General features: G+C 30.8%; 2 protein-coding genes and 2 long non-coding RNA genes across 4 annotated transcripts; 3 read left to right on the top strand and 1 right to left on the bottom strand.

Moving 5' to 3' along the window:
- The first annotated feature begins 28162 nt into the window (after positions 1-28162).
- Positions 28163-60826, top strand: LOC135149674 (divinyl chlorophyllide a 8-vinyl-reductase, chloroplastic-like). Its single transcript, XM_064085461.1, has 3 exons — positions 28163-28190; positions 28550-28917; positions 60203-60826. Exons 1-3 carry the CDS (start codon positions 28163-28165, stop codon positions 60560-60562), a joined length of 756 nt encoding a protein of 251 aa, XP_063941531.1. The 3' UTR covers positions 60563-60826.
- On the top strand, positions 41869-42557 carry LOC135149757 (uncharacterized). The gene is made up of 3 exons (XR_010287959.1): positions 41869-41979; positions 42063-42192; positions 42278-42557. It is a non-coding gene; the product is annotated as an uncharacterized LOC135149757 (long non-coding RNA).
- On the top strand, positions 52696-53645 carry LOC135149758 (uncharacterized). Its single transcript, XR_010287960.1, has 2 exons — positions 52696-53142; positions 53230-53645. It is a non-coding gene; the product is annotated as an uncharacterized LOC135149758 (long non-coding RNA).
- LOC108201617 (CASP-like protein 1) lies at positions 58832-59604 on the bottom strand. Its single transcript, XM_017369905.2, has 3 exons — positions 59359-59604; positions 59140-59230; positions 58832-59047 (listed from the first exon to the last, which is right to left on the bottom strand). The coding sequence occupies exons 1-3, from the start codon at positions 59589-59591 to the stop codon at positions 58832-58834; spliced, it is 540 nt and encodes a 179-aa protein (XP_017225394.1). The 5' UTR covers positions 59592-59604.
- Positions 60827-72089: the final 11263 nt, after the last annotated feature.

Raw genomic sequence — 72089 nt, 5'->3', positions numbered from 1 at the left:
CTCGGTTTTTGTCGGTTTTTACCGGTTTCGGTTCGGTTTCGATTTTTTTCGGTTTTTTGCTCAGCCCTAATGGACAGGGCTGAGCTTTACCTCCTCACAACTATTAATGGTTAAAAAAAATGTTTCAATAATCTTACCTGGGCTTTAGCCCACCCTAGCCTAGCGGTAGATTCATATGTGTGTGTGATTGTACTATATACAACATTCAAAACTAATTTTATTTAATTTATTAAAGTTTATGTATTAATAAGCATGTCATAAAATTAGTATCCATAGCAATTTCTTCATTGTTTAAGAAGATTGTAATGGAAGGTTATAGTTACCTGACAAAATATCATTTTATAATTTTGTTTAACATATTTGATAAGTAACTGTAACGACATTAAAAAAATTTTAAATATAAAAAATTTGAGTTGAATTACATAGGAAGAGTAATAATTTTATAATTTTAGATTTATAATTAAAGGCTCATTGATAATATCAAAATGATATCTTCACATCATGTCAAAATAATTGCAGCAATATATTTATATTTTCAAATCTTGTTTAAGCTAAGAGGCACAATTGACTGTTTTATTTTTCATGAATTAAAATTATATTTTTCTCAGGAAAATGACAAAAAAATATTTTAAAAAGGGGCTTTAAGAAGTGTTGTTATTAGAATAAGCACTATTTCTGTATTAATATGAATGTCCATACACACACACACACATCTATCAAATGGATCACACAATCATACAATACATATACATTATACAAGAATCATATATAAATACATACCATAAAGAGCAAATGGATGGAGAAAGAATAACAAAAAATACACACCCATCTATCACATGGATAATACAATCATGCCAATAAGGATCAATAGATGGAGAAAGAATAACAAATAATCCACACATTTGAATATTTTTGGTAGTGGTGTAAAACGACAGTAACAATGAGAGAAAAGTTTATATAACTTATTTTAGTGTTTACGATATTATATTCATCACCTATAAAATAGAGTGTTTATATAGATACACAAGAAATTTCTCCAACATACAGAAGGTGCTAGGAGGTGGATGGAAAGCCAAGCAACCCAACTACATAATGCACAAGTCAAACTAGGCGCAAAATATTTAGGTCCATTACATATCCCATAGGATTTAGTCCCATTATATACTTTTTTTTAGTTTAGTTATTGTATGAAAAATAATATTACTATAGACAAATTATTATATTATACTTGTCTTGGAAAATAAAAGAATTGCTAGTATTTATTTTTTAAATTATTAATTTGTTCAAATTTATTCACATTTGTAATATTAGTATACTTGTGGCATATACATGGAGGAGTTTGTAGATTTACACGTAATTTATAAAATTCATTAATAGATAATATTTCTGCAATATATATATGTGTATATTTCAAACACTTATTTAATAATTCAATAAAAAGAGTAAAAATCTTAATTTTGCATACAAATATTTTTAGACAAAATTTTGTTTTGAATTATTATTTAAAATCTAAATTGATTAATATGGCACTGTTCGAAATTTAATATTAAATATAATTTCAGTTTAAAACCTTCAAATCTTTGCATGGTGTACAATGAATGTTTATATATATGTGTGTGTGTGTACGTATGATGTTAGCAGGTGCATGTGATAATTCAACAAATAATCCTTCTACATAAAATAAATAAATAAAAATTTAGTTTTTATCAAACTATATAAAATAAATTGAGTACATAGATTTTGATTGTTGTAATAGAATTACGAACTCTATGTATAAGTTTTTGAAGCTGAGTAAATCTTAGTCACGAGGATATTCTTGTATTCTCTTTTTAGCTTATATTTCACTTGTATCAATTAGATTAATTGTGGACTCTACTTATATAGACAAAAGGGGTGTGAATGGATGGGCCTAGAAAATTTGAAAGCCCGATTAAGCCCAACAAGGGAGTATGAAAGCTTGGAAGAAGGATCTAGAATAACCCGTTCAAATTCCTCTCTCTCTCAGCAAATGTTCACTCTGTTCTTTTTTATACCAAACAGAACGTAAAAATGATGGACTAATGAAATTTGCCGAGAAGATGATTCTTTGTTTATTTTTTATGAAAAAAGAGGGTGACACTCATTCTCAAAATCGACCAAGCAAGCAAAAAAAGAACAAGAAACAAACCCTTCCTGATGGGGATTCCTACATGGAGAGAAAAGAGTTGACCCCTAAGAAAACCTAAAGCTTCTCAAAAATTGATACTTCATAGCCCTATAAATACATTGTTACTCCTCAACTCATAACTATGTCTTGGCTTGATTCTCATTAGAAGGTTGATACACATGCTTCTTGTATAAGACATGTTATTACAAAATCTCAAGGTGTTACCGAATTAGTATAAATTTTGATTATATTATTTCTTCACATTCCCAACATGCAGAAGCTATATATGGTTTGTGGGTCTTGTCAAATTTTCAAGTACCAGCGGGTGGATGTTATGTTATCAGTTCTTCAAAAACCTCACGGTGTTTGAGAAATACCTTAATTTAGCTAATATTATTTCTTCAGCCATGTATTTAGTACACAATATAAATTATACTTATTTAATTTTATATAATACTCCTTGTATCACATTTTAAATGTCTCCTTTGAACAAATATTATAGATTATCATCCCTCTCTTTCAATGTTATCAATAATCTTTCAAAATCGTCCGATCTTATTTATTATATTTAATGTAGCCTCCTTTTAATACTATGTTAAGCACGAAGCACTTGTAGAAGGGGTTGAATAAAAGTGATCAATTTTTCAATTTAGTTAACGAATATTGAAGCAACAGTAAATGGAATACCACAAGTAAAAAACAAACTATTTGTATTATATATGAACATGTACAAACTTTTTCCATCAAGGTTTACACAAACCTTAGTAGCTGCTCTGTATAAACCCTAGCTCCTATTTAATACAAAACTTCAAGTATGACTCAAGAACCACACATCTTGCAGTGACAATAAAGAGTTATATATAAGCTACCTATCATCTAAAACAGCAATGTTGATGTTTCCTTGAAGTTATTGGCTACTTCCTTTTCAGTTAGCTATTAGTTTCCCTTAGTACTAGTCTGTCCTAATCTTTCTATCTTTTAGCTTATCTCCAAAACTTTCCATTATAGATATAGCTTTCCAATTGGCTAGCTTTATAGACTCTCCCGGCATTTCCAATTCTTTGGCTTTATAGACTCTTCCGGAATGAATCTGGTAGCCTTGCTGTCTCTATGTAATAGACTCTGGAAATTCATTGGAGTAGACTCCGATAATTCCTTCTAGTAGACTCTCATCAGCTTACTTATTGAATTCAGCTAAGTACGAAACTTTTCGCCTATAGAGCGTTGATTTCTTCCAACTTGTAAAGACTATAACCTATATAACTTTTATACTAGACATTATTCATCATGACATCAGTATCATTATCTATTTGAGTGAAATAAGAGCCGTTTCCACTAATATCAATTTAGTTCATTTTTTGCGTGAGTATATTTCGAGAAAAGTGAAAGTATTACATTGTATAAATTATGCTAATGATTGTGAAAAAGAGCTATCTTTGAATTCCTATAATCCAGGTAAGGAGTACCCATAACTCATAAAAACGCTATTTTTGAATTGTTGTAGGTAGACTCACCAGCAACTTATTATTATATTACTTTTGCCCCAGTCCAATTATGTGAATAATTATAAATTTTGTGCTCTTCCAAAAGATTTATATCTATCATTATTGTAGTGATGCTGGGTATGTCAATATATGTCTTTTCTAAAATTTCAAGAAAATTATATTCTAATAAGTCACATCTCTACCTCACTTCTAAATTGTAAGAAAAAATTATGTTTAACAAAAGAGATGAGTGTTATCTAACATGAAACAAATTTTACAAATATATCTCCAAAGATGATGGAGATTTAAATGTATTTTTAAAAATAATTTATTACCTCTTTTATGTCTTAAATTACAATATTTAAATTGTTGTCTTTAATTTAACATAAATATATTTGCTTATATAAGTAAAAAAAATTCTTAGCTGATAAGACCCTTACGTGGTCAACAAAAACTCCACTAACAATTGGGGTAAAATGAAATAAAATAATATGAGCATGTACAAACTAAACAAACTTAAGGAACAAATATACAAGACAACTACTGAAAATGCTAAATTGGTCTACAACTACTAAGCTATTCTGAGAACCTACGTGCAATATCTTGAAAAATAGCACTCGTTTTTGGGAACGAGTGTGGTAGGAATCTAAGTTAGTGAGACTCGGGTTCGGAGTGTCCGACAAAACACATATCTTAGTGTCGGATTCGTTAATCTCGAAAATTTAAGACACGGGGACACCATCCAAATTTCAGACACGGGTATGGGGACTTGGCAAATTTTGAAAAAATACTATTAATATAATTTTCTAAAATAACTAAAACAAATGGCTTATTTGGAAAGTAATTGTAATGTTCGAAAGTGAATGTAAGGTGACAAAAGACATATTTTAATTATACAGGAATTTAAAAGATAAGTGTGAGTGGATGCCAATTGCTTGACTTATTATATTCAAATGAACATGGACTAAATCAAGTCCAGATACATTATGCAGCTTGTCTCTAGTATATACACGCATATACATATACATTTTCTTCTCTATTTATTTTTTCTTTTCATCTTTCATTCTTCTTCTTCTTCTTTTCTTTTTGATCTTTAATGTCATCTCGTCTTACATACGTTTATCGGCCTCGGTCTTTAGAGAAATACCCCATCTATTTTATAGATTTTATAGATGGGTAATGTTTTTTTTATACAAAGTATGTAACATAAATAAATTCTATTTTAGATTCTTATCTCTAGCGAGTTTTGATTTACATTTCGACGACCTTCAATTTTCCGACGACGGAGCTGGTGAGTCAGGCGACGGAGTTGGTGAGTCAGAGTAACACATGTAGGCCATCTGAAATATAAATACATAATACAATGATAATTAATATATAGTTGTGCATAGTTGAGTTAAGATTTATAATGATAAACCAACATGGGTATGGGTATAATGTGTAGTCCACATTTTTAGTTTTTTTTTTTTTGGTTTGGTAGTCTCCCTATAAAATTACAAGTCTACAAAGTTTTAATACTAAAAACACGACGATACATTATCATATAATATTTTATAAAAAAATTATAATGATGTTAAAATTAAAATTATAAATATCCAATTTTGAATACCTTTTTTTAACAAAACCTTCACATAACTTTTTTCAACTTTAACGTATTTTATTTCAATATAAACACTAACCATTACGTTACCGTAACCCTCTCTAACTCGGATCTCTTACACGATAAATATCTTTTTCATACATATAAAGATATACGAAATATGAAAAGTCTGATTTAAAATTAATTGAATAATAAATTATCACATATTAATAACTGAAAAAATATTTATAAATAGATAATAAATTGTAAAAGTTAAATTTTCGTGAGAATGTATAATTAGTTGGTTAATATAATTTAATTAAAATTCAACTCATTAATACTAAAATATTAATAAATTGATATTAAAATTAGTATATACTAATTAGATTTGTTATACCAGTAGCCCTTTCTTGTCTTCTCCCACATGTAGAATAACCAAGAGCGCTTTAACAAACATGAAAAAACAAGAACTTAGATGATTAATATTTAGATAATGCACATATACAAATTTATTACGAGTTTATGTATATATACATGATTGTACTATATATACAACCAATTCCAAATTAATTTTAATTTTTTATTTGAATTTATATATTAATAAGCAGGTCATTAAAATTAGTATCCATACCTGATATTTGATTGGAGCAATTTCTTCATTGTTTAAGAAGATTGTAATGGAAGGTTATCGTTACCTGAGAAAATATAATAATTATATAGGGTTAGATCATTATTATAGGCTCATCGATAAAATCAATATGATATCTTCATATCATGTCAAAATAATTGCAACAATATATTTATATTTTCACAAATATCTTATTTAAGCTAAGAGGCACAATTAACTATTTTTATTTATCAAGAATTAAAATTGTATTTTTTCTCAAGGAAATGACAAAAAACATTTCAAAAAGGGATTTTCACGAACTGTAGTTATTATAAGAATAAACACTATTTCTTTATTAATATGAATGTCCATGTAGGCATCTTTCAAGATAATAAAATCATACATATACATACATACATACACAATACACACACACACACACACACATACATATATAAACACATACCATAAATTTTTGAAGAGCAAATGGATGGAGAAAAAATAACAAATAATACACACGCATCTATCAAATTGATAATACAATCATACCAATAAGGATCAATTGATGGAGGAAGAATAACAAATTATCCACACATTTGAATGTTTTTGATAGTGGTGTTAAAACTAAAACAATAATAAGAGAAAAGTTTGTATAACTTAATTTAGTGTTTACAATTTATATTCATCACCTATAAAATGGAATGTTTATATAGATACATAAGAAATCTCTGGAACAAACCTGAAGCTGCTAGGAGGTGGATGAAGGTGCTAGGAGGTGGATAAATGACTGAGAGCCCAACCAACCCAACTACATATTGCACAAGTCAAACTAGGCCCATAATTTTGAGGTCCATTACAGATCCCACAAGATTTAGGCCCATTTTATACTTTTTTAAAGTTTAGTTTGTGTATGAAAATTAATATTATTATAAACATATTATTATACTATACTTGTCTTAAAAATAGGTGGACCATAAGTAGTGAATTTAAAATTAATAATTTCTTCACATTTATAATCTTCGTATACTTGTGGCATATACATGGATGAATTTATAAATTTACAAGTAATTTATAAAATTTATTACTAAATAATATTTCTACACTATATATATGTGTGTACACTTCAACCACTTATTTAATAATTCAATAAAAAAGTAGAAATCTTAATTTTGCATACAAATATTTTTATACAAATTTTTGTTTATAACTATTAATTTATAAACTGATTAATATGTGTGTGTGTGACGTTAGCACGTGCATGTGATAATTCAACAAATAATCCTTCTACATATATTAGGAATAAATATTTGTGATTTACTAATAAATAAATAAAATTTTAGCTTTTATCTAACTATATAAAATATATTAAATACACAGATACATAAGAAGTTTCTTGAACACACTCGAAAGTGCTAGGAGGTGGGTAAATGACCAGAGAGCCCATACAACCCAACTATACATGATGCACATCTAAAACTAGGCCCCAAAATTTTTAGGGCAATTACATATCCCATACCATTCTGGCCCGTTATATTTATATATTTTTAAGTTTAGTTTGTGTGTTAAAAGTCATATTATTATAAACAAATTATTTGATTATACTTGTCTTGGAAAACAAATGAATTATAAGTAGTTATTTTTTAAATTATTAATGTGTTCAAATTTATTAAAATTTATAATCTTAGTATATATGTGGTATATACATGGACGAGTTTATAAATTCACAAGTAATTTATATAGTTTATTACTAAATAATTTTTTTACAATGTGTGTGTGTGTACTTCAAACACTTACTTAATAATTCAATAAAAATGTAGAACTCTTACTTTTGCATACAAATATTTTTAGATAAATTTTTGTTTATAAATAGTAACAAAAATTTAAATTGATTAATATGGCATTGTTCATAATTTAATATTGAATATAATTTCAGTTTCAAACCTCCAAATTTTTACATGGTGTACAATGAATGTTTATATATATATATATATATGTGTGTGTGTGTGTGCATGATGTTAGCAAGTGCATGTGATAATTCAACAAAAATAATCCTTGTGCCTAGTATTAGGAATAAATATTTCTTATTTACAAATAAATAAATAAAAATTTAGCTTCTATCTAACTATATAAACTAAATTAAGTGCATAGATTTTGATTGTTGTGTTTTTGAAGATGGGCAACTGGGCAACTCTTAGTGATGATAGTCTTGTAATATCTTTTTATCTTACATTTGATTTGTATCAAGTAGATTCTGATTGTGGAAGTTCCGTGGGTTATAAAGTTCAGACATGTCTTACTTAAACCACCGTTACCAATAGGAATCTGAAGCCCCCTTAAATAGTCTCCTAGCAAATACAAAGGGATCTGCGTCTAGAGTTGCACACCCTTTCATTAGAAGTGGTTAGGGGTGTGCATTTAAATCGAAATCTAATTTTTTTTTGTTAATCGAAACTGAATTTTTATCAAAATTTTCTACGGATACTGAACCGAATTTATTTTGATTTTATAACCGAATCAAAATTTAAATTTTTGTTATTACCGAAAAAGGAATTTATAAACAATTTTTTATAAAGTATTTGAAAATGTGAAAATCTACTTCACAAGTATAAAATCCACAATTTTACATTATTAGACATTGAAGTAGAGCAAGTAACAACAAAGCTATTTATTAATTTTATATCAAGGCATGCATACTTAAAGACTTTTTTTTACCAGAGCAGCCTACTCTGCCTTTAGCATCAAAGCTTTACCAATTTTATCTATTTGTATATAGCAGACGAGCCTATATTGTCTTTAGCTATATTGTCTTTAGCATCATAGCTTTGCTAATTTTATCAATTTGTATATAGCAGATGAGGTCAGTTGATTCAAATTTGTTTATTACTCCACACACAAAGATAATTATTATTTAATCGGTTCGTGTAAAACACTACACACACACACAGATATATATATATATATATACATACACACACACACATTGATATATATATATATATATATATATATTATATAAACTGAATTTCCTAATCTCTTATAGTTATATAATATTTATATTATCACTTAAAACACTAAATTTCTTATAAATTATATAGAAATTCCGTTAACCATTCGGTTTTCGGCTAACCGTGGTTAATAAACCTGAAAACATGATGAAGGTAGAAGAGTTTAGGTTTGTATATTTATTTAATCAGTTTTTCCTGCATAACCATGAATTTGAATCATGCTCTGTCAAGAATAATTTGTCGGAGCTTATGTGATGGTGAACGCATATTGTTACATATTTGATGATGTCACAGGTATCTAACTTGTTTAGTGTGCAGAAGCAAATATCAGAGTTTAGCTGGAAATCAGAGTTTAACGTCTGACAGCTGGATCAGAGTTTAAGCAATGATCAGAGTTTGCAGGCGGCTGATTTTCAGGAGCATATCTGACTAAGTAAGGAAGATAAAGATCAAGAGAGATTGTGCAGATCAGGACAGCAGAAGGATAGCTACTGATTATGTTATTTTAGGAAGCAGATAATTATAAATCAATCAGTAGATATCATGTAACTGTGTATATAAACACAGCTTAGGGTTTACTCTAGAGGAGTTATCAATTGAATATCATTCGTGTAACCTAGCAGCTCTTAGTGATAAGATATAAATCACTAAGAGATTATTTGTAAGCTACTGTGATTTGTGAATAAGAGTTTAGTTGAATTATTCTCTTATACTGGTGTTTTGTTTTTGATTGTGTTCACTATATTATCTTATATAGTGAGTTTATTCGGCCTAACAAGTGGTATCAGAGCCAGCTCTGTTGATATACCTACAGTGAGATCTCAATCACACACAATCATGTCTGAGAAATCACAAAACAGTAGATATGAGTCTCTTAGGGTTCCGGTCCTCAGGGCATCTGAATATTCTGTCTGGAAAGTTAGAATGATCATGTTTCTGGAATCTACAGATCCATAATATCTGGATAGAATTTATGATGGTCCACACATGCCAACGAAGCTCTCTGTTGCAGTGGGAGATGAACCCCAGAAGATGATTCCTAAAGAGAAGAAGGACTATACTCCAGAGGACATCTCATCTATCAGTAAAGATGCAAAGGTGAAGCATCTGTTGCATAGTGCTCTGGACAATGCTATGTCCAATAGAGTAATTGGATGCAAAACTGCAAAGGAGATATGGGATGCTTTGGAAGTCAGATGTCAAGGAACCAAAGCCATCAAAAAGAACAGAAGGACCATACTTACTCAAGAGTATGAACACTTTGATTCAAAATCAGGTGAATCACTGACTGATCTTTATGATAGGTTTGTCAAGCTGCTGAATGACTTGTCTCTTGTGGACAAAGAATATGATTTGGAAGACTCAAATCTCAAATTTCTGCTTGCTCTTCCTGAAAAGTGGGATTTGAAAGTAACCACTATAAGAGACAATCATGATCTTGAAGAGATGTCTCTGGATGAAATCTTTGGAAGGTTGAAAACTCATGAACTTGAGATGGAACAAAGGAGCAAACGACATGGTGGGAAACCCAAACCAGTTGCTCTAAAAGTTCAAGAAGATTCAACTGTGAAAAGCAAAGGAAAAGCTCATGTCAAAAAGTCTGATACTGAGTCATCAAACTCTGATGTTGACTCAGACTCTGATATACCTTCAGACTCTGATGACAGTGATACTGAGATGATGCAGCTGGCAGCACTAATGGTGAAAAGCTTCAAGAAGATGGCTTACAATAACTTCAACAAAGGGAAAAAGCTCTCAAGGAAAGACAGAAACTCTGATAAGAAGGTCTTCAAAAGGAATGAAGGCAAAGAAGAAAAATCTGGAAAATCTGATAAGTCTAAATACACCTGCTTCAATTGTGGAGAGAAAGGACATTTTGCAACTGAGTGCAAGAAAGCTAAGAAAGAAAAGGAACAGGCCTTTATCACAAAGAAGGGGAGTTGGGCAGACTCATCAGAATCAGAGGAAGAAGTCAACTATGCCTTGATGGCAAACATGGACAACAGCACTGAGGCTGTTGAAACTAAGGTACCTCATTCCACTCTTGCTTTTGATACTGAGGATATAACTGAGTTAAGATTGTTTCTTAAAACTCTGCATGTTAGTTATAGAGATCAGACCTTAGAAAATGACAGACTAAAATCTGAGATCTTGGATGTTAAGAAAAGGAATGATTATCTTGAAAAGGAACTAGTTCAGATGATAGAAGTTCAGAAGGAAAGAGATGACTCTATCTTTATTAAAAATGAACTCTTAAAGAAAAATGCTTCTCTTGAATCAGAACTTGCTAAGGAAAGAGAGATAATCAAAACTTGGACTAACTCAGGAAAGACTACTCAGAATATCCTAGAATTAAAGTGGGAACTGGAAGAAAGGGTTAGGTTACTCTGATAAAAATAAAGCTGAGTCATATAAACAAGAAACCATTAAAATTGAAAAACCCAAGGTAGTTCCAGTAAGATTTGTTGCAGAATCAAAAACTGATACTCCTAAACAGGTTAATATTGGTTTAATGACTCAGAAACAGCTTAAGCATAAACTCAAGGAGGTTAAGAAAGAAAACAGGATTAAGGAACCTAGGAAAAATAGGAATGGAAAGGTTGGAATAAACAAAAGCAACAATTACATGCCTGTTCCAAATGCTCCTAGGAAAACTTGTCATAATTGTGGTAATCCTAATCATCTTGCTTCTTTTTGCAGGAAAAATAAGGACATAAATGCTATGTCTCCAAAATCAGAAGTTAAGACTAGGAATACTAGATTTAGACCAGAGAATCCTTGTTTTCATTGTGGTAGTTTATGGCATTCCATTTACACTTGTAAGGAATACCATAGTTTATATTATGATTATTATGAATTAAAACCTTCTTTGAAGAAAAAGATTGATTCTCCTAGTTCAGCATCTGTTAAAAAGTCTGTTAGCACAAACTCTGATATAAACTCTGATAAATCTTCCGCTGCTAGTATTAACAAACTTAACAAGAACAAAGGATCCAAGCAAGTCTGGGTCCTTAAAACTAATCATTAGTTATGTATGTGATTGCAGGGCAACAGGAAAAACATCCTAGTTCTGGACAGTGGATGCTCAGGACATATGACAGGAAATAAAGCCCTGCTATCAGACTTTGTGGAGAAGGCTGGCCCAAATGTTTCTTATGGAGATGGCAACATAGGGAAAACTTTGGGATATGACAATATCAATCTTGGAAATGTCATCATTCAATCTGTAGCTCTGGTCTCAGGACTTAAGCACAATCTGCTGAGCATAAGTCAAATCTGTGACAGAGGATATCATGTCAATTTCTTGGAAGAACACTGTGAGGTCATTAGTAAAAGAACTGGAAAAGTTGTTCTGAAAGGATACAGACATGGCAACATCTATGAAGCTAAGCTATCTTTAAACTCTGAAAGCTCTGCAATCTGTCTACTTGGCAGAGCCAGTATTGAAGAAAGCTGGAACTGGCACAAGAAATTATCTCACCTGAACTTCAATAATATAAATGAACTTGTGAAGAAAGATCTTGTGAAAGGACTTCCAAAATCAGTTTTTACCCCAGATGGACTCTGTGATTCCTGTCAGAAAGCAAAACAGAGGAAGTCTTCCTTCAAAAGTAAAACTGAGTCCTCAATTCTTGAGCCATATCATCTGCTGCATGTTGATCTTTTTGGACCAGTAAATATAATGTCCATTGCAAAGAAGAGATATACTCTGGTCATTGTTGATGAATTTACCAGATATACATGGGTATATTTTCTTCACAGCAAGGATGAAACACCATCTTTATTGATTGAGCATGTCAGACAGCTGAATAAAATCTCTAAAGATGCAGTAAAGATCATCAGAAGTGATAATGGCACTGAGTTCAAGAATTTTAAAATGGAGGAGTTCTGTAAAGAAAATGGCATTAAACAGGAATTTTCAGCACCTGGAACACCTCAACAAAATGGTGTTGTAGAAAGGAAAAACAGAACTCTGATTGAAGCTGCTAGAACCATGTTGGAGGAAGCAAAATTGCCAACCTACTTCTGGGCTGAGGCTGTGCAGTCTGCCTGTTTCACACAGAATGCAACTCTGATTAATAAACATGGGAAAACTTCTTTTGAAATGGTTAAAGGCAGAAAACCAAATCTCAAATACTTCCATATCTTTGGATGTAAATGTTTTGTTCTGAAAAATCATCCTGAACAGCTAACCAAATTTGATTTAAAAGCTGATGAAGGAATTTTTGTCGGTTATCCTTTATCAACAAAAGCCTTCAGAGTTTACAATCTGAGAACAAGGGTAATCATGGAATCCATTCATGTATCCTTTGATGATAAGAAAATTACTGGAATGGAAGATTTTGAAGATCATGAGCAACTGAGATTTGAAGATGAAGATACATTCTCTGACTCCATAAACTCTGACTCTGAGACAATATCAGAGCATGTCACTTCTACTCACCAACCTCAAGCACATGTTGAGGGGGAGCACTTTCAAGATGAAAATCTGGATGAAAATGTTGCAGACTCGGCAGAAAACACAAACTCTGATTCTGACTCCTCAAACTCTGATCACTCTGCATCAGAAAATCAGGAGAACATATCTTCAGGGGGAGCATCAGAAACTCAGAATGCTCATGGAGATAGCATGAATAATGGGGGAGAGGCATCAGAGAATCAAAATGATACTGGCATGGATCATGGGGGAGGATCTAGTTCCAGAAATCAACTGCCACATGAAAGAAAATGGACAAAGTCTCATACACCAGATCTGATTATTGGGGATCCAGATGCTGGAGTACAAACCAGAACTGCAACAGCAAATGAGTGTTTATTTCATTCATTTTTATCTCAGACAGAACCAAAGAAAGTGGAAGAAGCCTTAAAGGATGCAGACTGGGTAACAGCAATGCAGGAGGAGTTAAATGAATTTGAGAGAAATAAAGTCTGGACACTTGTACCAAGACCAAAGAACAGGTCAATTGTTGGTACTAAGTGGGTTTTTAGGAACAAAACAGACAGTGATGGTATAATCACAAGAAATAAAGCCAGACTGGTAGCTAAGGGATATTCTCAACAAGAAGGAATTGACTATGATGAGACCTTTGCCCCAGTTGCCAGATTGGAAGCAATCAGAATTTTCTTGGCTTATGCAGCACACAAGAAATTCAAAGTGTTTCAGATGGATGTAAAGAGTGCTTTTCTTAATGGGGAGCTGGAGGAAGAGGTATATGTTGAACAACCTCCAGGGTTTGTGGACACAAAATTTCCAGATCATGTCTACAGATTGGATAAAGCACTGTATGGACTAAAGCAAGCACCAAGAGCATGGTATGAAACTCTGGCTCAATTTCTTTTGGACAGTGGTTTCAACAGAGGTACAATTGATAAAACTCTATTTTATCTCAACCATGGTAATGATCTGCTATTAGTTCAAGTCTATGTAGATGATATTATTTTTGGGTCTACTAATCCTAAACTCTGTGAGAGATTCTCAAAGCTTATGCAGTCCAGATATCAGATGAGCATGATGGGAGAAATGAGCTATTTTTTGGGACTTCAAGTCAAACAGACTGATGAGGGTATTTTCATTAATCAGTCTAAATATACCAGGAACTTGCTAAAGAAATTTGGCATGCAGGATAGCTCAGCTGCCACCACTCCAATGGCAACTGCCACTAAGTTAGATAAAGATACTGGATCACCAGTAGAAATTACTAACTATAGAGGTATGATAGGCTCACTTCTATATCTGACTGCTAGTAGACCTGATATCATGTTTGCAACCTGTCTTTGTGCAAGATTTCAAGCAGATCCAAGAGAACCACACCTTGTAGCAGTCAAAAGGATTTTCAAATATCTCAAAGGAACAGTTGAGATGGGACTCTGGTATCCCAGAGAATCAGACTTTACATTGATTGGTTACTCTGATGCAGATTTTGCAGGATGCAAAATAGACAGAAAAAGTACAAGTGGGAGTTGTCAATTTCTAGGAGGAAGATTAGTTTCTTGGTTCAGTAAGAAACAAAAATCTATTTCCACATCCACTGCAGAAGCAGAGTATATTGCTGCAGGAAGCTGCTGTGCTCAGATTTTATGGATGAAGAATCAGCTACTGGACTATGGGTTATCTCTGACTCAAATTCCTATTTATTGTGATAACCAGAGTGCTATTGCTATGACAGGAAATCCAGTACAGCATTCAATGACAAAGCACATCAGCATAAGGTATCACTTTATCAGAGAACATGTGATGGAAGGAACAGTGGAGCTTCACTTTGTTCCAACAGATCAGCAGTTGGCAGATATATTCACCAAACCATTGGCTGAAGCAACATTTACAAGGCTTGTAAACGAATTAGGGATGATCTCTTGTCCTCTCTAAACTCTGATACATTGCACAAACACTTTATCTGTCAGTATTTGTTGTTATAAATCTTATCTGCAAATGCATCTGTTATTCTCCATTCAGACTCTGTTGATTATACTCTGATTTGATAAACTCTGATATTTAAACTCTGACCCGACAAACTCTGATGACTTGAATTTTTCATGATGAAAGATATTCCTGTGAAGAATTGTTGCACTTAACTGAATTTAGTCATAAGCCTCTCTAAAGTCTGAATTTTGTGATATTACAGCTGTGGAAATCCCTAACACACAACACATGAGTTAATTTTGTTACTTAGACTGTCTTACTTCTTAGATATTAGATATGTACTCAGAAAAGAATCTGCTTTCCTCCTCTTATGAGCTAAGAGTTAATATATCTCAGTTATGGATCCTCAAGATATTTCTTCTCAAAAAAAAAATAAATAAAAATTATCTCAGGAACTCCTTTGAGATCTTAGAAAATCTGTGAAAGGAAAGATCCAAGTGCACTGCTGGTATTAAGCAAATGCATCGAAAATTAAGTTAATTTTTGGGGACTTTTCACATTCTCTGATTACTGGAGAAATACTCTGAGCAAACAAAAGTCTGATAAAGGTTATGACTCACTTACCATGAGAAGTTCCCTTTCAAAAGACAAATGTTGTTCAAAAGAGAAGAAATGATATACTCTGATCCATTTGTGAGAAACTCGGCTTATGAGATGATTAAAACATTTTCTTATTATCTGATTCTTTCTAATATTATTTGAGAAATTTGACAATCTCTGTGACATTAGAATATTCATGTTAACACACACCTCACTCCATTTCTGTGATTAACAATTTTTCTTGGCTTCGAGTAATTTTTGACTAGAGTTCAACAAATATTTGCAAACTCTGAGGAGCAAGTGTCGTTTAGACCTTGAATATTTATCTCTCATCATTACAAGATTCTATGATCACTCTTTGATTTGTCAATTTATAAGTCATTTATTTAAACTCTGGTCAATGGTCAGCCTCTGATCGAAGTCCGAGTTAAAATAAATATTTTGGTCAGATAATATTAGTTTTTTATTATCAAACGGTAGAAAACCCATTTGAATTCCTGAGTGGAGAAAAACACGGTAATTATTTGTGTTTTATTGGTAAATGGTGCATATTTGTTCAGATTCACACGCCACTCATAATTACCTCTCCACTACCATTTTTTTTACCGTTAAGATCCTGCCACGTGCCCCACTACACCATTAGTTTCTCACCAACATGCGTACACACATATATATTGTCAGAAATTGAAATTTTTCATTATTTCACACAATTTATCATTCTCTCTCTCTCTGATAATCGTTTCAAAAACTCTTGTGCGCATTTCATCAAACACCTTATCTACACCTCACTATTCTCTTGATTTCTCAGAAAATGTCGACCAAAGCCTTTGAATATAATGGTGCCAAGTTCGTCACCAACAACTACGCTGCAATCCTGTCAAACGCTGAAGCTCCAAGCGAGTTCCATCTCATTCAGGACTATCTAGCTCACAGTGAGCTCATGTATGCACTCACACAACCAGAAGTGATTTCTCCAGAACAAGTTCTCTCACTCTGGCGTTCAGCAAGATACAATGATGGTGGTGAAAATGGATCACCATCTTTGACATGCATATATGATGGTCAGGAGTATATTGTCACTCCTGAAACTGTAAGAAAGGCTCTCCACCTTCCAGAGCATTCCAAATATCATAGCTCTGTCAGCACCCAAACTCTGAAGGATATGATGCAATTCTTTGGATACTCTGGTAACACTGACAAGATGGGGGAACTCAAGCGGCCTTGTCTCTGCAAAGAATGGAGTTTTTACTATGACTGTATCACCAGGGCTTTTGGAAATAAATGCAGCAACTATGATGCAATCCCACTCTTCAGTCAGCAAATTGGGTATGCTCTGATTCATAATCTCAACTTTGATATTGCTCCTTATATCTTGAGATTTATTGGTGATAGGAGATTAGAGGATGAAAATACTGTCTACTTTGCTAGATTTTGTCAGCTTATTTTCTCATATTGTTATCCTCTAGTACCTATTCCTGATACTGACACTGAACCACCCTTCAAAATTACAAAAAGAGCTTTCTCTGATTTAATTAAGAAGGACAGTAAGAAACCCCAACTGCCCATTTTTGCCATACCTGTAACTGTGCAGGATAAGTTGAAGCTGGCAATGCCAGATAAATATGGCTCACTATTCTCTGATGAGAATTTACCATCCTCCTCTCAACAGCCACAAGAATTACCAACCTCTGGTCCTTCCCAAAAGGGGCCAGTTGTAAAATCTAAACCAAAGCAAACCTCTGGTCCTTCTCAAAAAGGGCCAGTTGTAACATCTTCACCTACAAGAGTACTGAGGTCATCTAAACAGTCATCTCCATCCAAACAGTCATCTCCTCCACCTAGGAAGAGAAGATTTATGCAGAAACTATCAGACTCTGACTCAGACTCTGAGCCAGAACCAGTACCACTCATCTCAAGGCCCAGAAAGAAGATCAAGCCCACCTCCACTATCACTGATCTTACTGTGGATCCTCCTCTAGAATCCACAGTCAATCCTCTTGAGATGGTAACAGTATCTGATCCTCTGATGATAGAGCCCTTATCTGCAGTACCTCTGACTACTACATCTAAAGCTGACACCCCAATGTCAGAATCTATTCCTCAGTCAGAGGATCCCTTGCCACATTCCACAGAAGCTGCAATCCCTATCTCTGACAACATTCCTGAAGAATCTGAATCGATTCCAGAGGCAATTGTCACTACTCCAGACATTGCTCAAGAAATTATGACTCCTGTTGAAGAATTGGTTCCAGCTCCTGATCAGGAGATACTATCTGCTGCAAATTCTGAGGAAGCTACAGCTCCTCTGTGTTCACAGACACTCAGTATTGCAGTTGATGATGATGATACAGATACTACAGAGGTTACTTCTACTCTACATATTGACTCAGCTGTTGTTGTGGCTGAAATCTCTCATCAGCTCAGAACCAACATCTCAGAGAGGGAAGTTTCTCCAGTAAGAGTTACCTCAAGTGCTGAACCAGTACCACCAGCCCCTGATTGTAACATTCCTCCCTCTCCCTCTACAAGGAACTTAGTCTGTACTCTCAGTTATTCAAAGAGGATGCACAGAGCTTCATCCTCCTCTGTAGAAGCTAGACTTTCCTCCATAGAGTCCACTCAGAGATCTATGCAACAGACACTGAGTGAGTTGAGCTCCTCTGTTGCTCAACTGGTTCAATTTCTCATTCCTGATGATGCCAAAAAGGGGGAGAAAGTACAGAGAGACAAATGCAAAGTTGATAAGCAACAGAGAAAACCAGATGATGAGGAAGAGGATAAAGACAAAAAGGAGTCTGGAAATTTAAACTCTGAGATAATCTTGCACTCTCAGAGTCAATCTGAAGAAAAGAGGGGTGATAAGGCTGGAAGCAGTACTCAGCAACCACAGAAAACAAAATCCCAACAACCTCTGATACCAGCTGACTGTAAAACCAAAGCTCTCTCTGAGCAATTAGTTGAGCTTGGTGATCCTGAATCTAAGCTGTTGAGTCACACAGTGAAGTTTCAAGGAGAGGAAAAGACCTTCTTCTACAAGGCCCCTACACAACTAGCTTTTGATGAAGCAGTTGCAAAGAATCTGTTCGAAGAGGAAAATCCAGGGTTATCACTTGAAGACATCAGAAAAGAAGAAGAGAGGTTGGCTGCTGAGATCAAGAAGAACAGAGAATCAAAGCCTAATGAAACTGCAACTGATCAGAAGAAAATAAGCTCTGATGGCAAGAAGCTGGTCACTGACTCCTCTTTAAAGAAGCCAACTTCTTCAAGAAGGAAAGGAATTGTGATCAGTGAGATAAATTATGCTGATATAGATAGGCCCAGAGTTTATCAAAAATCTGACTCTGATTCAAGCAGAAAAGGGAAAAAGGTTATAGATGGTGTTTCATCTACAAGAAAGGCTGAATCAGAAGTTCAACAAACACTTGTAAATATTCCTGAAGAAACTGATCAGAATTTAGCCTCTGACATTGCTCAAGCTAAAAGCAAAGATGAAGAAAATGTGAAGCCAGTTGAAGTTAAAGCTACATGGATCAAGTCAACCACTGACAGGGCTCAGGTTGACAAAGCTAAATCCCAGAAGAAGAAAAGTCTATTTGGAAGTCTTGTTACAAATCTGTACAAAGAAAGCCCACTACTCACCAGAATCAGATCTCATGGAACCAGAGGAAAAGAAGCATATGACTGGACTGGCCTTGGTCATAGAAAAGAAAAGATTCAAACAGGCTCAGCAACTACTTTCAGAGATCCTTATCCTCTGACTGAAAAAGTAGGAGAAGCTGTAACACAGGAGGATCTTGATAAGGTTGAGTCAGTTCAAATCTTAATGGACACTCATGATGGGACAGAAGATAAAGAAAAAATTGCTATATTTCTGGAGTCTGGCAGAGTTTATAGAATCTCAGAAGCTGATTTGTTACTGAAATCTCTGAGGGAGCTGGAGCATTTTCACTACATGCTGGAGATCAAGAATGAAGCTACTCAGAGGTGGTCAGACTTGATGAAAAGAACAATCAGGGAAAAGAGAAGATTCTATGGAGTACAGCCTGATGAAGAATACATTCCAAAAATAGCTCAAGATGATGGTTCTGAAATTGACATGGAAAAGAATAGCTCTGTGATGGAGACTATTGCAAATATCAGAGTCTTGGGTTATAATAATGAAGCAGACAGGCCCAGAGTGATTCAATTGGGAGAAGCAATGAAGAGAAGCAAAGCTAATGCTTTGAGATCAGCTATATACCAGACAGGAGATGAAGATGAAGAATTGAAGACTGTCAAAGCTCAAATGATACAAACTCTGAAACAAATTGAAGAAGATCTGATTACCAAGTTTGTTAAGGAGAGCTATGGGTATAGACTGATTGGATAGTTAGTTCTGCTATGATCTGTAAGTTGTAATTAGTTCTGCCTATTCTGTAAGTGTTAATTTATTTATGCAGATTAATTACTTCATGCATTTGTCCTTGATTGTTTTTGACATCATCAGTAAATATATAGAACTTGTTCTTTCTGTCTAATGCACAAGTTGGGGGAGATTGTTACATATTTGATGATGTCACAGGTATCTAACTTGTTTAGTGTGCAGAAGCAAATATCAGAGTTTAGCTGGAAATCAGAGTTTAACGTCTGACAGCTGGATCAGAGTTTAAGCAATGATCAGAGTTTGCAGGCGGCTGATTTTCAGGAGCATATCTGACTAAGTAAGGAAGATAAAGATCAAGAGAGATTGTGCAGATCAGGACAGCAGAAGGATAGCTACTGATTATGTTATTTTAGGAAGCAGATAATTATAAATCAATCAGTAGATATCATGTAACTGTGTATATAAACACAGCTTAGGGTTTACTCTAGAGGAGTTATCAATTGAATATCATTCGTGTAACCTAGCAGCTCTTAGTGATAAGATATAAATCACTAAGAGATTATTTGTAAGCTACTGTGATTTGTGAATAAGAGTTTAGTTGAATTATTCTCTTATACTGGTGTTTTGTTTTTGATTGTGTTCACTATATTATCTTATATAGTGAGTTTATTCGGCCTAACACATATATTAGTTAGACTTTGTTAAGAATAGCCTAACAAGTCCTATGTTATTATTACAAGGTGGAAAGGGTCAAGAAAACCAAAATTTCCTTTTCAAAATATAAGGAAGATGACAAGATATCAGAGATGACCACTAAGAAAGAGGTGGTGTACTCAAAAGAGTACACCTTATGGTTTATATTTTTATTATATTATTCATAGAGATTCTTTAAATTGATTTTTGTTGTAATTTTTCATCAGTTGTTTTAATCAAAAGTTTTCTTAACTGTTCTTTGGTACTTAGAGTAGTATGAAGTTGGTATTATTTCAAATATCATTTGTTTGTTGAGTGTTGAAATGAATCTATTTAATTTAAAATACCAATCAAGTCAATCACCTGCTACCATATATGGAAGCAGCCTGTGTCCTCGACTATGAAATGTAATGCGCCACCAACATTTCAACCATCAAGCAAGCATACGAGCGATGATGCTCGAATAAGTAGCTCTTCCCGAAGATGTATTACCAAGAATTCTGATCGAACCATATCTCTGGAAAGATATGTTGCTGAAGTGTGAGAAAGCTCTACGGAAGATATAAGAGTGGACTTCAGACTCTAGTAGCTAGTCTAAGGTAAACGACATCGAACCATTGGTAATTGAGTTCAGGACGGTTAATTGAATCATAAACTAAGCATTCTGAAGAGCTCAACTTTTTATAATGAATGCAATGATTCTGGGTAATTTCTGACTTTAATGAAAAATGGAGAATCGCCCATTAAAGTTGTGGAAGAATGTTCAGAGAAAGGAATGTGTATGCGTGACCAGCCCTAGTTCTGAGGTAAATCTGAACTTGCATTTTGAACACCTAAGAAAGAAGAAAAATATATCCCCGGGTTGGAGACAACTAAATAGCCCTAGTCTCATGTAAGACAACTAAATGCGCCTCTAGGTGTTACCTAGAAACTGAGATACCTTATCGAGTACTCAGAGGATAGATAGTCGAGAAATAGAGCTAGGCTATTTGTTATGGGGAATAAATGATCCTGACCATATAACTCTGGGAACCTCCCTTTTATTACATCTAAGGATCTCAATCATTTATTTTAAGATATTATGGTCATGATTACTTTGATGCTTAACATGACCAACTAAACAAATATGTCCTTCAACCATTTATAATAATATCGTATAAAATTATTTAATATAATAAATCTGGCTAGATAAGAATTTTTTACGAATAGGTAAAAGTTTTTAATATGTACGAAAGTTTTGTACATGCATTATGTAAATTTATATATTTGTAATGTCGTACATTACAAAGACTCCCATAATTTTGACGGATTTTTCTCTCTTCAAAATAAGCTAATTTCAATATATTTTTGTCAAATATATATATATTTTCGACAGAATCGAGGACATCGAAATTAAGGACATCAATATTAGTCAATCAGTCAAAAATAACTATTTTTGACTTTTAATTTTGACAGAATACCATCGAAACTAAATTTCGATAAATCTTCTCTTAAATATTTGAAATTTGAACATAATTTTTAAATGGATGTCCAAATTTGCCAAATCTTAAACTTTCTCGCTTATCTAAATATTTTCTATTCTATATTGTCAAGATTAAATTCCGTCGAAAATGGGCTTTCGTAACTAATAATTTTTCCAATAATGACACTTCCCAAATTGGTACCTGCTATATCATACTTTTGACATTTTTCTTTGAGTCCTATACATGCATAAAATAGTATACTAAATTTTGCGTAAAATGACATAATAATTAAGGTGAGATGTTTTCATTAGTGCTATTTATGTGATTAATTTCATTTCAATTAAAATTTAACATGTGTTATTTTGTGAAAATTTTATTCTCAATTTTGTCCATAAACTCAATTTTACTTGTGAATTTATAAACTCATCCATATATATGACACTAAGTATACTATAAATGTGAATACATTTGAACAAATTAATACTATAAAATTAACTACTTATGATTCACTTATTTTCTAACACAAGTATAATATAATAATTAGTTTTTAATAATATTAATTTTCCCACACTAACTAACCTAAAAAAAGCATATAATGGGCCTAAATCATATGGGATATGTAATGGACCTAAAAAATTTGCACCTAGTTTGACTTGTGCATTATGTAGTTGGGCTTGGTGGGCTCTGTGTCATTTATCCACCTCCTAGCACCTTCAGGTGTGTTCCAGAAATTTCCTATGTATCTATATAAACACTCCATTTTATAGGTGATTGGATATAATATTATAACTCTAAATTAAGTTATATAAACTTTTCTCTCATTATTGTTTTCCGTTTTAACACCACCATCAAAAACATTCAAATGTGTGGATTATTTGTTATTCTTTCTCCATCCATTAATCCTTATTGGAATGAGTGTATTATCCATTTGATATATATGTGTGTATTATTAGTTATTCTTTCTCCATCCATTTGCTCTTCAAAAGTTTATGGTATGTGTTTACATATATGTATATGTATGATTGTATTATCCATTTGATAGATTTGTGTGTGTATGTATATGTATATGGACATTCATATTAGTAAAGAAATAATGCTTATCTATTTTTATAACAACTCATAAAAAACCCCTTATAAAATGTTTTTTCATTTTCTTCTTGATAAATAAAAACAGTAGTCCTCTTAGCTTAAATCCGATATTAGTGAAAATATAATATATAGTTGCAATTATTTTGACATGATGTGATGATATCATATTGATATTATCCTATAATTATGAATCTAAAATTATGTAGTTGTTACTCTTCCTATGTAACTCCGCTCAAATTTTTGATATTTAAAACTTTTTTATCGTCATTACAGTTACTTATCGAATATGTTAAACAAAATTATAAACTGATTTTTTTTTCTCAGGTAACTATAAACTTTCATTACCATCTTATTAAACAATGAAGAATATGCTCCAATCAAATATCAGGTATGGATTCCAATTTTAATGACATGCTTATTAATATATAAATTTTAATAATAAATTAAAATTAGTTTTGAATTGCTTGTATATAGTAGAATCACACACACACATATAATCATAATAAAATTGTATCTATGCATTATCTAAATAATAATCATCTAAGTTCTTTTTTTTTCATGTTTCATGGTACAGAGCTCTTACACTCAGATATTCTCGGTGTGGGAGAAGACAATTGCAGCTACTGGTATAACATATCTAATTAGTATATATTCTTAACTTAGCTATGTAAAATTATATACTAATTATCATTTTATTATGTATTTATATTTCAGATTGCTACGGAATATCATATTCCCTTACCAGTGGTTTCCAAATGTAGAGTACTATTTTTCAAGATATTGCACAGAGGGTTATGAGAATAACTTCACTACAAGAAAAACGGGGTCATACAACAGTTTATCACCGTTGTCTATTATCTCCGGATTCCGTTGAATATCGAGGCGATATCTGATAATGTATCAAACAACGGAAATCTAACTGTTGTTGAACAAAATCTACAATAATAGTTCCTAACCCTTGTTGAAGAGGTGTTGACACAACAGCTCTGAAAAATAAACCAAAGTTACAAAAAATTACAAACAATAGCTTTACACAATAAACCAATGTATGAAAGCATGTCCCACAACGGTATTGACAAATTAGAATCCTTGTTGGAAATCATATATAACAACAGTTTTAGGATACAAAATTGTTGTGTGAAAGAATACATAACAACGGTTTATGAACATATCAATTTAAGAACCATTTTGAGAAATAATATATACAACGGTTTTTAGTTTTTGAATTGTTGTCTTTCCTCATTTACGACAATGGTTTTTCAATTTAGTTTTTACAAGTCATTGTCGTATTTCTTACACACAACACTTTTATGCTCACATATAAAAATATCTAAAAATGAAAATATGCTCACAATATATTTGAAGAAAATTAAGACAAAATCTTACACAATAATAGTTTACACTGTAAATATTACAAAGAGAAAGATAAACTAGCAACATAAAAGATAATATAAGATAAGGCTCTTTGATGAATATTTTTTTCCAAGGTTTTCTGATTCCATTGTTGAAGAAATTTATGACCAGTCTACTTGTAGTCTCTGAGTTGAGCAATTGTCATATCAACTACTGGATCAAGCCCTGCAGTTGTAACAAAGGCATCACAGACTAGTTAGTCTATACTTAATAAAGAACAAATAAAAGATATTGCATTACTTTCTCTAATTTATAGTCACATTTTGAGATATTAACTCAGGTAGAATACAAATCTACTTGTAAAATGAATTATTAAGTTGTAACCTCTAACTTCTAGTAAAATCAGAAATTACTCAATATTTCGAGGATTCAAACTATACAACAACCACGCTGGTTAATCTAAGTAAGTTGACGAGGCAACTTAATGTCCACTAAGCTACCTCTACTTACTTGAAAGTACTATATACCTGAAGTGTATTTATATAGTTGTCTTGTATATTTGTTCTCTAAATTTGTTTATTTTGTACAGGCCCATAGTGTTTTATTTCAGTTTAGCCCAATTATTAGTAGAATTATTTGTTGACCACATAAGGGCCTTTTCATGACCTCTTGTGTATAAATATTTTTACTTATAATATAAAATATAATTATGTTAAATTGAATTTAAATATTTATTATTATGTAATTATATGTTTTAGTTTGTAACAATGTTATCGATTCTTGAAGAAGTCTAATTTTCACAATCCCATATTTTAGTTTCCATATAAAAATGTTATCAATTTTGAGAACAAATATTTTCATCCACAATGATATCATTAAAAAGTTTATTTATTTTTTTAAAAATGTCCGACACTTACTTTGCTAAAATATGGGGAATCTAACATGGATGCTAGATTAATGAGCCGGTTACTATATATGTAACCTCCCATTTTCTAATTACAACAATTATTTATCATATTTATTATTTTTATCTGAAAAATGTTAATCTAGTTTTAGCTATTAATCAAAATATTTTTCATCTTCCATTTATACTACATACTTGGACATATGGTGAATTTTATTTTTCCTGAGATGGTTAATGAAAATCATTTATTTCTAATAGCACCACATAATATTATTTAGACTAATTAATTGTTCGATAGTAGCATATATGAAAATTATGGGATTGACCTTGCTAGTTTGAATTGCAAAAAGATTATAATTTATCATATTTTTTATGTGGCAGGGATGCAGGTTAGTTAGCATTTAATAGACCATTTTTATTTCAAAAAATTGGGTTGAGACAATTGACTTCGTGAATATTTTAATAACATATGTTGGTATATATTGGAGTAACAGGGTGTCTTGACTTCAACAAATATATTTGAAATTTCAATTAGTATATGAAATAAACTTGAATTGTCAAAGATTGTTCCATTTTTTTTGTTGACAATGGTTAGTCTTGTAATTGATTGATACAAAGATAGTTATCAATATATACTCAATTTGCCAAAAAGTTCTTTACAATATTACAATAAGGCTTTGTGTATTAAAATATCATCATGAAGAGATAAGCGTGATTTATATAAATGAGAACTCCTTGTCGAGTTAATTACTTATAAGTGGAGTGGATTAAAGAAAAGTTCTTCGCGCCAATGGAGACGAGACTCGGTGGTTCATGAGAATCAAGCTAAAATAGGACATAGTGACTATAACACACGTGATGATCCAGATGAGAACCATATGATCCATATCAAACTAGGAAAACCTCAAGTAGCGAAAGATTGAAGTCCAAATTTTGTATGTAATCATGCTTGAATTTGTATGATCACACTAGCTTTTATGGTATATTTACTTTTAATTTATTGTAGAATTTTATGTACCTAAATAAACAACATGATGATGATGATGCAAGAGTATTTCTTATTGAACTAAAATAGTTGAGAGTATTCTCTTATTTTCTCTTAAAATTAATGCTTTATGAAGTCAAAGTATTTAAGGATTTTTCTTTACATGATTAATACTTGTTTTTACTAAACTTTGGTTATGCTACTATTTAATTAATCTCCATTTTGTATGAACGGTAAATATAAATGCTATAACAAAATATGGTGGTATAATTAATCAATCTTCAACATTAGGGGTGGTATACTAGAAATAGGAAAAATGGACTGAATCACATATAATCAGTCTAGAAATTTGCAATTTAAAGATATTTAGTGTATATCAAAAGGGACAATATTTTGCAGATATCCATAAGTGTAAAGGGAATATGTTGTATTAAGATATAAGATAATATTGTATGTCTAGTCAACTTTCAACATTTATAGAGGGAAACTTGATAAATATCAAAACCATAATATTTTGCTAACATCTTTAAACCAAAACTCCCTATCCATTTTAGAGTTGACATGGATATTAATATAACTCATTCCATGTATAACTCATGGACAGCTTAATTAAATAAACATTAATGCAAACTGAGGTCCTTACATAGACGAGTCACACACTGCACAAGAACCTAAAAAGCAATACAATGCATAAAACATAAAGGGAGCCTGCCCTAGCTAAAAACCAATCTTAATATTTTGATGAATCAATGGCGTGGTGATTTGTTTATCTTCGTGAGACAGTAATGATGTAGAGGATGATCAGAAATGATAGCATCATGGAGGAAAAGATTGAAGTTAAAACGGAGAATCCAATGTGTCGACAGTAGGAATCATAGACATTGCAGATCTTGTGCCATCCTACATTTGAGTTTCCTTTGAGTCCTGAGTAGGCTACTTCACCTGCTGCTAAAATACCTAAGAGTAGGTGAGCAAAACAATGCAATATATGGTTAATAGATATTATTATACATGATGTCTTATAACTGTGTAGGGATATGGAGATTTTCCATCACTTACCACATCTACGGAGAAAACACATGACATCAACTTTGTTGATGTTGTAGAACGTTTCACGAGTGCAAAGAAAGATAAGATGGTAGTAATTATGCTGTAGAAGCAAGTCACTGAGAGAACAGCTGACGAATATCTGAAAATAAATCCGTGTTGGTTGAGGGTCATAAGAAAGAAACATTTGCATTAACTTTGCTGTTCAAAACAAAAATTGCACTTACATGAAGGCTGGTATATCAGTGAATTCAGCTGCAACAGATGCTCCGTAAGGTGGGAAAGGCACCGGAATCGTTTCGGCTTGCTTACTGGTCACTAGAGCTACAAGTGACGTGAGGGAGGTTGCAAACAAGAAGACCCTCAATATCACATCATGCAACACAAATTTGCTAGTTGTAGTACTGGCCTGACTATTCTTCTCAAGCTCTAGTACCACTGCTGGGCTGATTGAGGCCATGGATATTTTACTGTAAAACAAGAATGGATGCGAATGAGGTTGAGAAGATTTGTGAATAACTTGGAGCTATGGATCAGTATTTATAGGAGTGTTCTCTGAATGACTAGACAGTCAATGTTCTCATGTTATCAACTTAGCTTAATAAAAATATTAGAACAAGAACAGACATGAGTCAATTGTATGACTATAATAATTTCAAGGTTAAATCGCACTAGGAGTAAAGTAATTCGCTTCTGGCAGCTGCAGTTCTGTTTAAATAATTGTAAAATTAAGAGAAACATATTCAAATTGCAGTTCAAATTGTATCATCTTAAGAGAAAGAAACCCAGGTAACACATCAATTTTGAATAGGGTTTTCAAAGTTCAAATGTTAAAACAACAAAAATAAACTCTAAGTATATGGGTTAAAGATTCTTGGAAAATTGATTACGAGGCCACGAAGAATAGTTTAGTTGCTGGGAAGAAGTATGGGGCTTCACATTTTGTTTTGTTGTCAGCAATTTGTGTGCAGAAACCGCTTCTTGAGTTTCAGCGTGCTAAGCTGAAGTTTGAGGCTGAGTTGATGAAAGAAGCGGAGGAGGATAATGGGTTTACGTATAGTATTGTTAGGCCAACAGCGTTTTTTAAGAGTTTAGGTGGACAGGTTGAATTGGTGAAGGATGGGAAGCCTTATGTGATGTTTGGGGATGGGAAATTGTGTGCTTGTAAGCCCATGAGTGAGGCGGATTTGGCTTCGTTTATTTCGGATTGTGTGTTGAGTGAAGATAAGATAAACCAGGTTTTTTCAAATATTTTTTCATTTATTTGCAACTCGTACTCTCGTAGTAGTTTTTGGTTCTTTGTTGATGCTCTAAAGTGAATTATGATCATGCTTCCAAATGAAACTTCTATATTTGATTGTGGACTTTCTATATTTGATTGGGGACTTTGTTGGTTTGAATTTTATTTGTTAGATTTATGTTGTGTTCCATCAAATTGAAGCCTTGAGCAACTTGAACTAAATAGTAACATATGTTTAGCTTGCTACATGTCACAACCTTCACACACACAAAAAAAAAAAAAAGCATTGAAGCCTATGTTTGCTGATTTCCCAGGTTTACTTGCTGGGTTGGCTGAATTTGCACGCCATGTAATTGTTACCTGATATAGTTTACTAAACGATTCTCAGGCTGCTTGATATAGGTTAGCTAGTTTTAGTGGCAACTGAAATACTTCTTCAATTATATGTAACTCGTAGTTAGTTTCCGGTTCTACGTTAATTCTCTAAAGTGAATTATGATTCTGCTTTCTGAATGTAACTTCTCTTCTGAATTGCAGACTTTGTTGGATTAAAGTTTCACTATTAGATTTATATTAATGTCTAACAAAGTTGAAACCTCGAGCAACTTAAACTTAAGCAAAATTTGCACGCCATATGATTGTTTCTTGGTATAGTTTACTAATAAATTCATTCCCTCTAGTGTATAATGCTAGTAGCTTGTATTAGGTAGAAATAAAATAAAAAAGTTTATTCTTGATGCAGCAATTGCTTTACTTGAAGTCGGTGTTACTCTGTTCATTTATGAAGAAGGATGATGGGATTCTTGAGTAAAACTAATGGCATTAGAGAAAATCTATGGGGATTCTTGTTGTTTTTTACATGAGCCAGAAAATTGGAACCACTGGTTAAGAAGTAGTGTGGCGTACTTATATCCAGTAAGACATGGATAAAGTTATTCTTTTCCTCGTCCCCAACATAATAGATGAGATTTATAATTTTGATAAAGTAATAAAATACTCTCATCTCATCACATGATTATTGTTTTTTAAACAATGCTACATTCATAAAATTCAGTATAAAATTTAGTACAAATTTATATGACAATTGAGGTGGGATGTTTTAATTCGTACTATTAATACATATTAATACATATAAGAGCCATATCCCAATTTAAACTTAAACATACTGATTTTGTGAATGATTTTGTACTCAATTTTGGTGTACTTAAATATTTTCCTTATTCAGGTCAACTGTTCTTGTGCACTAGCAGTGATGTCATGTAATGTTTTGCTTAAACCACCAGTACTAACACTCTCCTCTACTAGCCGGGTGTGAATGGATGGGCCTAGAAAATTTGAAAGCCCGATTAATCCCAAAAAAGGAGTATGAAAGTTTGAAAATAGGATCTAGAATAACCCCTTCAAATTCCTATATATATATATATATATATATATATGCGAGCAAAAGTTCATTCTCAAAATTGACAACGCAAGCAAAAAGAACAAGAAACAAACTCTTCTTGATCGGGATTTCTACATGGAGAAAAAAGAGTTGACCCCTAAGAAACCTTCTCAAAAACTGATACGGGGGACCATAAGAGGGGCTGGGGTTGGCCCCAGCTGGAATTTTGATAGGCCATTAATATTTATATATTTGTAAAAGTCCAGCCGGGTGAAAAAAATAAGAACCTGATTAGCCTAATTCATAAATTGTCTCAGTTACTTAAACACAATTATACACAAAATTAAAAAAAAAACACTCCTCTGTCTTGTTTTCATTGGACAAAGAATTAAACACTCAAAATACATAACTCTTTTATACTGTTATTGGTTGGACTTGTGTAATACAAAATTATATATGTTTTTAATTTTTTTAAGCTATTTAAATTTTTTAAATGTGTGCTCTGTAGACGGGTATATAATTATAATATTTTATATATTTTCTTAGACTTAATATTGATTTGTTTTTCCTAATTTATTTATAAATTTCTAATAACTAATCCTCGCATTATGTTTAATGGTGAGTTGTTGTAATATATATGTATTTGTGTGTATAAGTCATTTAATTATTTTAGAGAGAATTATATTATATTATATAGATAAGTGTGAGCGGATGCCAATTGCTTCTGCTTATTATATTCAAAATGAACATGGACTAAATCAAGAGTAGATACATTATGCAGCTTGTCTCTAGTATATACACGCATATACATATACATCTTTTTTTGAAACAAATATACATATACATCTTCTTCTCTATTTATTTTTTCTTTTCATCCATTCCTCTTCTTCTTATTCTTTTCTTTTTATCTTTAGTGTCATCTCGTCTCTCTTCAAAACGACTTATCTCCAGCGAGTTTTGATTTACATTTGCTCCGACGACCTTCAATTTTCTGGCGATGGAGCGACGGAGGAGGTGAGTCAGAGTAAAACTAGTGCAAGAGCTTTGGCAAACATGAATAAACAATAAATTAGATGATTATTACATAGATAATGAATATATACAAATTTATTACGAGTTTATGTATATATACATGATTATACTTTATACAACCAATTCCAAATTAATTTTAATTTTTTATTTGAATTTATATATTAATAAGAAGGTCATTAAAATTAGTATCCATACCTGATATTTGATAGGAGCAATTTCTTCATTGTTTAGGAAGAATGTAATGGAAGGTTGTAATGGACGGTTATAGTTACCTGAGAAAATATAACAATTATATAAGTTTAGATTCATTATTTATTTCAAAAAAAAAAATTTAGATTTATTACTATAGGCTCATTGATAAAATCAATATGATATCTTCATATCATGTCAAAATAATTGCAACAATATATTTATATTTTCACTAATATCTTAGTTAAGCTAAGAGGCACAATTGACTGTTTTTATTATCAAGAATTAAAATTGTATTTTTTTCTCAAGGAAATGACAAAAACCATTTTAAAAAAGGGTTTTTAAGAACTTTAGTTATAATAAGAATAAGCACTATTTTGTATTAATATAAATGTTCATGTACGCATCTTTGAAGATAATACAATCATACATATACATATATATACCTACAATCATTCCCATCAATTGATAGAGGAAGAATAACAAATAACCCACACATTTGAATGTTTTTGATAGTGGTGTTAAAACTAAAAAAAAATAAGAAGACAAAAGTTTATATAACTTAATTTAGTGTTTACAATATTATATCCATCACCTATAAAATAGAGTGTTTATATAGACACATAAGAAATTTCTGGAACAAACCTGAAGGTGCTAAGAGGTGGATAAGTGACTGAGAGCCCACCCAACCCAACTACATAATGCACAAGTCAAACTAGGCCCAAAAGTTTGAGGCCCATTACATATTCCACATGATTTAAGTGCATTTTATACTTTTTTTTTAGTTTAGTAGTGTGTGAAAATTAATATTATTATAAACAAATTATTATACTATACTTGTCTTAAATATAAGTGAATCATAAGTAGTTAATTTTAAATTAATAATTTGTTCACATTTATAATCTTAGTATACTTGTGGCATATACATGGATAAGTTTATAAATTCACAAGTAATTTATAAAAATTTATTACTAAATAATATTTCAACAATATATATATGTGTGTACATTTCAAACACTTACTTATAATTCAATAAAAAAGTAGAAATCTTAATTTTGCAAACAAATATTTTTTTACAAAATTTTGATTATAAATATTATTTAAAATTGATTAATGTGTGTGTGTGTATGACATTAATACGTGCATGTGATAATTCAACAAATAATCATTCTACATATATTAGGAATAAATATTCGTGATTTACCAATAAATAAATAAAATTTTAGCTTTTATCTAACTATATAAAATATATTAAGTACATAGATACATAAGAAATTTCTTGAACACACCCGAAGGTGCTAGAGGTGGGTAAATAACCGAGAAATTTTAAAGTAGAATATTGCATAAAAACATTGCAAAATTCATAATTTTGCAAATCAAAACACATTATTTTGTGAAGTATGTACTACAAATATCACGAATTCATCAAAATTATTGAAGAACATCTATGTTTAATAAGTAGAATGTGTATGTTCTGCAAATTTAACAAATGTTCTGCAAACTAAACATATTGCACAGGATAAAATATTTTATAATATTCTACATGAAAAAACATACATGATAATCAAGATTTTAAATGATATAATGATCTTTGTACAACATTATTTGCAAATTTATGAGTTTTGCAATGTTTGTATGCATATTTTACTTGCAGAATATAAACGGTCTCAAAAAAGTGGTCTTCACAGAACTTAACTCATTACACACACATTAGTTTAGTTCGTGTGTTAAAAATAATATTATTATAAACAAATTATTTGGTTATACTTTTTTTTTTGAACAAATGAATTACAAGTAGTTATTTTTTAAATTATTAATGTGTTCACATTTATTAACACTTATAATCTTAGTATATATGTGGTATATACATGGATGAGTTTATAAATTCATAAGTAATTTATATAGTTTGTTACTAAATAATTTTTTTACAATATGTATGTGTGTGTGTATGTACTTCAAACATTTATATAATAATTCAATAAAAAAGTAGAACTCTTACTTTTGCATACAAATATTTTAGATAAATTTTTGTTTATAAATATTAACAAAAATTTAAATTGATTAATATGGCATGTTCATAATTTAATATTGAATATAATTTTAGTTTCAAACCTCCAAAATTTTACATGGTGTACAATGAATGTATATATATAGATATGTATATATGTGTGTGTGATGTTAGCAAGTGCATGTGATAATTCAACAAATAATCATTGTGCATAGTATTAGGAATAAATATTTTTCATTTACAAATAAATAAATAAATGTTTAGCTTGATCTAACTATATAAACTAAATTAATTAAGTACATAGAATTTTATTGTTGTGTTTTCGAAGATGGGCAAGTCTTAGTGAGGATAGTCTTGTATTCAGGGGCGTATCTTGGGGAAAACTTTTATAGCCCACTTATAAATTCAGCCCTGTTAAAAATAAAAATTAAACCCCGTTATTCTTTAAGTCCAGCCCTCCACAATCTAGTACAACCCAAATTGTTGAGCCCGACCATATTAATAAACAAAGCAAAGTAGGAATTCAGGAAACACAAAACAAGCTATGCGCCCCTGATCAAAACTAAAAAGTACAGCCTGTTAGTTTGCTAAGTAAAAACAATTTCCACGAGATAAAATTCGAGCATGTGCTTGACTGTTCCCAATTTTCAATTTTAGCTCTATTTCAGCGACGCTCCCGGTTAACCTCCAAAATTTTATAGATATGTATATGTGTGTGTGTGATGTTAGCAAGTGCATGTGATAATTCAACAAATAATCCTTGTGCATAGTATTAGGAATAAATATTTCTCATTTACAAATAAATAAATAAAAGTTTAGCTTGATTCTAACTATATAAACTAAATTAAGTACATAGAATTTTATTGTTGTGTTTTTGAAGATGGGCAAGTCTTAGTGAGGATAGTCTTGTAGTTGTATTATCTTTTTATCTTACATTTGGCTTGTATCAATTAGACTATGATACTGTGGAAGTTGTGTGGGTTATAAAATTCAGGTCAACTGTTCTTGTGCACTAGCAATAGCAATGGTGTTAGGCCGATGTTGTACATGTCTTACTTAAACCACCGTTACCAATAGGAATCTGATGCCCTCTTAAATAGTCTCCTAGCAAATACAAAGGGATCTGCATCTAGGGTTGCACACCCTTTCATTAGAAGTGGTTAGGGGTACTGTGCATTGGTCAATGAAATCGAAATCTAATTTTTCTTTTGGTTAATCGAAACTTAATTTTATCAAAAATTTTCTACTGAATACTGAACCGAATTTATTTCGATTTTATAACCGAACCGAAATTTAAATTTTGGTTATTACCGAAAACCTAATTTATAAACCAATTTTTTATAAAGTATTTGAAAATGTGAAAATCTCCTTCACAAATATGAAATCCACACTTTCACATTATTAGAGATTGAAGTGGAGCAAGTAACAAAAAAGCTATTTATTAATTTTATACCAAGGCATGCATACTTAAAGACTGTTTTTAAGAGCAGCATACTGCCTTTAGCATCAAAGCTTTGCCAATTTTATTAATTTGTATATAGCTATAGACTGTTTTTAAGAGCAGCATACTGCCTTTAGCATCAAAGCTTTGCCAATTTTATTAATTTGTATATAGCTATAGACTGTTTTTAAGAGCAGCATACTGCCTTTAGCATCAAATCTTTGCCAATTTTATTAATTTGTATATAGCAGACCAGCCTATACTGTCTTTAGCATCACAGCTTTGCCAATTTTATCAATTTGTATATAGCAGATGAGGTCAATTGATTCAATTTTGTTTATTACTTCATACATAAAGATAATTATTATTTAATCAGTTTGTGTAAAACACTAAACACACACACACACATATTATATATAAACCGAATTTCCTAATCTCTTATAGCTATATAATATTTATATTATCACTTAAAACACTAAATTTCTTATAAGTTATATAGAAATTCCGTTAACCATTTGGTTTTCGGTTAACGGTGATTAATAGACCTGAAAGCCGGATGAAGGTAGAAGACTTTAGGTTTATATATTTATTCCTGCATGACCATGAATTTGAATCATGCTCTGTCAAGAATAATTTGTCGGAGCTTATCTACCAAAAAACATTGATGGTGAGCGCATATATTAGTTAGACAAGATATGTTATTATTACGAGGTGGAAAGGGTCAAGAAACCAAAATTTCCTTTTCAAAATATAAGGAAGATGACAAGATATTATAGATTACCAGTAAGAAAGAGGTGGTGTACCCAAAAGAATACACCTTATGGTTTATATTTTTATTATATCATTCATAAAGATTCTTTAAATTGATCTTTGTTGTAATTTTTTCATCAGTTGTTTTAATCAAAAGTTTTCTAAACTGTTCTTTGGTTCTTAGAGTAGTATGAATTTGGGATTATTTCAAATATCATCGGTTTGTTGAGTGTTGAAATGAATCTATTTATGGAAGGAGCCAGCTGTGTCCTCGACTATGAGATGTAATGCATCGCCACCAACATTTCGACGATCAAGCAAGCAGACGAGCGATGATGCTCGAATAAGTAGCTCTTCCCGAAGATGTATTACTAGGAATTCTGACCCAACCATATCTCTGGAAAGATATGTTGATGAAGTGTGAGAAAGCTCTACGGAAGATATAAGAGTGGACTTCACACTAGTAGCTAGTCTAAGGTAAACGACACTGAACCATTGGTCATTGAGTTCAGGACTGTTAATTGAATCATAAACTAAGCATTGTGAAGAGCTCAACTTTCTCTAATGAATGCAATGATTCTGGGTAATTTCCGACTTTAATAAAAAACGGAGAATCGCCCATTAAAGTTGTGGAAGAATGTTTAGAGAAAGGGATGTGTATGCGTGACCAGCCCTAGTTCTAAGGTAAAACTGAACTTGCATTTTGAACTTCCTACAAAAGAAGAAAAATATATCCCCCGGTTGGAGACAACTAAATAGCCCTAGTCTCATGTAAGACAACTAAATGCTGAGGGACCAATAGAGCTAGCCTATTTGTTACGGGAAATAAATGCTCCCGACCATATAACTTTGAGAACCTCCCTTTCATTACATCTAAGGATCTTAATCATTTATTTTAAGATATTATGGTCATGATTACTTTGATGGTTAACATGACCAACTTATAAACAAACCCGTGCCTAGGGGTGGCAATATTGGACCCACCCAACAACCCGACACCAATTCGACCCGTAAAATACGAATTCAGGTTGGAGTTTTTCGGGTTCGGGTTGACCCAAAATCAACCCGAAAAAAAGGGTCATTTTCGGGTTGAATTCGGGTTACCCGAAATTGATCCGAAATTATCCGAAAATTAATATATAATATAAATATTATATCGGTCTTTCTAATGTGTGCCCAAGGGCACACAATAAGCACCAACTCTCATGAAAATGGCTTCATTTGATTGGTGAAATTGGTGTAAATGCAGGGGGGCATCAACATTTATTATTCATCCACCAATCAAAAACTAGTATTATCATGAGAGTTAGTGACTATTGTGTGCCCATGGGCACACCATAGAAAATTCGATATTATATATATTTATATAAAATACATATATTTTATGTTATTTTTGTAATATTTATTACTTAAATTTAATAAAAAAATATTTAATTTAATATAAATTAATTTATTTGAATTAAAAATAATATTTATTTATTATTTAAGAAATATATTTATTAATAATTAATAAATATATTACTTATTATTTATAATTTAAATTTCCAGCCCTACCCGTGCCAAGCACGGGCGGGTATATAGTTCGTAATTTATTATTTATAATTTAAATCTTAACATCATTTTATTAGTATTTTAGTATTAATGGATTGAATTTTATAAATTAAATTATATTATTCAACTGACTATATTTTCTCCCGATTACTTGAAAATGACAAACCCGAATAAATATAAATATAGCCGATCGTGTAATACCTTTGAAAGATTCAGTAATCTAATTTTGTAATCTTGGTTTTTTTGACAACAATAACTTTTCAGATTAGAGTTAGAAAGGGTTATGTAATTTTTTTTAATGAAATATTATATGATAATGGATTATTATGAGTGTTTTTAGTACTTGAAACTGTTTAACAATATAATACTAATAGACTCCACATTTGTAGACTTGTAGTACCAAAATGAGAGTACTAAACCAAAAAATATAACTAATACTTGGACTACAAATTATAACCTATAGTATAGATATCATATAAAATTATTTAATATAATAAATCTGTCTAGATAAGAATTTTTTATGAATAGGTCAAATTTTTTGGGGTTTTCTCATAAATACCTAAGTCCAAAATATTTTTTGCAAAAATACTACATCTTTTTTAAATATTTTGCAAAAATATCAAACCTTCAAAAATATTTGCAAAAATACGGTGTGCAACTAGATGCAACCACATGCAACCATACTTGCAACAAGATGCAACCATATTTGCAACCCCTGCGGGGCCAAATAACTGAAGTTGCATCTGGTTGCATCTAGTTGCAGACCGGATTTTTGAAAATATTTTCTAAAAAGTTGGTATTTTTGCAATTTTTTTTCAAAATATAGTAAAATCGCAAAAAAATTTAGAAAAGATGGTATTTTTGATAAATTCTCAAGTTTTTTTTTTAATATGTACGAAAGTTGTGTGCATGCATTGTGTAACTTTATATATTGGTAATGCCGTACATTACAAAGACTCCCATAATTTTGACGGATTTTATTTTCAAAATCAGCTAATTTCAATATATTTCTGTCAAATATATATATATATATATATATATATATATATATATATATATATATATATTTGACACAATAGAGGACATCGAAATTAAGGACATCAATATTAGTCAATCTGTCAAAAATAATTATTTTTGACTTTTAATTTTGACAGAATACCATAGAAACTAAATTTTGATAAATTTTCTCTTAAATATCCAAAATTTGGACATAATTTTTAAATGGATGTCCAAATTAATTTAAACTTTCTCGCTTATCTAAATATTTTCTACTCTATATTGTCAAGATTAAATTCCGTCAAAAATGGGCTGTCGTAATTAACCGTCAATGTTTATATATCAACTTGCAAGATTTCAAAATTCAGAATTAGAAGTCATGCATACTTTTTTGTCCGATGACCATATGCATGCATATATAGCTCCCAAGTTCCCAGAACAAATTAAAAGTAACTTTTTGTTTAATATAACCAGACTTTCTATATGGGTACACAGATAATTGATGCATGCTAGTGTACAAGAATGGTGCTAATAGAGTGTTTCACATGGGGTGAAGAATATTATACATGTGCAGCCCCTCCATTTTTCTTCATATACGTAAATGAGTTCCCTAGTGCAAGTACTTGGAGAGTTTATTTTTGTTGTTTAAACCTTTCAACTTTAAGAACCTTATTCAAAATTGACTCATGTGTTTTCTTGTTCTAATAATTTAATAAAGCTAAGTTGATAACATGAGAACATTAAAGCATTCAGTGAACACTCCTATAAATAGTGATCCATAGATCCAAGTTATTTACAAATTATCTAAACCTCGTCTGCATCCTTTCGTGTTTTACAGTAAAGCTGTATTCAATCAGTCCCAGATCCCCAGCCTTCATTTTTAAGTTTTAGCATCTTGTGTGTTGTTATTTTGTTAAGCTGTATTATTGGATCCGGCCACTTTGCATGCAATTTATACCGGTATTTTTTTACATTTGTATAACTAGATTTTTTAGAAGAATAAAGGATACAGAATGTTAGAAGAAAAGATTTTGAGTTCAAAACATATATATCTCTGAAATGAAAAGACTATTGAGAGAGTAGTCTAAACTAGTTCCATATACATATAACAATGAAATATGAACACTAAGGAGGTGTAATCTAAACATTAGTACTCACAAAAAATATTGTTTATTTCAAAATATTATATTTAACTTTGAATTATCTCTATCTCATGTTAATTTTAATTTTTTTTAGTTTTCTTATCATCGGTGCCTCAATGATGAAAAAAGACTTGTCAAATACTATGTTATATATATATATATATATATATATAATATTTAAATATGACCGATTAATACTCCAATTTATCATTCCGATTAATCCATAATTCGTCAATAAATCGCTCGAATGTACCTTCACCGTTCTAGGACGCCTAGCAATTTCTAGAACACTTATCATTCTGATTAATCCATAATTCGTCAATAAATCGCTCGAATGTACCTTCACCGTTCTAGGACTGCTTTTACATGTGGATGACTCGATTTGCGTTTAGAAACATTTATTTCATTTCAAAATTTAGATTTAAAATGACATGATTTAAGGTTTGAGTTCAAAGTCTCTAACTTTACAATTGTATTTGAATGTGCTGAATTTCAAATGAAATACAAATTAAACTTCTTCTTAATTTAAACATTTTATTTGATCAAATACAGAATTTGATATAAAATTCAAATTTACAAATAAGCCTTTACAATTTTTGTCTATTATATAATAATAAAACAAAAGTTTTTACAAACCTGAAATACTTACCAACTTTAATTTTCAGTTAACTTGAATATAATTTCTTTATCTTTATATATAGGTGCACTCTCGACTGCCAAAGCGGAATCTTTAGGAGGATGTCAAGCACTTTGGACCGAATGGGTACTACATGAACTTAAGCAATTCTCTAAAGTGTCCAACTATCTATTTTGATAATAATTCTACAATTACCATAAGTAAAGATCCAATTTCTCATGGCAGAACCAAGCATATACACATCAAATATCACTTCATTAGGGACTTAGTCAAGAATAAGGAGATTTGTATTAAATATCCAAGACTCATGAACAAGTTGCACATATCTTTACAAAAGCTCTAAAATGTGACAAGTTGTACATATCTTTACAAACGCTCTAAAATGTGACAAGTTGCACATATCTTTACAAAAGCTCTAAAATGTGACGTGTTTAAGGATTTCAAAATGAAGCTCGGCGTCACAACAATCTAGCTTAAAGGGGCTATTAGAATTATAAGTAATTAGAATGTTCCCGACTTTTTCATTTTTCAGTAAAAGAATTAAATTCCACAGGCTCTTGACCTTTAGTATCCCATAGTCATAAATGAGTATCAATTGAGAGTCTTGTAATCTTGTAAATATAAAGTACTTTGGAGGAATATATATCAACTTTCAGAGAACAAGTTTCTTCTCTACATTTTAAATTTTCTCTCTACCATTACTTTTCTTCTTTAATTTTTATCTGCATTTCTAATCCTTCAGTATATAACTATTACATTCGTGAATGTTGCTTACGGAGTGTTTCACATGCTGATGGATATTAAACTAAATAAAAATATGCAGCCCCTATAATTTTCTTCATTTGCGATGTTGAGTTCCCTGATGTATGTAATGGGACAATTTATTTCAACTCTCCTGTATCTATTCAAAATTGATGTGTTACATTAATTTATTATTTCTAAGCATAATTGTTTTTGAAACCATTATATTATATAGATTTCTGATAAAAATTATATATCTTTTCTCTTAGTTTACACTATTTATAATATTTGTAACTTTAATTAAAACTATTATTCAAAAGTTTACTATTTATAAATTATATGTGTAAGTTTCTATATAATTTTTTTATATTATTTAAATATTAGTAAATCGTATCATATATATTTCAAAATGGCTGCCATACTCGATAAGAGTATTAAGTACCTTCTTTCTTGGTTAAACAAGTCTTCTTGGAGTACTGGTAATAGATGGTGCACCATGCTCGATTATGACAAATAAAATCATACTTTGATTATATTTTTTGATACTTTGATTTTATTGGCATAGAAAGAGTAGAGTCGTTTTATGGTAAAAAATTAATTATTCTTGTTTTCTACGTTTTTTCGGTTCACGTACGTTTATTTATAATTTTTGTTTGAAAGAGGTTCCCTGTAAATTACATGTTAAATTTATTAATATTTCTAGAAAAGTATACAAAATTTTAGTAAGATTGTCTAGTTTGATTATGAGGTGGAAAAAGATAATAGATTACCCGAGAAAACAATTATTGAAACAGAACATCAGCTGCCCAGAAGAGAATACCTATATTTTACTGCAAGTGCGGTTGAAGCATGAGAACCCTCCTATAAATAGTGATCCATAGCTCCGAGTTATTCACAAATCTTCTCAACCTCATCTGCAGCCTTGGGTGTTTTACAGTAAAATACAAAGTATAATATCCATGGCCTCAATCAGTCCCAGATCTCCTCCAGTGGTACTAGAGCTTGAGAAGAATAGTGAGGCCAGTACTACAACTAGCAAATTTGTGTTGCATGATGTGATATTGAGGGTCTTCTTGTTTGCAACATCACTTGTAGCTCTAGTGACCAGTAAGCAAACCGAAACGATTCCCGTGCCTTTCCCACCTTACGGAGCATCTGTTGCAGCTGAATTCACTGATTTACCAGCCTTCATGTAAGTGCAGTTTTTGTTTTGCACGCAAATTAAGTTAATGCAAATGTTTCTTGCCTAAGACCCTAACATGGAAATATTTTCAGATATTCGTCAGCTGTTCTCTCAGTGACTTGCTTCTACAGCATAATTACCACCATCTTATCTTTCTCCGCACTGGTGAAACGTTCTACAACATCATCAAAGTTGATGTCATGTGTTTTCTCGGTAGATGTGGTAAGTGATGGAAAATCTCCATGTCCCTACACCGTTATAAGACATCATGTATAATATTTATTAACAATTGCATTTTTGTGCTCAGCTACTCTTGGGTATTTTAGCTTCCACAACTGGAGCCTCAGGTGAAGTAGCCTACTTAGGACTCAAAGGAAACTCAAATGTAGGATGGCACAAGATCTGCAATGTCTATGATTCCTACTGTCGACACATTGGATTCTCCGTTTTAACCTCAATCTTTTCCTCCATGGTGCTATCATTCCTGATCATCCTCTACATCATTACTGTATCACGAAGATAAACAAATGACCATGCCACCGACTCATCAAAATATTGAGATTGGTTTCTTGGCAGGCTCCCTGTATCTTTTATGCATTGTATTACTTTTCACGTTCTTATACAGTATGTAAAGGACATTAGTTTGCATCAATGTTTTCCTAAATAAGTTATTCTTCAAGCTAAGTGAGACGTACGTGCACAGGTAGTGGGGATATGATATGCCACAATATATTTTATTAAAAGAGTTAGTACATCCATATTATTGTTTAACACCAACCAAATAAAATAAGGTGCAGGCTAACCATGGGTAATGAATCTGATCATTTTTGATAACCAAACTAATTAATAGTTTGAAAAACATAAACGGTCTTGTTCAGCACTACCAAAATGAACTAACATCACAAACCCTCAACGAAAGGTTTGAGCTCGCACAATTGTCCCCATGTACTGTCTTCACCATTCCTCCCTGGCATCTCTTCATTTCTGTCTGGCAAGCGATGTAAAGTTAATTTATATTGTGAGATTGATGGGCGTGAGGAAGCCCCTCAGATTAAGAAGATCATTATTATAAATTACTTAACTTAAATTGTACTATTCTAGCTTGCAATTCAAACTAGCAATGTCAATCATATAATTTCATATATGCTAGCATCCGACCATATGGAAGCAACATTCATTAATTTTAGCTCTACCAATTGGACTTATTTAGGCCAGCACACCCATTTCGATCATCAAAGAATTTTTCAACATCAATCTGCCACTTTAAAAACTCATCCACTTCAAAATTTTAGGGAATTACCCATGCTTCATGATAAAATGAAGCTATGACCAGTATGCAATCATGAACATGTTTACAAGTGTAACATATAATATTCATGCACTTTTAATATAATGTTTATGGTCGCCATTCTTCCCATCTTCGTAGATAATTCTAAAACCTTCTTGTTTGTACCTTTATAAATTCTCATCATTGTCTTCTTATTGAGTCGTATGATCAAGTTTATTTGAATCTCTAGTCATATAATTTTCCCATGATGATATCATCACCGATGAAAATACTCGAGCCTTTGTTAGATTTCCTCTCAAAATTGATAACATAGTTTATATGAAAATTAAAATATGGGATTGTGAAGATTATACTTCTTCAAGAATTTGGTAACATTGTTATATACAAAACATAAAATTGTACAATAATAAATATGTAAATTGGTGTCTTCAATTTACCATAACTATATTTGCTTATATAAGTGAGAATTTTTCTCAGCTGAAATAAAATAGTATGAGCACTTAGAGCAAGTCCAACACTATGCTAAGAGGTTCCCTAAAAATATTATAAAATAATATGTCTTAGTGATTTAGCACAAGATTTAGCACATGAGCTCCAATAGTACTCCCTATATCCATTCCCTATTATTATAGTAATATTAAATTTAAACACTTTGGGATGTTGTGAAAAGGGAAATGATGTGGAGGAGAGAGGGAAATGAATATTTTAATGATAAAAATAGTTTAGAAGTGGCTAGCATATTCTAAAAATAGGGAAGGGGAGGCTTGTGCTAGTGATTTAGCACATCACTAGCATAGTGTTGGAGTGCAATTTTATCTCATATTCCCTATTTTTGGATTTAAGACTTGATTTAGCACACATATTGGACTTGCTCTTACAAAGTAAACAAACTTAAGAAAGAGATATACAAAACAGCTACTGAAAATGCTCAATTGGTTTTAAACTATTTAGCCATTCCCAGAATCCTATGTGTAATATCTTGAAAAATAGCACTCCCTTTGGTAACCAGTTGTGTGGGACAAAAAACATTTTAAAAAGGGGTTTTAAGAACTTTTGTTAGAATAAGCACTATTTCTTTCTTAATATGAATGTCCATATACAGGCTTCTATCATTGGATAATACAATCATAATCATATATAAACACATAACATAGACTTTTGAAGAGCAAATGGATGGAGAAAGAATAACAAATAATACACACCATCATGAATAATACAATCATTCCAATAGGGATCAATGGATGAAGAAAAACAACAAATAATCCACCCACATTTGAATGTTTCTGATAGTGGTGTTAAAACTGAAAACGATAATGAGAGAAAAGTTTATATAACTTAATTTAGTGTTTAATATTATATCAATCACCTATGAAATGAAGTGTTTATATAGATACATAAGAAGTTTCTCGAACACACCTGAAGGTGCTAGGAGGTACCTGAAGGTGCTAGGAGGTGGATAAATGATGGAGAACCCAAACAACCCAACTACATAATGTACAATTCAAATTAGCTAGGCCCAAAATTTTTAGGTCCATTAATAATTACATATCCCGTAATAGTTAGGCCCATTATATATTTTTCTATAGTTTAGTTAGTGTGTGAAAAATAATATTATTATAAATAAATATTATATTATACTTGTCTTGTAAAATAAATAAATTATAAGTAGTTATGTTTGAAATTATTAATTTGTTCAAATTTATTCACATTCATAATGTTAGTATACTGGTGGCATATACATGGATGAGTTTGCAAATTTACACATAATTTATAAAATTCATTACTAGACAATATTTTTACACTATATATATATGTGCATGTATAATTCAAACACTTATTTAATAATTTAATCAAAAAGTAGAAATCTTAATTTTGGATATATACATTTCTAAACAAATTTTTGTTTAATAAATTTTTGTACCCACATTAAAAAAAACACCATCGTTAGTGACTTGTAAACACTTATATACAACTAAATATACATCCACTGCAAAAATCATACGAGTTTGTTTGCGTTGATATCTCGATCCCTCACCTCTAAGCAATTTTATCACAAAGTACCAATATATACATTATTTGTACATCTCCCACATCAATTTTCAACCTCAAAATATTTTACGTGCTGCATACTTGTTAATATATTAACTTTCAAGATTTCAAAATTTAGAATTAGAAGTCATGCTTACTTTTTTGTCCGATGACAAAATGCATAGCTCCCAAGTCCCCAGAACAAAAAGTAATTTTGTTTAATACAAGCAGACTTTTCTATAATTGATGCTAGTGTACGTGAATGGTGCTAATAGAATGTTTCAGATACGTAAATGAGTTCCCTAATGTAAGTACTTGGAGAGTTTATTTCTATTGTTTAAACATTTCAACTTTTAGAACAATGTTCAAAATTGATATGCTACGTGGGTTTCTTTTTATTAAGAAAATATTTCTGGTACCGGTATATTTTATGGATTTTTGACTAAAATTTAAATATGGTTTAAACAGAACTAATATAGCTGCCAGAACCGAATTAGTTTACTCCTAGCATAGTGCGATTTAACCATGATATTATTATAGTCATACAATTGAGTCATGTGTGTGCTTGTTCTGATAATTTAATAAAGCAAAGTTGATAACATGAAAACATTCACTGTCTAGCCATTCAGAGAACACTCCTGTAAATACTAATCCATAGCTCCAAGTTATTCACAAATCTTCTCAACCTGGTCTGTATCCATAAATATATCCATGGCCTCAATCAGTCCCAGATCCCCAGCAGTGGCACTAGAGGTTGAGAAGAATAGTAAGGCCAGTACTAAAACTAGCAAGTTTGTAACTCCTAGCAACCATGTATCCAATCAGCAACTCCTAGCAACCATATATCCAATCAGAATTGCAACTTTCAAAAAACATTTGAAAATTATTTTTATTGCAACTGGTTGCAGAAAAATGAATTCTCGTGCGGAGATTACAACCTAAAAAGCAACTAAAACAAGCTCCCTAAGCGAATATTTCTAGTGTTAATTACTCTTTTCTCCAAGAATGTCGATTGCTTGCAAAAACTTTCTGTGAAGCTAAAAAGTAAGTCATCTGCAACTTTCTTGACTTGCTACCATCTGCCCCCTTAATTCCAATTGAAGAATTTGAATCCTCAGCAATCTGATTCTTTGTTCTTTTAGTATTTTCTTTTTCAAGAAGATATGCTGCCACTGATTTGCAATTGTGTCCTGGCTTAGCGGTTTGTTCGCAAGGTAGAACGGCCCATGATTTAGAGCTTTCATCGCCATCTCCACCTTATCATCTCTAGCCATCACTACACATATAAAAATATATACTTTTAATTAGAGAAGATAGTATATTTGCAAATAAGATCCAAAAAGTGGTATACATGGTAAATTCATTAAAATAAATTAAATGCAATCTTTCCTCCTTGGTGCTATCATTCCTGATCATCCTCTACATCATTACTGTCTCACGAAGATATACAAATGACCATGCCACTGACTCATCAAAATTTTGAGATTGGTTTCTAGGCAGGCTCCCTGTATTACTTTTCACGTATGCAGTTTGTAAGGACTCTAGTTTGCATTAATATTTTCTATAATTAGGGTGCCCATAGTTATTCTTCAAGCTAAGTGAGACACGCATGCACAGCTAGTGGGGATGGCGAGTTTTGGTTTAAAGATGTTTGCCAAAATATTTTGATTTTGATATCTAGGTAGTAATATTTCAATCAAGTTTCACTATGAATTAATGTTGAAGGTTGATTACACATACAATATAAATTATCTCGTAGCTTAAAACATGACAATATAACATATTCATCTTAAACTTATCGATATGTGTAAAATATTTTCTTTTGATATCCCTAAACGCTCTGTGCAATATTTGGAAAAATAGCACTCGCGTTTGGGAACCGGTTGTGTGAGGATATGATATTGGTAACAATGTCAAATATACACACATAATAAAACTTGTACATAGATGAGTTAAGAATATATACTAATTATAATTGTTATACCAGTGGCTCCTTATTCTCTTCTCCCACACTTAGAGTATCCAGTGCAAGAGCTTTGGCAACCTTGAATGACTGTTCATTCTAGTACCATGAAAAAGAAAAAACGTAGATGATTATTATATAGATAATGCATATATACAATTTTATTACCAATATAAATTTTTTATTAATATTTATATATTAATAAGAATTAGTATCCATACTTGATATTTGATAGGAGCAATTTCTTCATTGTTTAGGAAGATTGTAATGGAAGGTTATAGTTACCTGAGAAAATATGAGTTTCACACATCATGTCAAAAGTAATTGCAACAATATATTAATATTTTCACTAATATCTTATTTAAGCTAAGAGGAACAATTGACTGTTTTTATTTATCAAGAATTAAAATTTTATTTTTTTCAAAAAAATGATAAAAAAAACATTTTAAAAGGGTTTATTTAAGAACGGTTGTTATTAGAATAAGCATTATTTCTTTATTAATATGAATGTCCTTATACACACACACACACATCTATCAAATGAATAATACAATCATACATATACATATACATATATAAGAATCATTATAAACACATACCAGAAACTTTTGAAGAGCAAATGGATGGAGAAAGAATAGAAAATAATACACACGCATCTATCAAATGAATAACACAATCATTCCAATTAGGATCAATAGATGGAGAAAGAATAACAGATAATCCAAACATTTGAATGTTTTTGATAGTGGTGTTAAAACCCAAAACAATTATGAGAGAAAAGTTTATAAAATTTAATTTACTGTTTACAATATTATATCCATCACCTATAAGTGTTTATATAGATACGTAAGAAGTTTCTCGAACACACCTGAAGGTGCTAGGAGGTGGATAAATGATGGAGAGCCCACCAACCCAACTACATAATGCACATGTCAAACTAGGCCCAACATTTTTAGGTCCTTTACATATCCCATAGGATTTAGGCCCATCATATACTTTTTTTAGTTTAATTAGTGTGAGAAAATTTATATTATTATAAATAAATTATTATATATTATTTGTCTTGGGAAATAAGTGAATCATAAGAATTAGTTTTAAATTATATTAATTTGTTGAAATTTATTCACATCTATAATCTTAGTATACTTGTGGCATTTACAAAATTCATTACTAAATAGTTTTTCTACATTATATATATGTGTGTACACTTCAAACACTTATTTGATAATTCAATAAAAAAGTAGAAATCTTAATTTCGCATACAAAAATTTGTACAAATATTTTGAAACAAATTTTTGTTTATAAATATTAATTAAATTTTAAACTGATTAATATGGCATTGTTCAAAATTTAATGTTATTTGTGTGTATGATGTTAGCATGTGCATTTGATAATTCAAAAAATAATCCTTCTACATATATTAGGAATTAATATTTGAGATTTTCAAATAAAAAAAATAAAAGTTCAGTTTTTATCAAACTATATAAAATAAATTAAGTACATAGATAGATATATAAGAAGTTTCTCGAACACACCCGAAGGTGCTAGGAGGTGGCTAAATGATTGAGAGCCCACACAACCCAATTACATAATGCACATGTGAAACTAGACCCCAAAATTTTTAGGTCCATTAGATATCCCATAACATTAATTCAGGCCCATTTTATACTTTTTTTTAGTTTATTAGTGCATGAAAAATTATATAAGAAGTTTCTCGAACACAACCCAAGATACTAGGAGGTGGGTAAATGATGAAGAGCCCAAAGAGATTGGTGTTAGGGCAGGCTCCCTTTATCTTTTATGCATTCTATCACTTTCCACCTTCTTATGCAGTACTATGTGAATCATCTATGTCAGGACACCAGTTTGCATTAATGTTTATCATAACTAGGATGCCCATAGTTATTCTTCAAGCTAAGAGAGAGGCGGGTGCAAGTTATATTATCTCCATGCCAACTCTAAAAATGGATAGGGAATTTTGGTTTAAAGATGTTTGCAAAATATTATCGTTTTAATATCTATCAAGTAGCACCGTGAATGTTGAAGATTGATTAATTATACGATATTTTGTTATAGCATTTATAATACCTGTTCATACAAAATCGGAATTAATAAAATTAAAGCAGAAACAAAATTTAGGAAAAACAATTATCAATCATGTAAAAGAAAATCCTTAAATACCTTGATTTCATACAACAATACTTGAATCCATTGAATTTACAAGAAAATAAGAAAAAGAAATTAAATTTAGATAATGCATATATACAATTTTATTATGAGTTTTTATATAAACAGACACACACACATATGATTCCAATATATATATACAACCAATTGAAAAATAATTTTATTTATTTTTATTGAATTTGATATTTAAATACGCAGGTTATTAACATTAGAATCTATCGGTTAATCAAAACTTAATCCAGTGATTTATTCTGGAAAGCAGTCAGAACAGCCAAAGAAACAAGCTTGTGTTCCAGGTGCAAAGGATACCCTGGTCTTGGATAAAGTTGGTACTGAAAATGATGAAGGAGAGAAGGAAGAGGAGGATGGGTGGATTGAGGAGGATGGGTGGATTGAGGAGATTCCGTAAAACCAGTCAAAAAGGTCAAGAATCTGAAAACTTTGTATGATGACCAGCAGGCAACGAAGCCAGTGAATATTCCCCTGATCCAAAAGCAGAAGCGAAATGATCTTGATAATTCAACTTCAGTTCGGAAAAGGTATAGGACTGTAGCTTCTTGTTGTAATTGAAGCAGATTCTTCATTGTTTAGGAAGATTGTAATGAAACATTATAGTTACATGGAAAAATATCAGATCATAATTGAAGAGTAGACGGATTGGAGAAAGAATAACATAATAATACACGCGCATCAATCAATCAGATAGATACATTCCAATCAGGATCAATGGGTGGAGAAATAACTACTAATTAGAATGTTTTTTGATAGTGGTGTTACAATAAACACAATAATGATAGAAAAGTTCTATAACAAAATTTAGTATTTACAATATTATATCTATCACCAATAAAATGAAGTGTTTATATAGATACATAAGAAGTTTCTCGAACACACCCGAAGGTGCTAGGAGGTGGATATATGATGGACTGCCCAGACAACCCAACTAGATAATGCACAAGTCAAATTAGGCCCAAAAATTTTAGGTCCATTACATACCCGATAGAGTTTAGGTCCGTTACATATCCCATAGAGTTTAGGCCCTTTATATACTCTTTTTAGTATTTTTTTTTGCCCGATTTAGTATCTTTTTTAGTTTAGTGTAAGTGTGTGAGAAATAATCTTATTATAAACAAATTATTATATTAAACTTATTTTGAAAAATCAGTGAATTAAAAGTAGTTACTTTTTTATTAATTTGTTCAAATTTATTTATATTTATAATCTCAATATACATGTGACATATACATGAATGAATTTATTAAAAAGGAACTTTTACTTGGGAGAGAAATGATATTACTTCATTTATAAGTATGATTATTGTATTACACTAATTATTAATATTTACATGCAAATTAAGACGAGAGGTTACCTACAAATCCAAAATCTGCAAACAGAGTACTAATATGTTCCAAACTTGAGTAAATAGAATTGCTAACCATAAATTCTTAATAACACTAAAGGTCCATAACTCTAAATCACTGTAACCGAGGGTAGCTCTCCATCACACAGTCCCGGATCCCCCTAAGAACCTGCCAGAAGAAGAATACGGCATGAGCCAAACGCCCATTACGGTTGTGTGGCTCTCAAAAGTGTATATAAAAGAATGAGGGAACACAATGATGATTATATAGAGTCTTCAAACCCTAATTCTAAACCTATCCATTATCCGAATACAAGTCTGATTCATATTCTAACTCTATCATCCTAGTTTAATTTTAAATCCTATTCATAATCCAATTTTAATCTTTTATTATTATTACTAATCAATTAATATTATTCTAAAAATTCGGGATATTACATTCTACCCTCCTTAAAAAGAATTTGGTCCCCAAATTCTCTCAAATCTACTCTCCAAACCCATTTAAATCAAGACATATAACTAATTAATTAAAACTACGTATATTATATATATACCCCTTTAAAAAGGATTCCGTCCCCGGAATCTAATGAAACTAAAACTCATACCTAAATCGAATAAGTGCGGACATCTCACACGAATTGAATCTCTCATTTCCACGTACACTCTTATTCCGGATAATCCTTCCATAACACTCTGATAAACGAAACAAGCAAATAAAATAAATTTGAACAGAATACCCATCCTAATGCGGGTCTACCCACTCTCACAAGTCAACCTAAACAGGTTTTCTATAGGAAAGAACCTAAGCTCTGATACCACTTTTGTAACACCCCCATCTTAAATTAAGACGAGAGGTTACCTACAAATCCAAAATCTGCAAACAGAGTACTAATATGTTCCAAACTTGAGTAAATAGAATCACTAACCATAAATTTTTAATAACACTAAAGGTCCATAACTCTAAATCATTGTAACCGAGGGTAGCTCTCCATCACACAGTCCCGGATCCCCCTAAGAACCTGCCAGAAGAAGAATACGGCATGAGCCAAACGCCCAGTACGGATTGGAATTATTTGTAAAACAAAACATTTAAAATATTTTGACGATAATATAAAATAGTTATTTTAAAATAATAGGCTGAAGCAATGAGGGGTTAGGATATTTCATACCGAGATCATATCTGAACATATACAGATACACACATCATAGGGTACCTAATGTGCGCAACAAATCGGATAACGTGTACGGCATATACAACGTCACCGCCAAATCAAAAATCAATTCAAACTGAACTGGGTGCACCCACGTATCCTGAACAAATAATTAAAATGGCCAAAGCTCCTCCCAAGAGCTAACAGAAGGATACGCCGTGACCAATCACACTGTCACGGAAGTGTCATGTCAATGGTGCCGCAAAGACATGGCTGTAGTACCCCTACAGCTGGGCAACTCGGTATACCCTATATCTCTCTAATGGTTCAAAACAAAACAATTTTCACAACTTTAAAATCACATGGTAAAGATATTTCAAATAAACTGAACAAATCATATTTTGTAAAATCTTTGAAAACCGCATAACAAATATTTCAATCTTTTAAAACAGATTTTTAAAAATATTTTTCGAAAATCAAAACTGTCAAATGAATAGTACAGAATAAACTTAGCAAATCGGACGGATCAAAATAGGACAAATCAAAATCATTTAATATCGAAAGGAGTAGCGCTGAATAAAAAGGAATGGAATCCGTACCAAAAACGCCGAACAAAAAAGATCAAAACAGAGTAATCAAATTTACCTAACACTAATAGAAGTAGTGCTGAATAAAAGAGAACGAAATCCGTACCTCGAAAACATCAAACTCAGAGACTAACGAACCTCACAACGGACCATCTAAACTCAAAACACGAAAGTCGTCGTAGAGAACGAAAAGACCTTTCTGAAAAGGTATGGCTCATCAAAATCGGAGTTATAACGAATCGGGAATTAAATAAAACGTCCGCTGATTTAGAACTCAAAGAATAAACAGATCTGATTAAGTTTTTCTTCTTCTTTTTTTTACCATTTTAAATTTTGCAAAATTTAAAAATATATAGGTGTTTTCTAAAAATTTGCTTAGTGCCCCATAAAGTTCGAATCCTAGATCGGTCCCGGTGTAGATGGAATATTCATGTATATATCACCAATATGAGCAGTTTTGCTAGCTAGAGAGTAACAAAAGCATTACTCAATGCTGTGGCATAGGTATGAAATCTCAGCGCTTTCGGTGGCTCTTATCCCTTTTATCTTTCATGAAGGGAGCAAAAAGATCAGCAAAACTAACGTTTACTATTTTTGTGATGGATTTGGTAAGGTTTCCCACTTCTCTATTTCAAATTAATGGAGTTTATAGTATTTTTATAGAAATTATTTTTTTTAACAAATATGTGGCACAGCTACTAGTTGGGATCGTAGCAGCAGCAGCAGGAGCAGGAGGAGAAGCTGCTTACATAGGACTCAGAGGAAACAAAGCTGCAAAATGGCCCAAGATCTGCACTGTCTATGATACCTTTTGTCTCCATGTCGGATTCTCTTGTCTCATTTCAAGCTTTGCAGCCATGACACTAATATCGCTTATTGTTCTCTATGTTTTTACCCTTTTACCTTGATCAGAACTACTGATATACTTCTAAACCAGCCAGGTGGCCTGTTTCTTTATGCTATATGCCGTGTATCTTTACATCATGTTGCTTTTCCTTTATTTTTTAACATTTTAGCCTTCAGTTATGTTCTAATGATATTTTGATTTGAGGTGGTTGTGTGAAAGTTCTTGTACAACTCATTTTATTCCATAAATAACTTGAATAATATAGATTTGGACTACCGATTTAGTTTTACTCAACTTATATTACATCAGAAATTTGAAAGTCATATTTATTTTGAATATGAGTACTTCTATAAAATTTGTAACTACTTTTTTATGTCAAATTTCATATATTATTTGAGATTAGTTATACCACATGAAAAAGATTTATATGGATATATATTTTATTATTTAAAAATAAATATGTATATTGCTTACGTAAAACAGATAGTGGATTTGTTTCTGTCTTTTGTTGAATCTTTTTCACGGCTCGATAGATAATTTGATAAGCCAATGATTTTTTTTCCGTGTTTCAGAATACGGTTAACCAACATGTTAACTAATCGATTACGATAAATTGGATCGGATTTTGCTGTTTTTTTTTCTGCAGTACCTCGACGTGACATGAGCGTGAAGGGGGTTCAAGAATCCGTTTTATTTTTCTATAAGGGCTAAAATCACTTATTTTGGCTTTTTTACTCCATATTGTAGGGTGGATCCCGAAAGATATGAAAGATCTCCCTCCAAACCGTACATATGACTTTCATCGGATACGGCTTTGCACATAATTCTATATGTATCTATTAAATCGAGTATGGAACTCTGTTTACTCACTTTAAATTGAGTATCCATTTCCCTCCTTTCCTGCTAGGATTGGAAATCCTGTATTTTTAGTCTTTGGGTGTCCAAAATAGAGTAAAAAGAAGTGCTTCGAATCATTGCTACTTAACTCGGATCTATATATTCTAAAAAAGTCGAGGTATTTAAATTTAATGTTATAATTCTAAATTTTGTGTAAACAAATAGGAATAGAGATCTAACATAGTAATATTTAATTTTTACTAAAAAACAATAATTTTTTATTCATGTTGCTGAGGGGCTTCAATCTTTCTTTGACATTAGGCCTGATAAGTTCCATCCCAACAAAATATAATTATTTCCGTGCTATGGAAGAAATGATGTATTGTTACATTATTGCTAAGGGGTTGCGGAAAAAGCGAAAATGGCTTATTTGTTATCAGTATTTGCTCCTTGTACAGAGATAGCTGACTTGCATGCTATATTGATATGTTTTCTGACTTCATGCGTGAGTTCTCGAGAATATCTAGCGCACAAATATTTTTGATATTTATTTTTTTTAACCAACTACATATGTACAAATTGCAATAATGTTTGTATATTATGAGTTTGGACATCATCAATTCACAATTTATGATTACGTTATCAAATCTTAAACAAAGAGAGATTATTGGAAATACTAAGTTGATGATGTGAATATATATGTATTTATCAAACTCGGTTATTCTACGAATTTTATATAGTCGGTTATTCGTAGAAATTTAATATTTAAAAACAAAAATTTGTCTAAAAATATTTGTATGCAAAATTAAGATTTCTTCTTTTTCAATGAATTATTAAATAAATATTTAAAGTGTACACACATATATATTGTAAAAATATTATTTAGTAATGAATATTATAAATTATTTGCGAATTTATAAACTCATCCATGTATATGCCACAAGTATACTATAAATGCGAATACATTTGAACAAATTAATACTATAAAATTAACTACTTATGATTCACTTATTTTCTAACACAAGTATAATATAATAATTGGTTTTTAATAATATTAATTTTCCCACATTAACTAACCTAAAAAAAAGCATATAATGGGCCTAAATCAATTGGGATATGTAATGGACCTAAAAATTTTGCACCTAGTTTGACTTGTGCATTATGTAGTTGGGCTTGGTGGGCTCTGTGTCATTTATCCACCTCCTAGCACCTTCAGGTGTGTTCCAGAAATTTCCTATGTATCTAGAAATTTCCTATGTATCTATATAAACACTCCATTTTATTGGTGATTAAGTTATATAAACCTTTCTCTCATTATTGTTTTCCGTTTTAACACCACCGTCAAAAACATCAAAAACATTCAAATGTGTGGATTATTTGTTATTCTTTCTCCATCCATTAATCCTTATTGTAATGAGTGTATCATCCATTTGATAGATAGTGTGTATTATTTGTTATTCTTTCTCCATCCATTTGCTCTTCAAAATTTTATGGTATGTGTTTATGTATATGTATATGTATGATTATATTATCCATTTGATAGATTTGTGTGTGTATGTATATGTATATGGACATTCATATTAATAAAGAAATAATGCTTATCTATTTTAATAACAACTCATAAAACACCCCTTATAAAATGTTTTTTCATTTTCTTGGGAAGAATATAATTTTAATTCTTGATAAATGAAAACAGTAGTCAATTATGCCTCTTAGCTTAAATAGGATATTGATGAAAATATAAATATATAGTTGCAATTATTTTGACATGGTGTGAAGATATCATATTGATATTATCGATGAGCCTGTAGTTATGAATCTAAAATTATGTAGATATTACTCTTCCTATGTAACTCCACTCCGCTCAAATTTTTGATATTTAAAATTTTTCTATCGTCATTACAGTTACTTATCAAATATGTTAACCAAAATTATAAACTGATTTTTTCTCAGGTAACTATAACCTTCCATTACGATCTTTATAGACAATGAAGAATATGCTCCAATCAAATATGAGGTATGAATTCCAATTTTAATGACATGCTTATTAATATATAAATTTTAATAATAAATTAAAATTAGTTTTGAATTGCTTGTATATAGTAGAATCACATACACACACATATATATAAAATCATAATAAAATTGTATCAATGCATTATCTAAATAATAATCATGCATCTAAGTTCTTTCTTTTTCATGTTTCATGGTATAGAGCTCTTGCACTCGATATTCTCAGTGTGAGAGAAGAAAATTGGAGCTACTGGTATAACATATCTAATTAGTATATATTCTTAACTTAGCTATGTAAAATTATATATTAATTATCATTTTATTATGTATTTATATTTCAGATTGCTACGGAATATCATATTCCCCTACCAGTGGTTTCCAAATGCAGAGTACTATTTTTCAAGATATTGCACAGAGGGTTACGAGAATAACTTGTAAACCAACTTAGCATTTTGAGTAGTTGTCTTGTATATTTGTTCTCTAAATTTGTTTATTTTGTACAAGCTCATAGTGTTTTATTTCAGTTTAGCCCAATTGTTAGTGGAGTTATTTGTTGACAACATAAGGGCCTTTATATGACTTCTTGTGCATAAATATTCTTACTTATATTATAAAATATAGTTATGTTAAATTGAAGACACCAATTTATATATTTATTATTATGCAATTATATGTTTTAGTTTGTAACAATGTTATTGATTCTTGAAGAAGTCTAATTTTCACAATCCCATATTTTAGTTTCCATATAAAAATGTTATCAATTTCGAGAACAAATATTTTCATCCACAATGATATCATTAAAAAGTTTATTTATTTTTTTAAAAATGTCCGGCACTTACTTTGCTAAAATATGGGGAATCTAACATGGATGCTAGATTAATGAGCCGGTTACTATGTAACCTCCCATTTTCTAATTACAACAATTATTTATCATATTTATTATTTTTATGTGAAAAATTTTAATCTAGTTTTAGCTATTAATTAAAATATTTTTCATCTTCCATTTATACTACATACTTGGACATATGGTGAATTTTATTTTTCCTGAGATGGTTAATGAAAATCATTTATTTCTAGTAGCACCACATAATATTATTTAGACTAATTAATTGTTCGATACTAGCATATATGAAAATTATGTGATTGACCTTGCTAGTTTGAATTGCAAAAAGATTATAATTTATCATATTTTTTATGTGGCCGGGATGCTGGTTAGTTAGCATTTGATGGATCATTTTTATTTCACAAGAATTGGGTTGAGATAATTGGCTTCATGAATATTTTAATAACATTTGTTGTCTATATATTGGAGTAACAGGGTGTCTTGACTTCAACAAATATATTTGAAATTTCAATTGGTACCTGAAATAAATTTGAAATTGTCAAAGATTGTTCAATTTTTTTGTTGAAAATGGTTAGTCTTGTGATTGATCCATACAAGGATAGTTATCAATATATACTCATTTTGCCAAAACGTTCATTTACAAGATTACAATAAGGGGTTTGTGTATTAAAATATCATCATGAAGAGATAAGCGTGATTTATATATGTGAGAACTCCTGGTCGAGTTAATTACTTATAAGTGGAGTGGACTAAAGAAAAGTTCTTCGCCCCAATGGAGACGAGACTCGGTGGTTCATGAGAATCAAGCTAAAATAGGACATAGTGACTATAACACACATGATGATCCAGATGAGAACCATATATGATCCATATCAAACTAAGGAAACCTCAAGTAGCGAAAGATTGAAGTCCAAATTTTGTATGTAATCATGCTTGAATTTGTATGATCACACCAGCTTTTATGGTATATTTACTTTTCATTTATTGTATAATTTTATGTACCTAAATAAACAACATGATGATGCAAGAGTAAAATATTTCTTATTGAATTAAAATAGTTGAGCTTATTCTCTTATTTTCTTTTAAAATCAATACTTTATGGAGTCAAGATATTTAAGGATTTTTCTTTACATGATTAATACTTGTTTTTACTAAACTTTGGTTATGCTACAATTTAATTAATCCCAATTTTGTATGAACGGTAGATATAAATACTATAACAAAATATGGTGGTATAATTAATCAATTTTCAACATTAGCGGTGGAATTACTAGAAATAGGAAAAATGGACTGTATCACATATGATCAGTCTAGGAATTTGCAATTTAAAGATATTTAGTGTATATCAAAAGGGACAATATTTTGCAAATATCGATAGGTTTAAAGTGAATATGTTGTATTAAGCTATAAGATAATATGGTATGTCTAGTCAACCTTCAACATTTATAGAGTGAAACTTTATAGATATCAAAATCATAATATTTTGCAAACATCTTTAAACCAAAATTCCCTATCCATTTTATAGTTGACATGGAGATAATATAACTCATTCCATGTATAACTCATGGACAGCTTAATTAAATAAACATTAATGCAAACTGAGGTCCTTACATAGATGAGTCACACACTTTACATAGATGAGTCACACACTGCAGGAGAACCTAAAAAGCAATACAATGCATAAAACATAAAGGGAGCCTGCCCTATCTAAAAACCAATCTTAATATTTTGATGAATCAATGGCGTAGTGATTTGTTTATCTTCGTGAGACAGTAATGATGTAGAGGATGATCAGAAATGATAGCACCATGGAGGAAAAGATTGAAGTTAAAACGGAGAATCCAATGTGTCGACAGTAGGAATCATAGACATTGCAGATCTTGTGCCATCCTACATTTGAGTTTCCTTTGAGTCCTAAGTAGGCTACTTCACCTGCTGCTCCAGTTGCTGAAGCTAAAATACCTAAGAGTAGCTGAGCAAAACAGTGCAATATATGGTTAATAGATATTATTATACATGATGTCTTATAACTGTGTAGGGATATGGAGATTTTCCATCACTTACCACATCTACGGAGAAAACACATGACATCAACTTTGTTGATGTTGTAGAACGTTTCACGAGTGCAAAGAAAGATAAGATGGTAGTAATTATACTGTAGAAGCAAGTCACTTAGAGAACAGCTGACGAATATCTGAAATTAAATCCGTGTTGGTTGAGGGTCATAAGCAAGAAACATATCTTTGCATTAACTTTGCTGTTCAAAACAAAGATTGCACTTACATGAAGGCTGGTATATCAGTGAATTCAGCTGCAACAGATGCTCCGTAAGGTGGGAAAGGCACCGGAATCGTTTCGGTTTGCTTACTGGTCACTAGAGCTACAAGTGATGTTAGGGATGTTGCAAACAAGAAGACCCTCAATATCACATCATGCAACACAAACTTGCTAGTTGTAGTACTGGCCTGACTATTCTTCTCAAGCTCTAGTACCACTGCTGGGCTGATTGAGGCCATGGATATTTTACTGTAAAACAAGAATGGATGCGAATGAGGTTGAGAAGATTTGTGAATAACTTGGAGCTATGGATCAGTATTTATAGGAGTGTTCTCTGAATGGCTAGACAGTGAATGTTCTCATGTTATCAACTTAGCTTAATTAAAATATTAGAACAAGAACACACATGAGTCAATTGTATGACTATAATAATTTTAAGGTTAAATCGCACTAGGAGTAAAGTAATTCGCTTCTGGCAGCTGCATTTCTGTTTAAATAATTGTAAAATTAAGAGAAACATATTCAAATTGCAGTCAAAATTTCCGTATAATAAAATGGTATCATCTTAAGAGAAAGAAACCCACGTAACACATCAATTTTGAATAGGGTTTTCAAAGTTTAAATGTTTAAACAACAAAAATAAACTCTAAGTATATGGGTTAAAGATTCTTGGAGAATTGATTACGAGGCCACGAAGAATAGTTTAGTTGCTGGGAAGAAGTATGGGGCTTCACATTTTGTTTTGTTGTCAGCAATTTGTGTGCAGAAACCGCTTCTTGAGTTTCAGCGTGCTAAGCTGAAGTTTGAGGCTGAGTTGATGAAAGAAGCGGAGGAGGATAAGATAAACCAGGTTTTGCCGATTGGTGGACCTGGGAAGGCTTTGACACCATTAGAGCAAGGAGAGATGTTATTTAGGCTTGTTGGAAAAAAACCTAATTTTATCAAAGTGCCGATTGAGGTGATGGATTTTGCTATCGGGGTTCTTGATTTCCTTGTCAAGATATTTCCTGGAATGGAAGATGCAGCTGAGTTTGGGAAGATCGGAAGGTATTATGCTGCTGAGAGTATGTTAATTTTGGATCCCGAGACGGGAGAGTACAATGCTGACAAAACCCCAAGTTATGGAAAGGACACACTGGAAGAGTTCTTTGAAAGAGTACTTAGAGAAGGGATGTCTGGTCAGGAATTGGGGGAGCAAACAATATTCTGAATGCCATATGTTTTTGAAGATTAAATACTTGTCTACTTATGTAAGTTGCAAGTCAGTGTCTTCCAAGGTATGAGGCTTTCTAATTTGATACTGGTAATGTAAAAAGTGAGCATATTTGAATGTATATCCTGTACCCGGCAAATAATTATGCGCTTGCCTTGCTTCCATAGTTGCTGCAAATATTTCAGAAAAGTTTTACTTGGTTTAGATCACTATCAAATTATAGCTGAGAGTTTTAGTTGCATTCAAATATTTTTTCATTTATATGCAACTCATACTCTCGTAGTAGTTTTTGGTTCTTTGTTGATGCTCTAAACTCTAAAGTGAATTATGATCATGCTTCCAAAAGAAACTTCTATATTTGATTGGGGACTTTGTTGGTTTGAATTTTATTGTTAGATTTATGTTGTGTTCCATCACATTGAAGCCTTGAGCAACTTGAACTAAATAGAAACATATGTTTAGCTTGCTACATGCATGTCACAACCTTCACACACACAAAAAAAAAAAGCATTGAAGCCTATGTTTGCTGATTTCCCAGGTTTACTTGCTGGGTTGGCTGAATTTGCACGCCATGTAATTGTTACCTGATATAGTTTACTAACCGATTCTCAGGCTGCTTGATATAGGTTAGCTAGTTTTTAGTGGCAGCTGAAATACTTCATTTATATGTAACTCGTAGTTAGTTTCCGGTTCTCGGTTAATGCTCTAAAGTGAATTATGATTCTGCTTTCTGAATGTAACTCCTCTTCTGAATTGCAGACTTTGTTGGATTAAAGTTTCACTATTAGATTTATATTGTCTCACAAAGTTGAAACCTCGAGCAACTTAAACTTAAACAAAATTTGCACGCCATATGATTGTTACTTGGTAGAGTTTACTAATAAATTCATTCCCTCTAGTGTATAATGCTAGTACCTTGTATTAGGCAGAATAATAAAGTTTATTCTTGATGTAGCAATTGCTTTACTTGAAGTCGGTGTTACTCTGTTCATTTATGAAGAAGGATGATGGGATTCTCGAGTAAAACTAATAGCATTAGAGAAAATCTATGGGGATTCTTGTCGTTTTTTACATGAGCCAGAACCAAAGCCAGAAAATTGGAACCACTGGTTAAGAAGTAGTGTGGCGTGCGTGCTTATATACAGTAAGACATGGATAAAATAATACCAGATGTAATAACCTGGATTAAGTTATTCTTTTCCTCGTCCCCAACATAGTAGATGTGTTTTATAATCTTGATAAAGTAATAAACTCTCATCTTATCACATGACTATTGTTTTTTAAACAAGGTTAAATTCACAAAATTGGCTATAAAATTTAGTACAAAATCATACGACAATTGAGCTGGAATGTTTTAATTGGTACTATTAATACATATAAGAGCCTTATCTCAATTAAAACTTAACACATACTAATAAAATAGCATGAGCTTCTACAAAGTAAACAAACTTAAGGAATACATATACAAGACACCGACTGAAAATGCTAAATTGGTTTACAACTACTTAACTATTCCGAGAACCCTTTCGGGCAAAAAAAAAAAAACCATTCTGAGAACCAATGGTGTGGGAATAAAAATATTCTGCAGCAATCTGAAATAGAAATACATAATACATTGTAATTAAAATATAGTTGTACATAGCTGAGTTAAGAATATACTAATTAGATCGATTATACCAGTAGCGCCCTTTTCTCGCACACTTAGAATATCCGGTGCAAGAGCTCTAACAACTATGAATAACTGTTCATTCAGTACCATGGAAAAGAAAGAACTTAGATGATTATTATTTAGATAATGCATATATACAATTTTATTAAGAGTATATATATGTGCAGGGGGGATTTCAGCTCTACCTGGGTTAGAAAAAATCCGTGTGTTAAAGTATTTTGGCTCTTATTCTTTAAAATTGACATATATTTACACTTTTTTTGAAAAAATATAGGTGCCAACATAAAATAATTTATTAAAATAATTAAAACTCTACTTGAAAGTTATGCTCATTTAAATTATACTGAGAAATAACTAATGTTCCGGAAGTACAGCTTATTACAGCTTATTAAGTTTAACAATATATATATATATATATATATATATATATATATATATATATATCATGTATATATTAGATTTAACAAAATATATATTATTAATAAAAATATATAAAACTTATTAGATTTAACAAAATATATATACTCCCTCCGTCTCTTATTACTTTTCCTGTTTGCCTTGGACACGTTTGCCAACACTTTTTCTATCATTAATATTTTTAGTTTCATATTAGTATTAAATATAAAAACTTCACCATATTAAAGTATTCATAAATACAAATCCAACAAGATCACTCATGACTATATTTGGTCTTATAGATTTGACGTAAATTAATCATTTGTCTCATGTTATAAATTATCCCGACATTTCAAACGAGCAAAGTAAAAAGAAACGGAGGGAGTATTATATATATATATATATATATATATATATATATATTAGATTTAACTATATATATATTATTATTAATACATACACTAAGCAATTATTAAATAAAGTTTTTATAAAAATATACCAGGATACATTAAATCAAAAGATGCTGAGGAGTTGTTTCAAAAAAAATGTTGAGGAGTTAACTGTGATTCTATTCAACAATACATATGCCAGTTTTCATCTAACAAAAAAAGTTATTAATTCTAACAAACAAAACATCAAAATGTGCTCACACGCCTGCTTTTTGGGCCATCGGAGTAGTGTAATGGATAGTAGGGGAGAGCATGGGCCGGTTCGGCTCGGTTTCGGGATAAAACCGGAACCGGAATCATATATCCTCAGTTTTTAAAATCGAAAACCGCAACCGCCGGTTCGGATTCGGTTCCGGTTTCGGTTTAAAATACCCCGGTTTGGTTATAATCTATTCAGTTTCGGTTACAAAATCGGCAAACTTTTTTTTATATAAAAACTCTTTAATCTTATTATTAATGTAAAACTTAACTATGACTGTCAAGTTTTACAAGGAAGCATGGTATAATACAACTATCTATAAACAGTCTGGTTTATATACATGTTGTACCCGAGAATGATAGAATGGCAGAATAAAAAAAAAACCACATTGTCTGTGCAATGGAGTAGCACAACTGACTGTTCTGTTGGAATTTGAAATTGTATTATAAGTCTAGACTAGATGAATGTTAAACTATTGGACTTGCACAGTGTATTATACAAGCTTAAATGAATTAATATTGGACCAACTTATTATATATGATACATTTATATATTTGTAATCATTTTTTAAATTCATATAAATTATATATATATATATATATATTTATATTTATTTATTTAATTATTTAAATAGTCGGTTCGGTTCGGTTTTTAATTTTTCGATTTTGATTTCGGCTCGGTTTTTTTCGGCTCGATTTTTGTCGGTTTTTACCGATTTTGGTTCGGTTTCGATTTTTTTTCGGTTTTTTGCTCAGCCCTAATGGATAGGGCTCAGCTTTACCTCTGCACAACTATTAATGGTAAAAAAAAAGTTTCAAAAATCTTACCTGGGCTTTAGCCTGTGTGTGTGATTGTACTATATACAACCAATTCAAAACTAATTTTATTTAATTTATTAAAGTTTATGTATTAATAAGCATGTCATAAAATTAGTATCCATAGCAATTTCTTCATTGTTTAAGAAGATTGTAATGAAAGGTTATAGTTACCTGACAAAATATCATTTAATAATTTTGTTTAACATATTTGATAAGTAACTGTAACGACATTAAAAAAAATTTAAATATCAAAAATTTGAGTTGAATTACATAGGAAGAGTAATAATTATATAATTTTAGATTTATAATTATAGGCTCATTGATAATATCAAAATGATATCTTCACATCATGTCAAAATAATTGCAGCAATATATTTATATTTTCAAATCTTGTTTAAGCTAAGAGGCACAATTGACTGTTTTTATTTTTCAAGAATTAAAATTATATTTTTCTCAAGAAAATGACAAAAAAAAATTTTAAAAAGGGGCTTTAAGAAGTGTTATTAGAATAAGCACTATTTCTTTATAAATATGAATGTCCCCACACACACACACATCTATCAAATGGATCACACAATCATACAGATACATATACATATACAAGAATCATATATAAATACATACCATAAAGAGCAAATGGATGGAGAAATAATAACAAAGAATACACATCCATCTATCACATGGATAATACAATCATGCCAATAAGGATCAATAGATGGAGAAAGAATAACAAATAATCCACACATTTGAATATTTTTGGTAGTGGTTTAAAACGACAACAACAATGAGAGAAAAGTTTATATAACTTATTTTAGTGTTTACGATATTATATTCATCACCTATAAAATGGAGTGTTTATATAGACACACAAGAAATTTTCTCGAACATACAGAAGGTGCTAGGAGGTGGATGGAAAGCCAAGCAACCCAACTACATAATGCACAAGTCAAACTAGGCTCAAAATATTTAGGTCCATTACATATCCCATAGGATTTAGTCCCATTATATACATTTTTTTAGTTTAGTTAGTGTATGAAAAATAATATTACTATAGACAAATTATTATATTATACTTGTCTTGGAAAATAAAAGAATTGCAAGTACTTATTTTTTAAATTATTAATTAATTTGTTCAAATTTATTCACATTTATAATATTAGTATACTTGTGGCATATACATGGAGGAGTTTGTAGATTTACACGTAATTTATAAAATTCATTAATAGATAATATTTCTGCAATATATATATATATATGTGTGTGTGTGTGTGTGTGTATATTTCAAACACTTATTTAATAATTCAATAAAAAGAGTAAAAATCTTAATTTTGCATACAAATATTTTTAGACAAAATTTTGTTTTGAATTATTATTTAAAATTTAAATTGATTAATATGGCATTGTTCAAAATTTAATATTAAATATAATTTCAGTTTGAAACTTTCAAATCTTTGCATGGTGTACAATGAATATTTATATATATATATATATGTGTGTGTACCTATGATGTTATCAGGTGCATGTGAGAATTCAACAAATAATCCTTCTACATATATTACTAATAAATATTTTGATCTATCAATAAATAAATAAAAATTTAGTTTTTATCAAACTATATAAAATAAATTAAGTACATAGATTTTGATTGTTGTAATAAATTATGAACTCTATGCATAAGTTTTTGAAGCTGGGTAAGTCTTAGTCATGAGGATATTCTTGTATTCTCTTTTTAGCTTATATTTCACTTGTATCAATTAGATTAATTGTGGACTCCTATCAAGTTCAGGTCGACTGCTCTTCTGCACTAACACTAACAGTGCTGTCATGTCATGTTTTGCTTAAACCACAAGTACTAACTAACTCTACTTGTATAGACAAAAGGGGTGTGAATGGATGGGCCTAGAAAATTTGAAAGCCCGATTAAGCCCAACAAGGGAGTATGAAAGCTTGGAAGAAGGATCTAGAATAACCCGTTCAAATTCCTCTCTCTCTCAGCAAATGTTCACTCTTCACTCTGTTCTTTTTTATACCAAACAGAACGTAAAAATGATGGACTAATGAAATTTGTCGAGAAGATGATTCTTTGTTTATTTTTTATGAAAAAAGAGGGTGACACTCATTCTCAAAATCGACCAAGCAAGCAAAAAAAGAACAAGAAACAAACCCTTCCTGGTCGGGATTCCTACATGGAGACAAAAGAGTTGACCCCTAAGGAAACCTAAAGCTTCTCAAAAATTGATACTTCATTGCCCTATAAATACATTGTTACTCCTCAACTCATAACTATGTCTTGGCTTGATTCTCATTAGAAGGTTGATACACATGCTTCTTGTATAAGACATGTTATTACAAAATCTCAAGGTGTTACCGAATTAGTATAAATTTTGATTATATTATTTCTTCACATTCCCAACATGCAGAAGCTATATATGGTTTGTGGGTCTTGTCAAATTTTCAAGTACCAGCGGGTGGATGTTATGTTATCAGTTCTTCAAAAACCTCACCGTGTTTGAGAAATACCTTAATTTAGCTAATATTATTTTTTGAGCCATGTATTTAGTAAAAAATTTAAATTATACTTATTTAATTGTATATAATACTCCTTGTATCACATTTTAAATGTCTCCTTTAAACAAATATCATAGATTATCATCCCTCTCTTTCAATGTTATCAATAATCTTTCAAAATCGTCCAATCTTATTTATTATATTTAATGTAGCCTCATTTTAATACTATGTTAAACACGAAGCACTTGTAGAAGGGGTTGAATAAAAGTGATCAATTTTTTAATTTAGTTAACGAATATTGAAGCAACAGTAAATGGAATACCACAAGTAAAAAACAAACTATTTGTATTATATATGAACATGTACAAACTTTTTCCATCAAGGTTTACACAAACCTTAGTAGCTGCTCTGTATAAACCCTAGCTCCTATTTAATACAAAACTTCAAGTATGACTCAAGAACCACACATCTTGCAGTGACAATAAAGAGTTATATAATAAGCTACCTATCATCTAAAACAACAATGTTGATGTTTCCTTGAAGTTATTGGCTACTTCCTTTTCAGTTAGCTATTAGTTTCCCTTATTGAATTCAGCTAAGTACGAAACTTTTCGCCTATAGAGCGTTGATTTCTTCCAACTTGTAAAGACTATAACCTATATAACTTTTATACTAGACATTATTCATCATGACATCAGTATCATTATCTATTTGAGTGAAATAAGAGCCGTTTCCACTAATATCAATTTAGTTCATTTTTTGCATGAGTATATTTTCGAGAAAAGTGAAAGTATTGCATTGTATAACTTATGGCTAATGATTGTGAAAAAGAGCTATCTTTGAATTCCTCTAATCGAGGTAAGGAGTACCCATGACTCATAAAAAAGCGATTTTTGAATTGTTGTAGGTAGACTCACCAACAACTTATTATTATATTAATTTTGCCCCAGTCCAATTATGTGAATAATTACAAATTTTGTGCTCTTCCAAAAGATTTATCTATCATTATTGTAGTGATGCTGGGTATGTCAATATATGTTTTTTTCTAAAATTTCAAGAAAATTATATTCTAATAAGTCACATCTCTACCTCACTTCTAAATTGTAAGAAAAATTATGTTTAACAAAAGAGATGAGTGTTATCTAACATGAAACAAATTTTACAGATATATCTCCAAAGATGATGGAGATTTAAATGTATTTTTAAAAATAATTTTTTACCTCTTTTATGTCTTAAATTACAATATTTAAATTGTTGTCTTTAGTTTAACATAAATATATTTGCTTATATAAGTAAAAAAATTTCTTAGCTGATAAGACCCTTATGTGGTCAACAAAAACTCCACTAACAATTGAGATAAACTGAAATAAAATAATATGAGCATGTACAAAGTAAACAAACTTAAGGAACAAATATACAAGACAACTAGTGAAAATGCTAAATTGGTCTACAACTACTTAGCTATTCTGAGAACCTACGTGCAATATCTTGAAAAATAGCACTCGTTTTTGGGAACGAGTGTGGTAGGAATCTAAGTTACTGAGACTCGGGTTTGGAGTGTCCGACAAAACACATATCTTAGTGTCGGATTCGTTAATCTCGAAAATTTAAGACACGGGGACACCATCCAAATTTCAGACACGGGTATGGGGACTTGGCAAATTTTGAAAAAATAATATATATTTTATATGTTAAGAATAAATAAAAATGTTTTTCTTCCTTCAAAATAAATAAATAATATTTTTTATTTAATGTTATTATATTTGATGTTATTTTGATAAAATACTATTAATATAACTGATTTTCTAAAAAAACTAAAACAAATGGCTTATTTGGAAAGTAATTGTAATGTTAGAAAGTGATTGTAAGGTGACAAAAGACATATTTTAATTATACAGGAATTTAAAAGATAAGCGTGAGTGGATGTCAATTGCTTCCGCTTATTATATTCAAATGAACATGGACTAAATCAAGTTTAGATACATTATGCAGCTTGTCTCTAGTATATACACGCATATACATATACATTTTCTTCTCTATTTATATTTTCTTTTCATCTTTCATTCTTCTTCTTCTTTTCTTTTTGATCTTTAATGTCATCTCGTCTTACATACGTTTATCCGCCTCGGTCTTTAGAGAAATACCCCATCTATTTTATAGATTTTATAGATGGGTAAAGTTTTTTTTATACAAAGTATGTAACAAAAATAAATTCTATTTTAGATTCTTATCTCTGGCAAGTTTTGATTTACATTCGGACGACCTTCAATTTTCCGACGACGGAGCTGGTGAGTCAGGCGACGGAGTTGGTGAGTCAGAGTAACACATGTAGGCCATCTGAAATATAAATACATAATACAATGATAATTAATATATAGTTGTGCATAGTTGAGTTAAGAATTTATAATGATAAACCAACATTGGTATGGGTATAATGTGTAGTCCACATTTTTAGTTATATTTTTTTGGTTTGGTAGTCTCCCTCTAAAATTACAAGTCTACAAAGTTTTAATACTAAAAACACGACGATACATTATCATATAATATTTTATAAAAAAATTATAATGATATTAAAATTAAAATCATAAATATCCAATTTTGAATATCTTTTTTTAACAAAACCTTCACATAACTTTTTTCAACTTTAACTAAACACTAACCATTACGTTACCGTAACCCTGTCTAACTCGGATCTCTTACACAATAAATATCTTTTTCATACATATAAAGATATACGAAATATGAAAAGTCTGATTTAAAACTAATTGAATAATAAATTATCACATATTAATAACAGGAAAAATATTTATAAATAGATAATAAATTGTAAAAGTTAAATTTTTGTGAGAACGTATAATTAGTTGGTTAATATAATTTAATTAAAATTCAACTCATTAATAATAAAATATTAATAAATTGATATTAAAATTAGTATATACTAATTAGATTTGTTATACCAGTAGCCCTTTATTGTCTTCTCCCACATGTAGAATAACCAGTGCAAGAGCTTTAACAAACATGAAAAAACAAGAACTTAGATGATTATTATTTAGATAATGCACATATACAAATTTATTACGAGTTTATGTATATATACATGATTGCACTATATATACAACCAATTACAAATTAATTTAATTTTTTATTTGAATTTATATATATTAATAAGCAGGTCATTAAAATTAGTATACATACCTGATATTTGATTGGAGCAATTTCTTCATTGTTTAAGAAGATTGTAATGGAAGGTTATAGTTACCTGAGAAAATATAATAATTATATAAGGTTAGATCATTATTATAGGCTCATTGATAAAATCAATATGATATCTTCATATCATGTCAAAATAATTGCAACAATATATTTATATTTTCACAAATATCTTATTTAAGCAAAGACGCACAATTAACTATTTTTATTTATCAAGAATTAAAATTGTATTTTTTTTCTCAAGGAAATGACAAAAAACATTTTAAAAAGGGATTTTTCCAAACGGTAGTTATTACAAGAATAAACACTATTTCTTTATTAATATATGAATGTCCATGTAGGCATCTTTCAAGATAATATAATCATACATATACATATACATATACATACATATATATATATATATATATATATATATAAAGACACACACACATATAAACACATACCATAAACTTTTGAAGAGCAAATGGATGGAGAAAGAATAACAAATAATACACACGCATCTATCAAATTGATAATACAATCATTCCAATAAGGATCAATTGATGGAGGAAGAATAACAAATTATCCACACATTTGAATGTTTTTGATAGTGGTGTTAAAACTAAAACAATAATAAGAGAAAAGTTTGTATAACTTAATTTAGTGTTTACAATTTATATTCATCACCTATAAAATGGAGTGTTTATATAGATACATAAGAAATATCTGGAACAAACCTGAAGGTGCTAGGACGTGGATGAAGGTGCTAGGAGGTGGATAAATGACTGAGAGCCCAACCAACCCAACTACATATTGCACAAGTCAAACTAGGCCCAAAATTTTGAGGTCCATTACAGATCCCACCGATTTAGGCCCATTTTATACTTTTTTTTAGTTTAGTTTGTGTGTGAAAATTAATATTATTGTAAACAAATTATTATACTATACTTGTCTTAAAAATTGGTGGACCATAAGTAGTGAATTTTAAATTAATAATTTATTCACATTTATAATCTTCGTATACTTGTGGCATATACATGGATGAATTTATAAATTTACAAGTAATTTATAAAATTTATTACTTAATATTTCTACACTATATATATGTGTGTACATATATAAAATATTTTTCTACACTATATATGTTTCTACACTATATATACTTGTGGCTTTTATCTAACTATATAAAATATATTAAGTACATAGATACATAAGAAGTTTCTTGAACACACTCGAAAGTGCTATGAGGTGGGTAAATGACGGAGAGCCCATACAACCCAACTATACATAATGCACATGTAAAACTAGGCCACAAAATTTTTAGGGCCATTACATATCCCATACCATTCTGGCCCGTTATATTTATATATTTTTTACTTTAGTTTGTGTGTTAAAAGTCATATTATTATAAACAAATTATTTGATTATACTTGTCTTGGAAAACAAATGAATTATAAGTAGTTATTTTTTAAATTATTAATGTGTTCAAATTTATTAAAATTTATAATCTTAGTATATATGTGGTATATACATAGATGAGTTTATAAATTAACAAGTAATTTATATAGTTTATTACTAAATAATTTTTTTACAATATGTGTGTGTGTGTGTACACTTCAAACACTTATTTAATAATTCAATAAAAAAGTAGAACTCTTACTTTTGCATACAAATATTTTTAGATAAATTTTTGTTTATAAATATTAACAAAAATTTAAATTGATTAATATGGCATTGTTCATAATTTAATATTGAATATAATTTCAGTTTCAAACCTTCAAATTTTTACAAGTTGTACAATGAATGTTTATATATATATGTGTGTGTATGATGTTAGCAAGTGCATGTGATAATTCAACAAAAATAATCCTTGTGCGTAGTATTAGGAATAAATATTTCTCATTTACAAATAAATAAATAAAAGTTTAGCTTCTATCTAACTATATAAGTCTTGTAATATCTTTTTATCTTACATTTGATTTGTATCAAGTAGATTCTGATTGTGGAAGTTCCGTGGGTTATAAAGTTCAGGTCAAATGTTCTTGTGCACTAGCAATGGTGTTAGGCCGATGTTGTACATACATGTCTTACTTAAACCACCGTTACCAACAGGAATCTGAAGCCCCCTTAAATAGTCTCCTAGCAAATACAAAGGGATCTGCTTCTAGGGTTGCACACCCTTTCTTTAGAAGTGGTTAGGGGTGTGCATTTAAATCAAAATCTAATTTTTTTGGTTAATCAAAACTGAATTTTATCAAAATTTTCTACAGATACTAAACCGAATTTATTTTGA

The sequence above is a fragment of the Daucus carota genome, chromosome 9, assembly GCF_001625215.2.
Source record: "Daucus carota subsp. sativus chromosome 9, DH1 v3.0, whole genome shotgun sequence".
NCBI classification, from domain to species: Eukaryota; Viridiplantae; Streptophyta; class Magnoliopsida; order Apiales; family Apiaceae; genus Daucus; species Daucus carota.
The sequence above is the reverse complement of the archived record's forward strand: the minus strand, read 5'-3'. Positions and strand labels throughout refer to the sequence as shown.

Excerpts from the sequence above, each read along its gene's own strand:
- LOC108201617 (XM_017369905.2), bottom strand. The coding sequence starts at position 59,591 with ATGGCCTCAATCAGCCCAGCAGTGGTACTAGAGCTTGAGAAGAATAGT. Across the intron at positions 59,231-59,358 it reads ACTGATATACCAGCCTTCAT|TATAATTACTACCATCTTAT; the intron begins GTAAGTGCAATC and ends TTGCTTCTACAG. Across the intron at positions 59,048-59,139 it reads GTGTTTTCTCCGTAGATGTG|CTACTCTTAGGTATTTTAGC; the intron begins GTAAGTGATGGA and ends TGTTTTGCTCAG.
- LOC135149674 (XM_064085461.1), top strand. The coding sequence starts at position 28,163 with ATGGATGCGAATGAGGTTGAGAAGATTT. Across the intron at positions 28,191-28,549 it reads GAATGAGGTTGAGAAGATTT|ATTCTTGGAAAATTGATTAC; the intron begins GTGAATAACTTG and ends TATGGGTTAAAG. Across the intron at positions 28,918-60,202 it reads GTGAAGATAAGATAAACCAG|GTTTTGCCGATTGGTGGACC; the intron begins GTTTTTTCAAAT and ends AAGATAAACCAG.